The 72,089-nt window shown below is 36.3% G+C and overlaps 1 protein-coding gene across 1 annotated transcript; it reads left to right on the top strand.

The window, feature by feature from the left end:
- Window positions 1-16,338: 16,338 nt before the first annotated feature.
- Window positions 16,339-66,053, top strand: LOC143386132 (integrin beta-6-like). The gene is made up of 9 exons (XM_076841433.1): window positions 16,339-16,578; window positions 37,821-37,910; window positions 41,580-41,714; window positions 41,919-42,333; window positions 48,192-48,414; window positions 50,778-50,933; window positions 51,952-51,979; window positions 59,986-60,186; window positions 65,955-66,053. Exons 1-9 carry the CDS (start codon window positions 16,339-16,341, stop codon window positions 66,051-66,053), a joined length of 1,587 nt encoding a protein of 528 aa, XP_076697548.1.
- Window positions 66,054-72,089: the final 6,036 nt, after the last annotated feature.

Raw genomic sequence — 72,089 nt, 5'->3', positions numbered from 1 at the left:
ACCTCTGAGTTGCACCCCCAGCATCCCCAGTCCTTTTTTAAAAAAATTATTTTAGTTTAAATTTTTATGATGAGACAGGGCCTTGCTAAGTTGCTAAGGCTAGCCTTGAACTTGCAATCCTCCTGACTCAGCCTCCATAGTCACTGGGATTACAGATATGTGCTACCACATGAAGCCTGATTAATTACGTATTTGATTGCTACCTAAAGAATGCTTATAACCTTGAATTAATAGAAACATAATGAATTTTTAGCTAACTTTAATTAATCTCAAATTTTATTGCATTGTATTTTATTTGTTGTGATTTGCAGACTTTAGCTGACAATGCTAAATGTGCATTCATGCAGATTTACTTTAATTGACTGACTTTGGGATGTGATGAACCATTTCTTCTGACTATAAAACCATATTTTTTTTCTTTTTAGAGATCTTTGTTTCTATTTGAATTTTAGCTATACCTTTCTTCCAATTGTCTGACATTTTGGCACGTTAATTAATTGTTTTCTGATTCTCTAGTACCCTTTCTTGAAAATGAATCTTATTTAGTCCTGTGTTTGTATTTTTGTAATCTTTCCTTTGGTTCCTATAAGAATGACTTCAAGTGGCACTTCGCACAAAAACCACATTTTTTTATTTATTTGATTTTTCCTCTCATATTATTTATGATATTCTCTATCACTACTACCATTAAGTATTGGTGACTAGTTTATTCCCACTTCTCATAGTGATAGATCAGCTGGTTAGAACAGACTCTCCTGTGGAGATTAAAGCCCCCCAAAGAACTTCCAAGTCACTAAGGACAAGGACATGGAGTGATTGGAAGCACCAGAAAAAATACCAAGGAATAGGATCAACTCTTTTCTTCCTGTAAGTTGCTGATTTTGGAACAAATGACTAAGAGCAGATGTTTTGATTGACAAATAGATCTGCACAGAGAAGAATATGGGCTTAGTGTCAGTCAAGTAGGACAAACCCTGGCAAAAAAACAAAAATAAACAAACAAACAAAACAACCAAAAAAAAAAAAACAAAAAAACAAAAACAAAAACAAAACAAGACTTTCTGTTGGTAGCTTAAAAACCAAACAAATGAGAGTGAATATTAAATAGATCATCGTTCAAAAGAACTGAAACTCAACTTTATATTATCTCAATCCCTGACAGAATTAAGAGACTATGCGTTTGATAAAGCCGTAAGAAATGTTAAGAGCAGCATTATTTTTAGTAGCCCAATTCATTGCTTACAGGTCAATATGAAATAGTTAATAATCAAAAGTCATTATGCCAATATCATCTAAAAGCAAAGATTGCAATACGATTTCTATATTGCCAAAAAATAAAGGCTTAAAATGAGACCTAACTTCTAGTCTCCATTTTGTATTGAGAATTTAAGGATAACTCTTATTTTGGGCATCATCAGACCCTACAGGAATATTGTTTCATCTACCACTGATCAGAAGACCCTTCCTAGCTGTTTTAATTTGCTTCAATTTCTTTGTATTTGGCATGGGGGAGGCTTAGTCTATCTTTGAACAAGTCTGTCTTTACAATCATAATTCTCTTGTTTTTTTTTCTTGTTTTACATTAAATGGCAAGAGTTCTAAATCCAAATGGCTTGGACTCAAATCTCAGATCTAATACTTACTAGTTGTTTGACCTTAGACATAATATATAAGATTACTGTTTCAATTTCTTCATCTGAAAACTGAGGATGATCATCAAATTTACCACATAAAGTTGCTGCAAGGTTTGAAACAGATATATGTGTAATGTGTTTAAAGTTATACCTCATATATACTGTCATTTGTGTGTTAGTCATTAATAATAACTAATATTGTTATTTAACTATTAGTCTGTTAGTCTATTCCCTTTGATCAGAGGTGTCTTAGCCATTTTGTATTGCTCTTAGATTCCCCCTGAGCCAGTTTCCTTTGTAGTTTCCACTATAAATCTGTTCCTTCTTTTTATTCTTATTATAATGTGAATGGGTGAAAAATACACAAGTCTCTCTGTCATATTTTTCTCCTCAGCTTTTCATTAGGTACTTAGTGTGGAGCATAAGAACAGTTGGAATGTGGAAAGAAAATATACAGAAATAATTTTTCCTATAATGAAAATCAGTAGTTTTATTTTACACTATAATGGATGAAGTTTTTAACTAATCTGTGGAATGTGATTAAACTTCCTTATAAATCACAGATAGCATAACACAGATAGAAATCCTAAGTTCTAGTGTTCTACAGCACAGAGGGATGATACAGTTCACAGTAGCTATCATCTATTTTATAAAGATCTAGAACACCTTGAAGGATCCAGAAATAAAGAAATGATATGGAGATGGAAATATTAGTTATTTTGATTTGATCAGTACATCTTGTATTCATGTATTGAAATACCACACCATACTCCATAAATATGTGTACAGTTACTACATGTTAATCGTATGTAAATACATACAATATGCATAATTTTTTTGGAATGAGGTCCATGAATTTCAGCGTGTGCTGGAGAAGTCCTCACACAGTGCCAGTCCAGTCCCTCCTAACAACTCCTTTTTCACTATCTTTCCAAAAATCATACATCCATCTTTGGTGGCCTGAGCAGTATCCACCTGGTTAATTGGGACAATGTGGTATTGTCCTGGTGTGATGATTAAACAACATTACTTTCCCATCTCAAAACTGTCTGAGCTTGGATGATATTGATTTGTTCACACTAGTCAAAGTGAAATCTCCAACTCATTGTCTTCTAAGTCCAATAAAACCTAGTTGGAAGAAGAAACAGGGTTTCTTACTTTCTTATTGTTACTTGGATTTTTTTTTAATTTGTTTCTTTCTCCTTCCCAGAACTTTTGAGTCAGTGTCACTTCCCTATCTTACTGCAACTCTGTCTGCATACTCTGAAGAGAGTTCCTCCTTATGATCTAGCAGGAGACATCAGCATTGCAAATGTAGTATTACAGGTATGTACACATTTTTAAATAAATTCTCAAATATTTACAATATTTCACTGTGATTAGGATACTGTTTAACTTTTACTATATTCTTACTCTTAAAAACATTGTCTCTTGGATCTGATATCTTTAATAAAGATGCATGTATAGAAATTTTGAGAATTAGAATTTTTATCGACAGGATATAGTTTGTTTGCTACAAAACTTTTTGAAAAAATAAATTTTAACAATGATCTGAATCACACATTAGTTGACTTACATTCATCATACTAGGGCCAACTTTGAAATTTTGTGATATCACCATAGAGAATATGAGAAATATATCTTTTCCAGCTGAGAAATGTCAGAAGTCAGTAAACATTAAAATAGAAGACACTATGATGTCAGTAAGAAACAGGTCAGAAGTTCCCTTAATAAAGAAAATATATTTTATAGTACATTATTTCAATATTTAAAAATAAGTGGGGAATAGTGTTATAAAAGGAGATTGAAGCAATGCCACTGATAGAGATGTAAAAGATTTACAATGTTGAAAAATTAAAACTTGTGTTAAGAATAAAGAATGGAAAACACATCTGATTTTGTAGCCAATGATTTTGTTGAACATTTGTAGAATTGATTTTAGGGAAAAGATGACTTTTTATTCCTACCTTGTAGCTTGAAATGACTTCATCACTAAGCCATGTGATGAAAGTACTTTCATAAGATGCATTCAAAAATAGCAGCTCTTACAAAAATATAAGAACCAGTAATGGAGAATGTAGTACACAACACAGCTGTCCCAGTTCTCATTTCTGGCTCTCAAAGAGATATGGAATATATGCTTTCTATCCCCCAAATAATGATCAGTGTGCATTTAAGATTTAGGCACCAATTGAAGGTAGTATAACAAAGTGAGGAAATCAAACACTTACAATATTGAAATAAAAGAATATATAAGTGACTATTTTAGATCAGTAATAGTTAGCATTTAGTTAAATAGCATTTAACAAATACAGTATCCTCTACCGAGTTAACTAGACAAGACTCAAAACGACAGAAGGAGGCAGAATCTATATTTGAACCTAAAATATACAGCCCAGGAGGACATCCTGTCAAATATAAGATGACAGATAATTTCTCTTCCACCAAGTGAATGTAGTAATGAGTTTAAATCTGACTGAAATAGGGCCATATCCCAAAATAGTTATAAAATCTGTAGCAAGAAATGGGGGCAGCAACAATATCTTATACCTGCTATTTAACAGAAAACTGGATCTACAATGTTATACTAATGAACTGCTAAACCTCTTTTTATTTCTAAAGTTTAATTTTATAAGTGTATATTTTAAAGATTTATGTTCTACCTAAAACATAATAATTCTAAAGAATAAATATAAATAACCTAAAATATTTGTTCTCATATATGATATACATTAATTTTAAATTTCTTCCTATTTGAAACTGCTCAAGTTTTTCATGTTTAGAAAGGTTTTTTCAATTGCCAACTAAAAGAGATGCCTTTTGAAAATTGAATATGCCCATTCATTTAGTAGAACTTAATGATTACCATTATTTGGGTTGATCTGCATTAGGTTCTTATTGTTAGGGTTTTACATAAATCTTTATAAGAACAAAATTATTAGTTTTGTTTTTATAAGAACTCAGACCACATTACTAAATGCATTACATATCTAGTTTTGCAAATACTTCCAGAGAATTTTTGTTTGGAATTAATTCAATTTCTTCCCTTTAGGCATCTATTTGAGCTCTTAGTCAGGAAGGACATTTCGACGCTGTTCTTTCATAAGACTGGTTCAGTCTCACCCTTTTCCTCTGTTAATCCCACATTGATTTGTGTCCATTCATGATGGAATGACTCTTTGTAATAAGTGAAAGATTTGCTGTGGAGATCTTAGTATTTTAAGCTATAATTGCTCAATATTTTTAAAACATTAGGTAAAGACTGGGTCCAGAATGTTGGTCAGTTTCTTCTTCCTCCTTTTGTACTTACTTCATTCTTCTTCCTTCTTCTTTGTTCTTTCTTCCTTCTTCTTCTTCTTTTAGCAATATTTCATTCTTTCTATTTTCTTTTTAAAAAAGCAGAACTAAGAAAAATGCTAGAGATTAGGAAAATGCAGGCTATCAACCAACATTTGCACTTTAATTATGCAGTGCAGCTGCTTGGGAATGTATTCATCTCCAGGATTCAGCATTATATATGGGCTAACTAGCTAATTTGGCTATTTTTTTTCAGAGAAGATAATTTTTGACCTGATGGGTATTTACACAGTCTTCACCTGCTGTAAATATTAAGCAAACAATAAAATTACATCCATGCTGTGATTACTCTTGAATTTTTAACATGTGATATTAACCAATTAATTCATATTTAGATGCCAAATAAGGTAGGGTGCCTCCATGTGTAATATGTTTACCATAATTCACTCTGGGAATCAGAATTGGTCAATAAAGATCAGAAGAAATTAATGAATTACCTGCTACTTTTCTTTACATATATGTTCACTAAGTATAATAGCTATCGATTGTCTGTCTTATATATGGCAGTAGCATTTATTCATGTATTATTTCTAATTCTAGCAATTTTTAAAATTAATTTCTATTATGTTTTTATGAGAGAACTGAGAGATAGTGGGATTAAGTGACTCCAACTCCCTTATTCATTTGACAAGTATCAGTTACCCCGTTTATATCAGGAACGTTAATTGGTGCTGGATACATGGTAGGCCCTGGCCCTTCTGGAGCTCCAATTGTAATATTGTATGTAATTGTATCAACAAAAGTGAGTCCATCTTTATCCCTGCTCTTCTCTAATTTAATTTTTCTAGTTTAATTTTTCTAGTTATATACCAATTTCCAGTTGGGTGCAGTTTACTAGGTGGTCAAGTTTAAGTTTGTAAATAATCAGTTTATGCACCTGTAAAATGAGTATTGCATTATAAAGATTTCATGAGATTTGATGGAGTTAATGAACCTTCATCATTTAGTAAGTAACTGGCCCATTATCATGCTCAATAAAATAAAAATGTATATCTTCTGAAATCCTATATAATTTTGGAGACCATGAAACCTAGCTTATTGTACAATCTTGAATGGAGTGTATTCCTCAACTTACACTGTGTTCCCTAATGGGCTCTGAAACTTCCAGAGCCCAGTAGAAAAACTTTCTAATTTCAAGTATATACCATGAATGTAACAAAGCAATTCCATTGAAGCCCCACTTGTCAAAAGCTGTTTATGTGGCCATTCCATAACTGCAGAAAATTTGATAAATATAGTCTAAAAATTAGAAACTATGTGAGATTTGAAAATAGCTGCAATCTAACCACTGAGCTTGCCATAGTTTCATAAGTGCTGGCAGAAAACAAGAGACTATGGAAAAAGACAAAGTATTTTATTACATGTAGCAGAGCAGCAGCATAGCCTAATGCACATGTTCACTTTTCTCCTTTCCCAACCCCCTGGGCTCACATAGATTTGGGTCCAGGTGGATGCCATGTACACAGTGGGTCCTGGTCACAACTGAGGAAACCTGAGCTTAGGACACTCCATGCCTTTTAAGGGGACTTGCAGCAGGCCAGCACAAAGATTGCCCTGGAGGAAGACATTACTTTTATTATCTTGGGAAACAAATCTGTCCTTTATTTGGAGGGAGATACTATGTCTATTTTCTAGTTATTGGCTACACAAACATCTGGACACTGAAAAATAATATAAATAATTATCACATGCCTCACCTCATTTTACTTTTTAAATTTTGCACTTTCATTAGGACACAAAATGTTATCCTGGAACAAAAGATGTTCATAAATATGTACATGTAAGAAACATGGCAAATTGTATTTTGGGGAATTATGTGTTCAACAAAAAAATAAGGATCATCTGATTAAAATGCTAAGGAAGATTGGAAAAGTTGTTCTTGGGGAAAACTGATAGAAAATGCCATGTCCCAAAAAGAAGGTTTAAGTCATGTCTGTATAAATCTGTTTCAGAAAAAATTGATCTTTTTATTGTATATATTTCTCCAGTTCTTGCATGCATTCCTACTTTTGCATCAGACTTTATGTCTTTTCCTAATTTGGAATTTCTATCTAAGGATCATGTACCAAATACCTGCAAGTTCCCAGAAAGTTCAATATTTAGGTTTAGAAAATCATAATAAATGAAATATAGGCTTATTATCTGTCTGAAGCAATATAATTTGGTCAATAGAATTTGCTTAGATGCACAATTAGAAATTATTTCAATTGTGGTCTCTAGTTCTGGTCTATTCATGCCTTTCCTTGACAGTCATTTGCGTGCTGGATCTTTTTACAGTTAAGACCTACATATCTCATTTCCATTTTGTTGTTGTTGTTCAGTTTCTTTGTACACATTATCTCCTAACAAAATTCATTCTTACCTCTGCCTGTTCCTGATGAGGGAGCTTGGACAAACCTATTCCCTTTACATATGCAGCTGGTGCAGCTCTTATTTGACAACATAGTAAGGAAGTTGTGGGCTCCATTTGGACAATACTTAAAAATTGAAACCTGTTTCTTCCATATGTATTTAAGGTTTGTTCACTATTTCCTATTTATCATTTAATTTATTGACAAAACATCTTTCTAGATTATGTGCTATATATTCTAATTTCTGTGCCTCTTCCTAGGTCACATTTTATTGGTTCAACCCTTTCTTCTGGTGTAGCTGACTATTTCTGACTCTGGGCTCTTCTTCTCTTTTCTTCTAGTATGGTCTCAGTTTCTCCTGCTCTCCTGCTCCTACCAACTCACACCTTTGACGTTTTGAAAGAATATCTAGACACTGAAAAATAATATGAATAATTCTCACATGCCCCACCTTATTTTACTTTTTAAATTTTGCACTTTCATTAGGACACAAAATTTGAAGTCAGATTGAATAACATTTCAGAGAAAAATGTAACTTTTTAAGTGTTTTTTGATAAACTTGGAATAGGAAAATATTTAAGAGAAAAATAAGCCTATAGCTTTGGGCTCTACGAAAAGATATGCTACTGGGAGTATTAGATTCCCCAGTCTTAGATAGGAGCAAGTGACATGCCCATTGGGAAAGAGGTGGGGCTCCTCCTTCCACCCTTTTCACCATTTGTTCCAAATATTTCTGTGTAAGCCCTGCAGGGAAGACAAAAACTGGATGGTTTGTAAGAAAAACTGGAAAGAAAAAGAAATGGGAGCCTTTAATTACTTCAATAGGAAAATACATATTTTAATTTGTTTATCCAAAAGTTTACAAAACAGTTTTAATGTAGCATATATCTGTAAATACAGTAAAATAGGCATGACCATCATTAAGGGATTAAATTAAGAACAATGGAGTTCTGACATCTTCATGTTACTTATGGAAAGAAGATGGATTTTCAAATCAAAGCAGGTTGTCAAGAAGTATATTACTCAAAAAGGAACTCAAGGAATGGGACTCCCTGATGCCAGCCAGCTGGAACAATGTTGCTCTAGATTTGAACAATGGCTGAAGATATTGCTCTGACTGGGCAAGAGACTCAATCTTGTGGTTCTGACTATTTGAACCACTTTCAATCACACTACTCTTTGTTTCTGTTTTATTTGGCTCAGAACAAACTCCAGTTAATTTCCCTTTAGGTTTAAATAAAATTTTGTCTATGTAAGCTTTCGACTGCTTGTTATTATTTTGCATTGTAAATTTATAATGAAATTTTAAAAGAAAGCATGTATATTAATGTATTTTTAAAAAATCGAGCCAACTCAAATCTCTTTTCTTAGCAACTCAAGTATGTTTCAATATAAAAAAAAAAAAACTCAGAACGTTGTGGAAACCTGAGTATTAATTTAATGAAACTAACAAAATATACCTTTGAAATACTTTGACTTAATACTATTTAAAAGTAGAAAAGATTTATTTTAGCTCCTGGTTTCAGAGGTTTTAGTCCATGGTCACTTAGACCTTGCTTTGGGCCTCTGGTAAGATCACGGCCTGTAGCAACGGTGACAGAGGTCTGTTCACCATACAGTGGTCAGGGCAGAGAAAGAAGAGGGGGTTAGGGTTCCAGTATAACCTTCCAGAGCACACCTTGATGTTCCAACTTCCTTTCACTAAGACCCATCCCCCAAACCTGCTAACACTGCAATCAGCTGGGGATCAAGCCTTTGACACATAGGCCATTGGAAAAACATTTAAGATCTAACCATAACATGGATATAGGAAAATTTAACTGTTTTAAAAATCAAAAATTTGGGAAATTATTCAAAATGCTAATAATTTCTAATTCATTATTTTAAATATAGATGTTGCTATATTGTGTAAACATTTAGGACCTGGGTGTATTCATCTTACTTTGGGTAATTCATGACAGGTGAGTTAACTTCTGAATAGTGTAATCTTTTAAAATTTAATATGTATTACTTTAAAACTAAACTTCTGCATGGTTAAAATTAGACTCATCCTTAATCTATAATTTATCCATGGTACTACAGTACTCCATCAAGGGGCTAATTATTTCATTTCTAGTGGCTGGTCAGGAGCAGATGTATAAATTCTTAGCTAGAGGGTAGAAATTAGATTGTTCATTTTATTTACTTAATATTTCCACATACTAAACAAGCCTCTTCTTTGAAATCCTTTGAGGGCACATGCACAAATAAATTCAATCTAAATGACATTTAATCTACAAAACTAATTTAAAATCCTTCCCCTCTAGTAGGAAGATTGAGGCAGAGACAAAGAGCTAAAAAATTATCCTCCTACACTGGCACAGGACGGTTGTTCTTGGTGGTGGTATACTGAGGAGGTGGGGAGCCCTGTACACTCTTATTTGAGCTTGCATCTGCAGTTTTCTTTAGCCCCTCCTCATTACCCGGGTGGCGAAATTCTGTAATTCTCTGACCATACACCTCCAGCTTAATCTTTCTTTGCCAGACCCTTGCTGGAAAAGTTTAGACTGACTCATAACCATAATGACTCTCCTTGAGCAATTGTTGCACATATTTCTATTTACCACCTGCTAACATTGTCATTAAACCTTTGAGGATCTCCTCAAAAGAGAAGCTGACTTTTCCCCCTAGGAGATACTTTGGTATAGGCAAAAGTGTTGTGTCAGTGAACTTGCCCAAACAAGTAAGCTTTACACACACAGACAATGCACCAGTATTTTGGGGAGTGAATTTTTCTTTTGCTTTCTGTATTTTCCTCCCTCCCTCCCTTTCTTCTTTTATTTTTTCTTATTCTATAAATAAACAAATTAAAAATCCAAATAATATAACTATTCTTCATTTAAAAATATTTATTGAGTACTTACCATGTGCAGTGCTGGACAGTAAAGGTACCAGTAGTGAATACAACATGGTATTTCCTGTGTACAGAGAATGAGGAAGAAAAATGACTAAATAATTATATTAACTTTCATCATTCATGTGGGGCCATTTAATAAGTAATAAATTAGGCTCTTTATAATATTAATGTGCCATTTATATTCAAGAAAGAAAGCCATTGCTTTGCTTTTGTGTTGCCAGTACACATAATTCAACAGGAGAACTGAGGCACAAATGTGAAGTTTTAACCTGTAAGAATATTTAATTATGTACAGTTTCTGAATTAATAGCAGGATTTCAGTAAGTGACAGTATGGCAGTAAACAGTAGCTATTTTGATTTCTCCAGAGCTGTGTAGCACTCTGCAGCACGATCTCCCACTAAGCCACTGTACCACCTTCCCATCGTGTATGACAGACCTGAAGCTTCAATAGTAAACTTACTGTTGTTGGTAGCTAGCTAGCACTCAAAAGAACGTCCAAAATCCTTCTATGATTGAAAAACAACTGATAAATCTATCTTTGGGTATGACTAAAAGACCTGGATATTATCTAATTTTTACTTTAATGAAAAATATATTAAGCATAATTAGGCAGAAATGCTGTATGTGTCTGATGTGAGAGTTGGAACTGGTATCTGAACAAAATGAACATCTAATCAGATTCATTCATGATGAGTTTTCTTTCTTTAATGGAAGAGGAAATTTTCTCCAGTAGGTAGATAAATTGTCTTAATTTTCCATTTCACTTTGCCTATTTAGACATACCTATGTTTGTAATACCCTGGCAGTTTTGGGAGTGCAAAAATCCTATCTTTTTTTTATTAATTTCTTATAATTTTAAGCATGACAGCCCTTTCTACAAGAGAATATTTAATAAAAATATATCTGTCTGAATCTAGATCCTATGAGGTCTCTGTGGCAAAAGGTAAAGAATCTGCAGTGCAGACTCCTTACTGATTTGTGTATGTCCTGTCTCCTGTTTCCATCGCTGCTTTAGGATTTCCACACTCACAGCATTAGTAAGAAAAAAAGCATAGCACTGGGCATTCAACCAAAGCTCACGTGCTATTATTGCAGCTGAACCTCCTGTGAAAAATGATTTTTTTTTTAACCTCAGTGCAGATGCTTAAATTGTCAAGCTGTCCTTTTACATTGGTTGATTACTTATGCTCTTTAAATTTAATTGTAACAAGGGCTGGGATGTGGTTCAGTGGCAAAGCATCTGCCTTGAATTGGAAAAGCCCTGGGTTCGACCCCCAGTTCCAAAAAAGACAAAAAAAAAAAAAAGAACCCCACCCCAAAAAATAAGATTAAATTTATTTGTAACAATATGTATAATCATCAATGGTGTGTGACTATTTATTTATTTATTCATTTATTAAGGTAGAAAAATAACTTATTGAGTGAGATGATGTTACTTTTGTATTGAATCAACCTCTTTAACTTCATGCACTAAGCTCATAATGACTGTTTTCCTTTGACCTTTATGTTTAGCCATGTAACCAGTTTTCTTAGGAGGAAACAAAAAGCAATCAGTAAAACTGTACATCTCCCTGCTCTGTATGAACTAAATTTCTTTTCTAATTAAAATACGGTGTCTCATAGATTTCTTCAGATGAGAAAAGTGTTAGAAAAACTCCATTTAGAATATAAAACTGAGAAAATGTGATTCATTTAGTGAGGCATTTTTCACCCCAGGAATCTTTATATGATGTCAGAAACCAATAAAAAGATGACTTGCTATTCATTTCATATTGGGATAAATATTAAAATAATCTTTCAGGTCTTCTTAAAGTAACACATTAATTAGCTTCAAACACACACACACACACACACACACACACACACACACACACACACCTTGAAGAATCACAGGTGTCTGCCAAGCTCTACCCTCTGAAGTTTTCAAAGGCATTCAATGATGTCAGCTTTAACTTCTAAGGTCATTGTATACCTACTAGGAAGGAATAGTTGGTTGAATTATAAAATGACAAAAAATTGTATTATGTTTCTCAAAAATCTTAATGAAATCTTTCTGGCAATTTGACAATTTTTCAAGATGTTTCATTTTTCAAGATGAAATTCTTTAGACTGATTTATATGCTATTTCATTGCTGGAACACAGGACCCCTCTCTGCATTTTAGTCTGCCATTACTGATTTGGAGAATCTTTCCATCTTTTTATTGTCTGATGTAGTTCTTTTTTTATCTTTACAGAAATGACTTGTGATACTATATTCTAATTAATAAAAACTCAAAGACAAGACCTTTGCTTAAATGGATTTTTTTTGCTTTTTTACCTTGTTCATTTTTAATAATCCTCTGGGCAGAATTGGTTTACTTCCCATGTTTTCATACATTTCTTTATCCTGCTTTCCCACTTTGAAACTCTTACTTAAGGAAATAGCCACCTTTTGGTTATAAAGAATCTTGTAACATAATCATTCAATACTGACACTGTGCACTGATTCTTCTTTCCTGTTCTTATAAATTACTGACTAATTCTTTAGGTCCTAATCAGCTTTTCTTAATTTTTCTACTTGACTTTATATAAAAAGCACTGCTGCCTAGCTGTACAACTAAATTATATTTTTCATCATAGTGTATCATTTTATATTCTTAAATGCAAACAGTAAATGAGATTTCTATTGTTTTTATTCAGACAAAATGACCATAACATTTCTATTTTATAAATATCCATCTCATTATTGTTATTCTTTCTTTTGACCCACATAATATTCTTCTCATTTACAATTTCTTGAGAATCTGCTTATTTGACATGCACATAGAGTAAAATAAACCTGTAAAATTTAAAAATATCAATCCTTTACAATTAATAATAAGTCATAAAGTTGAAAAACTACAAACTTATTTTTGCTCTGTGAGTCATCCTTATCAGCAACTGAACGGTTATGGTCCAAGAATAAAGTAATTTTCAGTATGAAAATACAAAGCTTGTTTCTTTACTGTCTTTCATTCACTATAATGTGTGATTATTGAAGTGGAGACACCTTCCTACTCTGCTCTCAGGGGTTTCTTATTGGAAAGGGGGAAAAGTACATAACAAGAAGAAGAAAGGATCTTTTGTCTTACTTTGTTCTGTGGACATTACTCTGATACTCATCACAGAATGAGAGCCAGTAACACCTTACTTACAAAGAAAAGAGAGGCAGCTGAGCTACAAACATCCCTATGTGACATGCAATTGAGACCGGCACTTGTGAATAATTTCATGAACGAATCCTCTTTCTCATGCAGTTATTTAAAAAGCCAAGACTTTTACTTCATTCTAATAAATGAATGGAATGCCTGCTATTGTAAGTTGATGACCATGCTGCTGAGATACCAGGGTGAGTCAAGGAGCAGATGTAGTTGAGATGGAGTGGATGCATAAACCCATTTCTGACCCCCTAACTGTGTTAATGGGATCTGTCATTGGTCATATGACCTATATGTTCTTAAGCCATTAAAGTGCCAATGTCAGTGGATTCTGGCTTAGCTAGAGGCTTCTGCAAGACTTCCATAGAAAGCAAGTACTCAACCAGGCAAATTATGCAAATTTGCTTATATATGCTTTTGTTTTTCTTAATATCTCTATAAGTTCAAATCTTCTTTTGCTTAATGGTAATACTGAAAGTGTTTATAGATTTCTTTTAGGGATAAATAAGGTAATAAGGGAGTTCTTCCTAGGATATATAAGACATTGGGAATATTATTAATATTATCTAAAATATGGATTGAAATTAGAAATAGATGATTTTTGTGTGACATTTCAATTAAGGAGAAAATATAAGAAATTTCTACCCAGGATTATGGTATTATCATTGTCCCAAAATTTATCCCACACTTTACTTTTTTGTTGTTGTTGTGGTTTAATTTGCTTATATTTGTTACTTTCCTACTGTGTCACTGATACTATTTCATTAGAAATAAAATGTCAAATTTAAAAAATCTCCTAAAAGCATGAATTATATTTGTTAATATTCCATTCTATTCTGCTTTAACCTGAATAAACTTTACATATTTCACACAAAATATATTTTACAAAAATGACTGGTGATACTGTATTCTAATTAATAAAATCCTAAAGTCAAGACCTTTGCTTAAATGGATGTTTTCTACTTTATTACCTTGTACATATTTATGTATATCTAGAATCATATTACACTTTCAAATATATGTGTTTGTGTTTAGATATCTTTAATAACTCATTTCTACTAACATACTTTACTAATTTACCTTAGTATTATTCATACTTTTATAAATTTAATTAATTTCTGGTATATATAGCTTTTTTGTGTGTGATACTAGGGATTGAACTACCTCCTCAACCCCTATTATGTTTTATTTTGAGAGATAGGCCTCACTCATTTTCTGAGGCTGGCCTCAAACTTGTGATTTTCCTGCCTCAGCCTCATGAGTCAGTGGCATTACAGGCTCTCTAAAATATACTTTAAAAATAAGATATGCCTAAGCATAATGAAAGAGGGAATTAAAACAAGAGAAAAGATGCAGTAATTCTATGAACAACTGGATGCCACTTAATTAAATAACTCAAATAAAATAAATTCCTAGAAAAGCAAAAATTATTCAAGAAAATATAGAATGTTTGAATAGACCCACAAAAACAAACAGATTGAATTAAAAATTTTAAAGTTTTCCACAAGTAAAAGCCTATGTCCAGATGACTTTATTGATAAATTCTTTTAAATATTTAAGTAAGAGTTCATGCCAATTTTTCATGTATATCTGAAATAAATAAATAAATAAATAAAAATAAAAAGAAAGAAAGCAAAGATGAGGAAAAGATACTTTCTAACTCATTCTGTGAGACCAGTATTATTATGATCCCAAAAGGCTCAGCGTTACAGGCAATGCGATGCTTTTATAAAAACAGACATATACATGCAGCCTATGCTGGAACACCCGAATAAAGTGTATATTAACCAAACTGAAGGGAGAAACTGACAGCAATACAACAATAGCAGGGGATTTCAATAACCCACTTTCAACAAAGTATAGATCATCCAGGCAGAAAATCAATAGTGAAACAGTGAACTTGACTAACACTATAGACAAAGTGGATCTCACAGACATATTCAGAACATTCCCACCAACAGCAGCAGATTACATAACATCTCAAACACTCTGGAAATATTCTCCAGGGTCAGGCATATGTTGGGTTGCAAAGCAAAACTTAAGAAATTTCAGAGGATAGAAATTGAAAAGAGGAACACTTTGGAAAGTTCACAAACACATGGAAATCAATGATACGCTACTACTCAACCAGTATTTTAGATAGATTAAAATATATATGGAGGCAGATAAAATAAAAAGACAATATTCTCAAACTTATGAGATGCAGCAAAAATTGTTAGAACTAATAAATGGATTCAGTAATATTCCCTCAAAGAATATCAATACACTAAAACCAGTTGCATTTCTTTTCAATAAGAATCTGAAAAAGAATTTAAGAAAATAATTCCACTTACATAGCATAAAAAGGAGTAGAATACTTAGGAACAGGAGAGTTTCAAGATGGCAGAACAGAGGGAGGCAGCTTTCTGTGTTGCTCTGTGATCCAGATCTCATCTAGTCAAAATACTGCAACTCTGAGAGTGTTAGAGGACCCCTAACAGCTACTTTCTGCAGAAATCATGAGCACTGTGACCCCAGGTAGGGCTCTAGGCCTTGGTGTTTGAGCAGGACCCAAAGCCTGAAGTTTTCAGTTTAGGCAAGACTTGGCGAGCACCTCAGCAGAATCACCTATCAACCACATCTGCAGATCATCAAGACTTCACTCCACTCCCACACAGGTCACTCAGCTGCTACCTACCCATAGTCCAACACCATTGCCTGGCTCCCCCTCCTCACCAGACACTCGGGTGCTGAAAACAGACCATCGCCATCTTGGCTCAACAATCTCACCATATTAGGTGGGGGCAGCTCCCAGATTGGATCTCCAGGGGCTGGTGTATTTTTGCAGAAATCACCAACACTGTAACCACCCGTGCAGAAATCAGAGTCTCTGAGCTTGAGTAGTCTCTGGACTCCGAACCCAAAGCCCGCAGTTCTAGCTCATGCATGGCTCCCAAGCAGCTTTGCAGAAACACCTATGGACAGCTCTGCAGAACTCCAGACTGTGCTCTGCTCCCACACAGGTCACTCGCAACTACCTACCCACAGCACAAAGCCATCACCCAGCTCCCTCCACATCATCAGACACCCAGGCTCTAGAAGCAGACCGACTCCATCTTGGGAAAACTTCCTTGACATTTTGTGGTGGGCGTGACTATCAGATCAAATCACCATTTGACCAGGTAACTTATTTCCAATTCCTCCCCCTTCCCCAATGGCATTAACTTGGCACAGTGACCACCCAACACAGGAACAGCTCTCAGTTGGACAGGAGTGCAGTGTGAACAGGGCACCGCCTACCTGGTGTTAGCCTGGAAGTGAGAGGTCCCGCAATTGGGACCTGATAAATAAGAGAGGGGAGGGGACTAAAGTCTAGAGCATAACAGAGAGATCAAGATTTGGGAAATCTCCAGGCAATAGAGGGAGACATTACCCGTGGCTCAAGCCAGATGAGTGGTCACAAAAACAAAACAAAAACAACAACAACAAAAAATCTGTGAGGCACTATTTCCCTGCTGGGACTGGTGGGAGGCACTCCCTGATTCCAGATACTCCACACCAGGTCCAGTCTTCACACCCTGGTTGCCTACACCATCCTGAGGGCAGAGACACCTACTGAATGGGCCAACCCCACCTACTGAGTGAGAAGAGAAAGAAATGGATTTCTAAGAGTCTTTTTTCTACTTCTTCTTTTTCTTCTACCCTTCTATCCTCTGGCCATCACATCCCCAACATATGTATGAAACTTTGAATGAAATAGGACTTTGAGGACTGAGTCACCTGAATAATATAATGTAGAGAAATTGCATAAGCCCTTTTTTGTTTTCTTTCTTTTTCTTCTCTTTTTTTCTTTCTTTCTTTCCTTTTTTCTCTTTCTTCTTCCTTCACCCTCCAAATTATACTATTTTAACATCCTGTATTTTTCTAAAACCATATATGTGTTTGTTTTATGTACTGCACTGTCTTCCCACATAATTGTCTACCCCAAATTACCTTCTATGTATTCTCCTGCTACTAACCCTCTTCACTAGATTCATCCTTCATATTTCCTAAGATATATTAACTATATACCCTCACATCTTCTCCCCTCAACATATTGTCCTACACCTGACCCCCAGTTCATTGTCCACTGGCAGAAACTGTGAACAATTTTATGAAACCACTGATTATATTTTAAATAATAATAGAATCCAACATTTCTGGACATTAAGACTAAACTCTAAATGTCTTAACAACAACAATTTGTTTATAGGTGATGTATTGTTGATATTGGGATCTGTTAACATTGTCCTTCCCCACAAAGGAGAGATCTTGGAACCCTATAAGAGCTGTATAAATCTATAGGGTAAAACAATAAAACACCAGATCCACAGAGCTAGAAAGGAAGACACATGAGCAACATGAAAATATAAGGGAATAAAGTACCACAAGCAAATCAAAACAACACATCATTAGAAGCATTGGCAGCTATAGCAGAAAAAATGACAGAGAAAGATTTCAGGATATACATGGCTTAAATGTTTTGGGATCACAAAGAAGACATAAGAGAACAAACACAGGCAATGAAAGATCACTTCGACAATGAGCTACATAAACAAATCCATGAAGCAAAAGATCACCTCAACAGGGAGATAGAGGTTATACAAAAACCCAAACAGAAATCCTTGAAATGAAAGAAAGAAAAAACAAAATAAAAAACTCAAAGCATCACCAACAGAGTACACCACTAAAAAGATAGGACATTAGACAATAAAGATAAAGTAAATCATCTTGAAATGAACATAGGCCATATAGCAAAAATGATAAAAAACCACGAGCAGAACATTCAAGAAATATGGATAGAATAAAAAGACCAAATTTAAGAGTTATTGGGATAGAAGAAGGCATAGAGGTCCAAAACAAAGAAATGAACAATATATTCAATGAAATAATATCAGGAAAACATGAAGAATGAATTGGAAATCCAAATTCAAGAAGCCTACAGGATGCTGAATGTACAAAATCAAAACATACCCACACCCAGTCACATTATAATGAAAATGCCCAACATACAGAATAAGGAGAGAATTTTAAAAGCCACAAGAGAAAGGAATCCGATTACATATAAGGGAAAACCAATTAGGATAATGGCAGATTTTTCAAAACAGACTCTGAAAGCTAGAAAATCCTGGAACAACATATATCAAGTGCTGAAAGATAACGGGTGCCAACCAAGAATCTTGTATCCAGCAAAATTAAGCTTTAGATTTGAAGATGAAATAAAAACCTTCCATGATAAACAAAAGTTAAAAGAATTTATAGCTAGGAAACCAGCACTATAAAACATCCTTCCAAAATATTTCATGAAGAGGAAATGAAAAACAGCAATGAAAATTAGCAGAGGGAGGTAGTACACTAAAGTAAAAACTAATCAAAGAGGAAAACCATTTCAAGTAAAATAACAAAAATAAACAAATATGGCTGGAAATACAAACCTTGTCTCAATAGTAACCTAAATGTTAATGTCTTAAACACACCAATAAAAAGATATAGGCTAGCAGATTGGATTTAAAAAAGACCCCAAAATATGCTGCGTTCAGGAGACTCATCTGATAGAAAAAGACATACACAGACTGAAGGTGAAATGTTGGGAAAAATCATACCACTCACATGAACTGCAAATGCAAGCAGGGGTTTCCATACTCATCTCAAATAAAGTAGACTTAAAGCCAAAGTTAATCAAAAGGGATAAAGATGGACTTTGCATACTGCTCAAGTAAACCATACACCAACAAGACATAACAATCATAAATATATATGCCCCAAACAATGGTGCAGCTATGTTCATCAAATAAACTCTTCTCATGTTCAAGAGTAAAATTGAACACAACACAATAATCTTGGATGACTTTAACACACCTCTCTCACCACTGGATAGATCTTCCAAATGAAAGTTGAATAAACTATAGAACTCAATAACACAATCAATAACTTAGTCTTAACTTACATATATAGAATATTTCAACCTGCATCAAGCAGATACACTTTCTTCTCAGCAGCATATGGATCCTTCTGTAAAATAGACCATATATTTTGCCATTAAGCAACTCTAAGCAAATAAAAAAAGTAGAGATACTACCATGCATTTTATCAGAACATAATGGAATGAAATTGGAAATTAATGACAAAATAAAAAAATAAAAATTTCTCCATCACCTGGAGACTAAAAAATAAGCTACTGAATGAACAATGGGTCACAGAAGACATCAAGGAGGAGATTTAAATATTTCTAGAGGTAAATGAGAACATAGACACAACATATCAAAATCTCTGAGACACTATGAAAGCAATACTAAGAGGAAAATTCATTGCATGGAGTTCATGCCTTAAAAGAATAAAAAGTCAACAAATAAATGACCTCACACTATATCTCAAAGCCCTAGAAAAAGAAGAACAAACCAGCAACAAAAGCAGTAGAAGGCAAGAAATCATTAAAATTAGAGCTGAAATCAATGAGATAGAAACAAAAGAAATAATTGAAAAAATTGATTAAAAAAGTTGGTTCTTTGAAAAAATAAATAAAATTGACAGACCCTGGGCCACGCTAACAAAAAGAAGAGAGAGAGAACTCAAATTACCAGCATACATGATAGAAAAAGTAATATCACAACAGACACTACAGAAATACAGAGGATAATTAGAAATTATTTTGAAATCTTATACTCCAAAAAATTGAAGACATTGACAAATTTCTGAAGTCATACGATTTGCCCAGATTGAGTCAGGAAGATATACTCAATTTAAACAGACCAATATCAAGTGAGGAAGTAGAAGAAGCCATCAAAAGCTTACCAACCAAGAGATGCCCAGGACTGGATGGAGAAACACCTGAGTTCTACAAGACTTTTAAAGAAGAACTAATAACAATGCTCTTCAATTTATTTGAGGAAATAGAAAAAGAGGCAGTAATTCCAAACTCATTCTATGAGGCCAATAGCACCCTGATCCCCAAACCAGGCATAGACACATCAAAGAAAGAAAACGTCAGACCAATAACTCTAATGAACATAGATGCAAAAATTCTCAATAAAATTCTGGAAAATCGAATACAAAAACATATCAAAAAAGATTGTGCACCATAATTAAGTGGGATTCATCCCAGGGATGCAAGTTTTGTTCAACATATAGAATATTGAATTAATAAATATAATTCATCACATCAATAGACTTAAATATAAGAATCATATGATCATCTCAATACATTCAGAAAAAGAATTTGACAAAATACAGCACCCTTTTATGTTCAAAACACTATAAAAACTAGGAATAACAGGAATATATCTCAATATTACAAATGCTATCTAAGCGAAGCCTCAGGGCAACATCATTCTAAATGAAGAAAAATTGAAGGCATTTTTTCTAACAACTGGAACAAGACAGGGATGCCCTCATTCATCACTTCTATTCAACATAGTTCTTGAAATACTTGCCAGAGCAATTAGATGAAAGAAATCAAAGGGATATATATAGGAAAAGAACTTAAATTAGCAATATTTGTTGATAATGATTCTATACCTAAAAGACCCAAAAAAACTCCACCAGAAAGCTTCTAGAACTTATAAATGAATTCAGCAAAGCAGCAGTTTATAAAATAAACACCCATAAATCAAAGGCATTTCTGTATATCAGTGACAAACCCTGTGAGAAGGAAATGAGGAAAACTACCCCATTCACAATAACCTCAAAAAAAAAAGATACTTGGGAATCAACAAAAGAGGTGAAAGATCTATACAATGAAAACTATAGAACCCTAAAGAGAGAAATCAAATAAAACTTCAAAAGATGAAAACATCTAACTTGCTCTTTGATAGGCAGAATTAATACAATCAAATGACCATGCTACCAAAAGCACTATGAAGATTTAATGCAATTCTGATCAAAATCCTGATGGCATTCCTCATTCAAATTGAAAATGCAATTATGAAATTCATCTGGAAAAATAAGAGATCCAGAATAGCTAAAGCAATCCTTAGCAGGAAGAATAAAGCAGATAGCATCCCTAAACCAGTCCATAAACTATACTACTGAGCAATAGTAACAAAAACAGCATGGTATTGGCACCAAAAAAGACTGGTAAACCAATGGTAAAGAATAGAGGATACAGTGACTAACCCACAAAATCACAATTATCTTCTTTTAGACAAAGGTGCCAAGAAGAAAAGATAGCATTTTCAACAAATGGTACTGGGAAAATTGGAAATCCATATGCAACAAAATTAAATTAAACTCATATCTCTCACCATGCACAAAACTCAACTCAAAATGGATCGAGGACCTGGGAATTAAACCAGAGACTCTGCGTCTAATAGAAGAAAAAAGTAGGCCCTAATCTCCATCATGTGAGATTAGCCCCCAACTTCCTTAATAGGACTCCTATAGAGCAAGAATTAAAATCAAGAATCAATAAATGGGATGGAATCAAACTAAAAAGGTTTTTCTCAGCAAAAGAAACAATCTGTGAGGTGAACAGAGAGCCTACATCCTGGGAGAAAATCTTTACCCCTCACACATCAAATAGAGCACTAGTCTATAGGGTATATAAAGAACTCAAAAATCTAAGCAATGAAAAAACAAATAACCCAATCAACAAATGGGTCAAAGACCTGAACAGACACTTCTCAGAAGAGGATATACAATCAATCAATCAACAAATATATGAAAAAATGCTCATGATCTCTAGCAATTAGAGAAATGCAAATCAAAACTACTCTAAGATATCATCTCATTCCAGTCAGAATGGCAGTTATTATGAAGACAAACAACAATAAGTGTTGGCGAGGATGCAGGGAAAAAGGTACATTCATACATTGCTGGTGGGACTGCAAAATTGGTACAGCCAATATGGAGATTCCTTAAAAATCTAGGAATGGAACCACCATTTGACCCAGCTATCCCCTCTCCTCATACTATATCCAAAGGACTTAAAAACAGAATACCTCAAGGACACAGCCACATCAATTATAGCAGCAAAATTCACAATAGCTAAACTGTGGAGCCAACCTAGATGACCTTCAGTGGATGAATGGATAAAAAGATTGTGGTATATATACACAATGGAATTGTACTCAACAATAAAAGAGAATAAAATCACGGAATTTGCAGGTAAATGGATGGCATTGGAGAAGATAATGTTAAGTGAATATAGCCAATCCCCCAAAACAAATGCTGAATGTTTTCTCTGATATAAAGAGGATGACTCATAGTGGCATAGGGAGGGGGAACATGGGAGGAATAGATGAATTCTAGATATGGAAGAGGGGAGGGAGAGAAAAGGAGAAGGCAGGGGATTAGCAAGGATGGTGGAATATGATGGATATAATTATCCAAAGTACATGTATGAAAACACGAATTGGGTGTCCACCTAATTTATATACAAACAGAGATATGAACAATTGTGCTCTATGTGAAATAAGAATTGTAATACATTCCACTGTTATGTATTTAAAAAAATAAAATCAATTAAAACAAAAGGAAGTACTGGGGAATGAATTAGAACAAATTATATATTTCATGCTTTTATAATTATGTCATAATGAATCCTATTTTATATAAAAATAAAAAGAACCAATAAAAATTTAATAATAATATTAAAATAAAAATGGACAAAGACAAAAAAGTACTTAGGAATAAAGTTAAAATGGAGAAAAATCTTTACATTGATGAGTATAACATTGATAAAGGAAATTGTAGAGCACACAAAGATATCTCAAGTTCGTGAACTGGGAAAATTAACCCTGTTAAAATGATAATCTTCTCTTATACTATAAGCAAAAATTCAAGGTGAATTAAAGACAAATATAAATTCTGGAACCTTGAAAATTCTAACAGAACATATAAGGAACAAACTCCTTGGCCTCAATCTTGTCAATTTTTTTTTTTGTATATCATATCAAAAGCACAGTCAACAGAAGAAAAATAAACAGCAGGACCTCAAATTAAAAATCTTTTCCTGAGCAGAATGATAATACCTCAAGAAATAATAGCAAGCCTCAATAAATTAAATGGTATCGATTTTTAAAAAAGCTTTTGCATAGCACAGGAAACAATTAACATAATAAAGAAAAGATCAACAGAATGGGGAAAAAAATCTATGCCAGTTACCTCTTTGACAGACGATTAATGTCCAGAATGTAAAAAAACTAAACAACAACAACAACAACAAAAACCTTAACGGTAATAAAACAACCCAATCAATAAAGGAGAAAATGAACTGAACATAAATTTTCAGGAAGTACAAATGGCCAACAACTATATGAAAAATGTTCAATACCTTTAGTCACCAGGGAAATGCAGCATCAAAACTATAAAGATATTCCACCTGAGTCCAGCTGGAATGGTAACCATCAGGAATACAAACAACAGTAAATGCTGGTGAGAACGTAGGGGAAAAAGTAACTCTTACATACTATTGGTTGGAATATAAGTTAGCACAGCCATTATGGATATCAATATGGAAGGTCCTTAAAAAGCTGAAAATAGAGCTACCATGTAATCAAGCAATACTTCTAGTTGTTTACCACAAGGATTAAAGTCAGCAAATTTAGATTCTTTCATATCCATGTTTATCACAGAACAACTCACAAGGCCAAGTTATGGAACTAACCTAGGTCCTTAGATAGATGAATGGAAATGAAAAGTTGGTCTATATACATGGGAGTTTTATTAACCATAAAGAAAATGAAATTATGTCATTCATAAGAAAATAAATGGAACTGGAGACCATATAATTTTGAGCTTAATAAGTCAAGACTTAGAAAGGAATTATTATGTTTTCTCTTATATGTGGAAGGTACAGGGAACAAATAGGGGGAAAAAAGGTTGTCTTTTCCATTTATGTAACCATGTATTGATTTGGTTATTTGTTTTTTAATATTAACTTAGTTTCGTTCTTTGTATATTTGCTGTTAGCCCTCTGTTAGAGGAGTAGCTGGCAAAAGATTTTCTCCCATTCTGTGGGTTGTCTCTTCGCTCTGTTAATTGTTTCCCTTGCAGTGCAGAGGCTTTTTAATTCGATGCTATCCTGTTTGTTGATTCTAGTTCTTATTCTCTGAGCTACAGGGGTTCTATTCAGGAAATCCTTGACTGTGACTGTATGTTGAAATGCTCCCCCAATATGCAAAGATTCTAGTTTTATTGTTAGGTCTTTTATCCAATTTGAGTTGACTTTTGCAGGGTGGGAGAACAAGTATCAGTTCTCTCTTCTCTTTTAGATGGATTCTAGGAGACGAAAGCTAGGAAATCACTTAGTGTTTGCATTATGGAACCTAAAAATACATCATATCAAAGCTCTTACCTTGGGCATTTTCTATAAGAATGTAGGCTAAATTTAGAGCTAAAAGAAGGGAACATTTTCTTTCTGAAAATACTGGAGTTTTATGCATATCTTCTCAGATAAGGTAGCAGAGGAAGCTCCTCTGCACCCCTGGAGCAGGGCTGGGTCTCCACAATGATGCCCAGTGGCAGGAAAAGGGATGTGGGTAGACAGATCAGACTTGAGGGCTCAACCCTGTAGCTTTAGACCTGGGACCTGCATTCCCCTTCCTGTTTTGTTGGGTTATTTCAGAATTGCCTCGAACAGAAAACTTGAACTTACTGTGAGGCTTCAAGGAATTCACTGAAAAAGTGAAATACTGCTAACTCAATGTATACCCTGAGTTCATGGAGATTATTCATTCTGGTTATAGAAACAAAATATATATTTTTAAATGTCTAATTCAAGTAAAATAATAGATGAAAAATATATTGTAAGCAGTAATCATTTTAACAAGGGGAAGTTTAAAAGACAGTATTCTTTCTTATTTCACTTAAAACCCTATTATTAATCATTTTTTCCCTCAACTTCTTCACCAAGTTTACATGAAGCAGATAGTTTCATCCTGAAGAAGAGTGATATAAAAAAGGACTTAGCTCACAGTTATTGTTTTAATTGTTTGTATTTGGATGGACTCTACCACTGTTTCTTGTTCTTAAGAAATATGAACTAGAAATAGGCTGGGTGTGTAATAAGAGATACTCTAGAAACTGAGGCCGGAGGAAGCACAACCTTGAGGCCAGCTTCGGCAACTTAGTGAGGTCCTGCCTCAAAATAAAAATCAAAAAGATCTGGGGATGTAGTTCAGTGGTAAAGCAAACCTCAATTCAATCCTCAGTACAAAAAAAAGTTATTGACTATTATAAGCAAATCTCTATAACTCAGGAACTAATAATTAATAATTTTGTCCAGATTTTTCCATAAAAGCTATGTATGTAACCCTTTTTAAATTTTTTATTTTGATACATGCTATCGCTAAATTACTAAGGATGGCCTTAAATTTGAAATGCTCCTGCTTTAGCCCCCCAAATTGCTAGAATTATGTGTACACTACCAAACCTGGTATCACTTGGAGCTGAGTTTTAACTCTTCATGCTTGGGATCTCAAAATGTAGGATTTAATTTTTTTTTACAATTTAAAATTAAATATGATTTTAAAATGTTTAAAAGTAACTACTTTGTAGCCAAAAAAATTAAAAACCTTACAGTTCAGCCATTCAGTATCACTAGAGCACTGTGTGTATTAACACCACCTACAGTAGTTTCTAGGATGTGGAAAAATTACATATCTGAAAACTGATGCAAAAGACATAAATTTAAATATAGCTCTTCAATTCTTCTTTAGGAATATTTTGTAGCAACAACTTTATGATGCTCATGCCGATAATTAAGAATTTATATTAAGAATATTTTTGAAAATATTTGGTGTCAAATATAAAGTACTATATTTGACTAATTGCATGTTTGTGTGCTGTTCCTCAGAATATTCTCTATTTTCCACACGAAAATCTAATCATATTCTCAGCTTTCAGCCCTGAGTTTGCAATTTTAAAGGGCCTTCAAAATGTGGATATTTTTTCTCAGAAAACCACTTCCTAAATAGAGTCATTTCAGCTGCAAATTACCTATTATGAACAAATGAATACACCCTTTTGAGCAAATGATGAGCTCCATAGAAATAGATATTTCTAAGTAAGAATATTTGCTTTATACAACATGTAAGCACCACCATCAAATTACATGTGTATATATAATACTTTTTCATATCTAATTTCTTTTTCTATACTTAAAATTTACTTTCATTGGAGGTCAATGCCCAAATTTGCTTTGTATGTGGGTTCCAAAAAGAGATGTGTGTCTAATTCATTATTCTAGAATATTGTATCATTTCATAGTTCACAGAGTAACGAATTAGATATTATAGCTCAAGAAACCATAATTCCTTTCAGGTTGTAGCTTTGACTTCTTTGTGACTTGTCTGTTGAGATATTTCAAACTCTTTCAGTCTTTTGCTATGATTTATGAAGTGTATAGAGCATTGACATATCATGTGCAATATTAATTATATTTTGATACAGACTAAAATACTATTGAGATAATAATGCCTGTTTTAAGTTTGAAACAAATGAAATAATAAAATACAAAATGTATTAGGAAAAATGTTACATAAGTGTTACATTTTTTAACTTGTAAAAAATTAGTAAAGCTGTATGTATAGAAACTGAGCTGTAGAGGCCATTTGAGAGTGTGTGTGTGTGTGTGTGTGTGTGTGTGTGTGTGCGTGCGTGAGTGCATGCAAGTGTGCAAGAATGTGTGCACATGTGTTTCTAGACAAAGGAAGTGTTTTATAAAATCAAATCATTTGCGGTGACAAAGTAGCCCCTTCAAATACTGCCTGACTTTGGCCAATTTATTTGATGATTCTCTTCTTCAGACTGTTAATTCTTAAAACATTAAGAATAGTACCTGTTTTTTACAGTTGTATTAAGACTTAAGCAGTATAAATATTTCCAAACGCATGTTTTTATGGAAACCTACATTTTAATACAGAAATACAACATCTGTGCATCTCCATACTTTTCTCAAGTAAAGGATCTCAAAAGTGGTGAATATTCCATTTCATGGAAATTAGTGATGAAAGGAAATGAGCTACCAAGCCATGGAGAGACAGGGAGGAACCTCAATCCTTCCAAAGAAGATTCCCCTTCCTTTTATCTCAATTGTCACTGCCTAAGTTGGACTTTCCTTGGACTATAGGAATATCCTTCTAATAAGCTGTTAACTGGTCTGTCTTCAAAGAATCTTTCACCAAATAGGTAGAAATCAGATTACTTATTTAAAAATACTGTAATGATTTTCCCTTAATATTGAGCACAATAGCTACAATTATTAACAATGTATTATTTTCTCAATGATCTGGCTCAAACCCATGTGTTCAACTTTTTTTTCCCTTTCTTCCCTGCTTCTTAAATCCCATATGTCAGCCAAAGCTCAAAAGTTTCATTCTTTTCTTAATATTTATTCTGTACTTTCAAATGTCTATTTCACAACAACAGATTGACATTCATTTGGAATGATTTTCTCCAACACTCGATCTGATCTGTTGAATCCAACCATTCCTAAAAAACTTATTGAAATTCTCCTAGCAATATCTGGTTCCAGTCCATGTCCTCCCAGCTCAGTCCTTAGTGCCCACACCATCTTCCCTTACAGCGCTGCTGTCTCTGGAGGCTAACGTCATATATTGGTGAAGTATCATGTTCCTCCTGATACCTTCTCTGAACCTCCTCCTAAACATCCTGTGTGTACCACTATCTTGTTATCCTCTATTTTGGTGCCCTCCCTTAGAAGACTGAACTCTTTGAAAAGAAGAAATTACTATTTATCTCCTTGTTGAGGGGAGGAGATGTACCTTTTGGCCCACTTTTTGGTCACTAGTCTCATGGGCAGGATTGGGGGGAGGAGAGAACATGATAACAAAGGGAATCTAAAATCTATAAAAGGGGAAGGACATCTCTGCTTCCTCTGGCACCAACTTCCAACTTGGACCCTCTCCTCTGCCTCTGTGGAGGAGGAGGAATCTCTCTCTGTTTTATCCTTAAAATAAAATTTTTTCTCCTTCTCTTCTCCGGTGCTCAATCTTTACACTGGGACTTGGCCCTGATTCTCATCACTAGTATCATCTCCCTAGTGCTTGAATCTCAGTGCTTGTGCCTGGCACACAGTAATAACTCAGTAAGTTTTACTGGATGTGTTATTTTAGCTGTATTTTTAAAATTTGTTAATTTCTAAATTTTAATTTTATTAAACCTTTATTTAAAAGCAGGTGAATATTTGCCTATCGTTCTTTGGATAAACTAACAATAATGCGACATTTGACCTGAATTTGTCCCTGATTACCACTCCAGTTAAAATTCTTACCACTTTCAGTTTCTCTTATTGAGTCATATCATACTGTTCATGTCTTTATTTGATCCAGAAATTACTATTTGAAGTTACTATTACATTTGTTAAGGACAATGTTCCTGTTTATATTTCTGAATGTAGGCTGGGAATTGTTTCCTAACCCCCTGTCCATCTCCATCTAAGTTATTATTTTACCTCCACATGCACCAAAAGTACCTTAGGTTATCTTACCCTAAGATAGCATTTACCTTTATTCTGTAAATGTTAATTTACTTCTCTTTAACTTGATACCTTCTTGAAGCTTGGTCCTCAATGAAGTTGCATACATCTCAAGCAATTTCATGTAAATTAGCTTATTATTGTATTATTACTAGACTCTATCATAGTGCCTGATAAACACAGGGTGTTGAATAATAATTAAATGAATGGCAGCAATTCAAAGATTTCATATATTGTAGATAAAAAAGAAATCCAAAGAGAGAACACAAATGAAAAAATAATAAGCTCCCTGAGTATGAAATCCACTGGGCACATGTCTTTTTTATCTTTGTATTTACCTCAAAGAACCCAGTACACAGAAGATGCTAAATAATTATTTTTAGACTTGAATCAGAATGACTATTCCATCAATAGAGAAAACTCAAGTACACCTTGGAAATAAAAGAGGATTCTAGCTGCTGTTTCCCTTGCAGGTTTGACTGGAGCTTTGATCAACTATCTAAGGGGAGGTGCAGTCACAGGAGTAGTGCAATTAAAGGCCCCAGGCAAGAATTCAAGGCTTCCAGTTCCTGGCCCTGCAATGATACTAGGTTATGTTTCATGGTTTCAAGTTCTATGAACAATAGAGCCATAAACAGGGTCAGCATAAGACCTCACAAGGCTTGAACAGATTGTGTCCCCAGAAAACTTGAGCCTGGAAAATACAGCTAGAGGATCCATTAGATGACTATATGATCTAAAATCAGCTTTCAACTTCTTTTAATTTTCTCCTTGCTATTTCTGAACATCAAACATGCAGGAGTCCTGCCATCCTGTTTTCTGATCTACACATTTACATGCATGATACATTTTATTTCTAATCTTAAACTTGCTGTTCCTTCTTTCTACTTGTCTCTCCTTGAATTACTCTGCCTCCCCCACCCACCCCAGAAAGATATAGTTATTTTGTCTTAACTTCTATGCTTTCTGGCTTTCATGTTTCCTATCCTCACTTTCTTTAGTACATTCTTTTTTTAAACTCTATTGGTGCTTAAAGCACCCTCTTTCCTCAAAGGCTGGGGAATAGCTGGAGGCCCTGAACAAGAGAGATATCATAGAATGATACCTTTACAGACTGCATCACAAGGTAAAATGTGTGTGTGTGTGTGTGTGTAATGAGCTAGAGAACATATGTCTATCTTTTCTATAATTGCTATTTTCAAGACATTTATGGTTTGAATTGCAATTTGTATGGTTTTTCCAACCACAGGAATGACTGGTGCAGACCTCTGATACACAGAAGCTTGAGGTGAGTGCAGATGATATACAGCATGCACCACTGTAAGGGTGGTCCTATCTTCAGTGAAATTTAATTGGAATATGGGTCTTCTTGTGTTCATGTTGTTAGGTATCATTAAATTAGAGCTACTAGAGTCCAGCAATATAGAACTTACTGATATACACATAGAGACCATGCAGAACAATCTGTCAGATTAAACCATCAATGTCCTCCTTACTTTTTGACTAACAGAAACCTCTGTGGAAATGACACTTCATTTTCTCTAAAATGGTTGCTTTGAAAATGATCTCAACAGTGAATTTTGTGTGATGAAATGATGGCTTTAATGCTCATATGTATGTTTCACAAAGGACCACGTTGTTCACAAGAATCTTCTCTCTTTAAAGAAGAGGGTTTTCTCAGGTTCACACTGAATTTATCAAGAAGTCAAAGTAAGCAGCACCAGCATATGAATCTTTATCTTCTTGGGAGAAAATCTGAACTCGTTCATAGTGTTCTCTAAAACAAAGAGTCAAACAAATATATATTTTCCACGTGCTATTTTTGCTCATTTGTTTGAAGAGCTTGCCCAATAGAGTGCAAATTAATTGAGGGTAAGTATTTTCTCTGCATATTAATATAACTAATTCCCAATAATAGCTGAATAAAAACAAAATCATATGTATATATGTAAAGAGCCATTATAAAAAACTATCATGAAAAATTAATAATCTGTATACCTTACTTTTTAGGGAGCTGCTGAAAATACTTCTGTACCTATAGTAGAAAATGTTCAAAGGCAAGGAGTGGTGTATAGATCTGAGCTCTATTTATATCTATAGGAATTATATAATACTGCATATGTAAATCTTTAATTTTGGTTATCAGTTGAAGCGTATCTTTATGCATGTAATAATTTCTCAAAAACTAAAAGTCAAGAATTGACTTTAAAGATGCATTTACTTTGCATTCTTCCTTAGTATCTACACGAATTTTAATATATTACTCATTGCGCACTATTGCAATACAAATTTTGGAAAGTTACTTAGAGAAATGTACAAAAATATTCTGATTTCCCCTGATCTTACATTTACAATATTCATCAACTAGATTATTAAAGGGTTCTGCTGTTTTTTCTATTTACTTATAATAGCTAATCATAAATATCATAGGCTGTCATTACTGGACACTGGACACCTGCATTACCTTTCACACCCACACATTAATCCCACCCAGTAGATAACTGTTATTGCCACTGTATAACCCAGTCTCAACTGCCTGAATATCTCTTCTATATTACTTTTCAGGTAATATTCAGTTTTACTGTCTTGACTTTCCATTTTATAATTCTCTTCCTCCAGTGATTCTGAAGCAGGTGGGAGTGAGTGCCTATGTAAGAGGCCACTTGTGCTGCTAACTACTGTCTTCTCTGGAATTCTTTCCCTTTTCTATCACAGATTATGGCTGTTCTTATACTTCTGCCTCACTGATTCTTTCTGAGATCACTCACAGGTGATTGTATGCAGCCTGTTTTTACTAACAGAGACAGGGAGAAGCTTCTTCTAGAATTGCAAACCATTTACACTTTACCTGCCTATCAAAGTCCTCTGTCCTTCCTGCTGCCAGCAATTTCTCACTGACCACTGATTTCTTTAGGCTCCCTACTCCTTTCAAGGAACTGCTCTGTTTTCCTATGATTTTCTTTCTTTTTCAAAATTATCTTTCTCTCTTCCAGCCTGTGAAGTATCAATTGAATACTTATTTAATGACACAAACGTTTTTTGTTCTTATTTGAATCTTTGCAAAGTTTGTTCATTCATACTAGTGTCTTCAGTTTATTGATAAGCTTATCAAGATTTTTTGTTTTGTAAAATAAAATAAAATAATTCAGAAAAACTTATCAAGACATTTTATTTTGTAAAAAAAAATTGTTACTTGGAGAGAAATGCTGCCTCTGCCTTTAACTTTTTTCTTCCATTTTTGTGATGATGAAACTGCTGTAGATGCAAGTGGCAGAGCCTGGTTGATAACAAGCAATTCCCCACACTTTGTGTACCCTATGGAAATAGTCATCCTTGCTATTAGTGACAGGGTCCTTAGTAATCTGGGAGCTAATCATTTTGATTTATATAGGACAAAGACTGGCTAAACATTTCCCTCAGCTTTACCGAAATTAAAGCAGGTTTCTTCCTGATACTAGGTGATTGGCCTCCCTTTTATTACCACATTTATAGTAGAAATCATTTTGTTGTATATTCTTTCTCCTCTTTTCTAAGATATAAATCTTATACCATTCTCTTGGGAGTTTCACAAACAAGGAATGTCTTTCTTAAGGACCTGGGAACTGCTACTTTAAAATGTAATCCTTAAAAATGATGGAGCCTCATTCTCCCAGTCTCTGGAGGAACATAGGGACCTAAGTGTGAATCTCAGAGACATAGAAACACAGATTGTTAAATCACATTGACCAACTTCTTCCTTAATGTTCTCCAGCAAGTTTCCACTGGATGATCTCAGTGCTTACAAATGCTCACACTTTTTTAATTTTTATTTTTTTCAGCAGAGTTGAGGTCAACCTCTCTCCCACTATTGCAACAGTCTTGAATGTTATCTTCCTTACCTCTTTAATCTCTCTCCAGTGTGATGTATCTTTGATGTATCTCAAGCTCAAGTATCATTGCATTGCTGAAAATGAAAAAGTGCATGTTTGATATCATAAACACTTTCAAAAGCTTTGTTCCTAGAGAATTGTACTGGAGAGGTAAAACACTTCTAGTGATTAACCAGTCAGTGCTGCTTTTCCATTCTAATGAAGAAAACATACCTTGTGAAGATTGGGTTTTAATGGCATAATGTGTCCTTTAGTAAGACATGGTTAAGGGTAAACATCATTGTCTTTTGAAAGAAGGAGTCATTTATATGGTGCTTGGATTATTTTGCAAACTGCTAATAGTTTTCAAGTTATTTGTACTGAGTTCTCAAGTATTTTGATTTGATTTTATTTTTTGTGTAAAATAGAATCTGCTTCTTAATATTTGAAAAATGAACTTTTATCAGATATTCTATACTTTGGATTCTCTCTGGAAATGGTATCCAAATGCTTTCTGTACTATCTAAAATGTTTTGGAACAATCTCTATTATCCAGTCAGTTTTGAGATAGCTGCTGACAGCAACAACAAAAACAAAACAAAATACTTTCCTATTCTATTGAATTAGAATCTATTTCTGGAGACCTGTTTCTGTGCGAAATAAAGCTATCAATCCATCAGTTTATCCATATGTATTTTCCTTTCAGCTAGTGTCAGGCAATAGAAATCCAAAGCTTTCTGCTAATGGGTTCTTTAGTAAAAGTTTGTCTACCTGCAGTGCTAATCTCTAGCTTTAAATTCAGGATGAGATCTACTTTATTTGGAATTTGTTTCCTTCTGTGTCTTTTCTATTTTTATTTTAACAATGTGATGGAAAAATATAAATAATCCTGTTATGACAGCATGATCTCATATCTACTTTGTGTCTACAGGGCCTCTTTTAAATCACACTTCACAGCAGTCTTATTCTGAAACTATTTTAGCTCTATGATTAGTGAGAATCAAAAATACCAGAATGAATTATACAATCAGGTTCTTCCAGTATGTGTGTGTATGTATACACATGTCTTGTTTTGTGTATAACTACTTATCTATAGAGCAATATACCCCTCTAAAGATAGACATTCTTATTTTCATGTTTTCTCCCTTGATTGATTTGTGTGGGTTATTAATTAATAATCTTTAATTGCATCTTCCAGATATAAACCTGAATTGTTTAATAAATTATGGCTGATTAAATTTTACCATTTTGAAATATTAGAAATTTGAAGTCATTTAACTTGGATTCATGAAATGAGATAGACTGGTATTGTATTCTTTTACTATTTTAATTCTTCTGGATTAGGCACTCTATCAGGGACTAAAGTTTCAAAGACTGAAGAAACATACTCTTCTCCTTGACTTCTAACAGCAGAGGTTCTCTACCCTCTCTGAAGATTAGTGTCACCCGAAGAGCTTTGAAACCACACTGTATCCCATCCCAGTATGGTATCCAGTGTAGTTATTGAAGATATTGATTGGCTCAAATCTATAAGCTCTCCAAATGATTTTTTTGGTTGCATATACTTTATTTTTTTATTTGTACTTTTTAGAAATACATGACAGTAGAGTATATTTTGACATATTATATATACATGGAGTATAACTTGTTCTAATTGGGATCCCATTTTTGTGGTTGTACATGATGTGGAGTTACAAAGGAGAATGAAGGGAAGGGAAAGGAATATGGGAAGAGAGTAGAATGAATGAGACAAAACTCTTCAAATGATTTCAATGTGCATCCATTATTAGACCCACCATCCTACACTCTAAAAGAGATAACCAGTCATCGTATGTGGTTGGAACCTTGAACAAAGTTACATAGGCAATGTGGGGGATAGAAGATACACATTAAGGTTAATTCAATCCTCATTATTATTTTTTTGTTGCTGTTGTTTGGTTAATTTTTCAAAATTTGTTTTTATCAAAATGTACACTTCTGGATCAGAGTGGCAACTTGGAATACACATTTTACACCTTTTTTCCTTCCAAAGATGGCACTGAGATGACATTAATGGAATTAAAAAATCACCTACAAAGAAAAAAACTTAAACTGGCTTCAAATATTTAGGAACAACAGTGGACTTCAGAGGAGGGCAATGGAATATCACTTCCACATTTTTTATGTATTGACTGATGAGTTTATGCCCAGCAGAATTCTTAATCATATGTGGAGAAACAATTATGAACTTTTTGGACATTTACACATTCATAATGGTTACTTACCATGCATCCTATCTGATCATGTAACTAGAAAATAAGGGTATGTGTTTTTTGTCTAAATATTTTTATTAGTTATGGATAGACCTTTTTATTTATTTGTTTATATGTGGTGCTGAGAATCAAACCCAGTTTCACACATGCTAGGCAAGCACTCTACAACTGAGCCATGACCCTACCCCCTAAGGGCATGTGATTTAAAAGTGAATTTAAACTAGTAAACCAATGAAGGAAAATACAGAATGAAATTGGAGCACATGTTAAAGCATAAAGGACGGGTCAAAAGAATTGCACTAGAAAGATGATCTTCATGAATTTGAATAGTATGATAATGCAGTCTGAAACTATAGAGTCTATGAATAAATAAAAGAGATCAAGTTTTTACTAGAAGCACTTCAAGAAAAGCAAAACTTTCTAAGAAGTGAATTAAACTAGCACAACTTTTGAGATTACAATAACATATATTTTAATACTAATATGTATTTTGATACTCCCAAAGCATGACCAATATCTCAAATTTTAAAATCTATAAAGAGGATAGGATCTCACATTTACAATTGAATGAAATTAACCTTGACAATATAAAAATAAAAACACACATGATAGAATGGAATAGAAAAAAAAGAGCAAAAATTAGGAGGTAAGTAACACTCATATATAGATATCATAATGCTTAGAGTTACAAATATTGCATTTATAAGGAAACAATAAATAAATGGGCTAAGGAACTTCACAGAAGAAGAAATACAATCAATCAACAAACATGAAAAAAATTCAATCATCTCTAGCAATTAGAGAATTGAAAACCAAAACTACTCTAAGATTTCATCTCACTCCAGTCAGAATGGGAGCTATCAAGAATCCAAGCAACAAAGGGGTTGGTGAGGATGTGGGGGGGAAAAGGCACACTCATGCGTTCATGATGGGACTGCAAATTGGTGCAATCACTCTGGAAAGCAGTATGAAAATCCCTGACAAAAACTTGGAGTGGGACCACCATTTGACCTGGCTATCCCACTCCTTGGTTTATACCCAAAGGAAAACAGCATACTATAGTGACACAGCCACATAATGTTTATAGCAGCTCAATTCAAACTAAGGAACCAATCTTCCCTGAAGAATGGATGAAAAAATGTGTAACATATACACAATGGAATATTACTCATCCTTAAAGCAGTGCCACCCACATCCCGCATGGGCAAGGGAGTAGGTAACCTTGGGAGGTATGGGCAGACTGTGAAATAAAGTTATGAAAGTAGTATTCCGAATTAAACACAGAAAACCAGACTTATTTTAGAAGCAAGGGTGTGATGGATTGAGCTGATCAGAGGATTCTGACTTCTAACAAACAAAAGCCTGCACTTGCTTTATTTACAGAGGTACAGATCAAAGGGGATTGGTAGGTATAAGGTTTCGGTGTAGCAGGAGATCTTGGGTAAACAGGTTGTTTGTGCTTGGCAGGTTACTGACCATCTCCAGCTGCTGTGTTTAAACTTGGAGCTGTGAGCTATGTCAGGGTACCAGCATAATCTGGTGGTTCTTGAATCGGGGAATTTCACCCAGGAGTTCCTGGAAGAGCGGCTCCCTGCCTTAATGGTTCCAACATTGCCCATAGTTCACATATGGCCCCTAACAAAGAAATGAAATTATGGCATTTGCAGGTCAATGGATGGAACTAGAGATTATCATGATAAGTGAAATAAGCCAATCCCCAAAGCCAAATATTTTATCTGATAAGTGGATGCTGATTCATAGTTGGGGGGAGGTAGGGAAGAATGAAGGAACTTTGGATTGTGCAGAGTGGAGTGGGGAGGGGTAGGGCTGTGGAAATGGGAAGGATGGTAGAATGCGCCAGACATTATTACCCTATATACATGTATGATTACATTACTGTTGTGACTCAGCACCATGAACAGCCAGAGAAATAAGAAGCTATGCTCCATTTGTGTACAATGTGTCAAAATGAATTCTATTGCCATATATAACTAATTAGATCAAATAAAAAATATTGCATTTATACTACAGAATAAGAAATGAAAATACAAGCAATATTTTTTAAATTTAACAAAACTAAGCAATGAAACATTCTATTTTGTAGGATACAAAAGATGGACTGAGTTTGGTTGGCCACACCATAACAAAAAATTTAACTTTGCTCAAGAAGAGAATAAAGGCAAAAATAGCAGTATAAACATTGTACTTAAAAATATCCAGTAAACACCCAGGGCAGTGGTTCCTTTGCCCATTTCTGCAGCAACTCCTATTCCTAATAGGATGGCTAAAGTGAGAAATACAGGTTCCCAGCAGAACTGGGTTGTATGCCCTCCTATTTGATCTTTAAATGGACCTGCGTCAAGATAGAGCACTCTGGGAAACATCTGCAACATTACATAATTAATCACATCTGTTGACCATTTCATGAAAACATAAACAATGTTTAACAAGGTTCCTAAATGAGAAGGAAGTTCCTGGATGTGTGCTCAAAATTTTTTTGGACAACAGATGCTATAGGAGTGGAAGTTATTATATAAATGTTATTATTATTATTTGAGACTTGACTCCTGTCGTGATACAAATCACAGCCCTAGACAAAGGCAACCACAAACCCTAGGTTTCCCAGTAGCAACTCTGGCCAATCCATTTCCCACAGAGCCCAGTAAGCAGCAGCATGTAGGGGCACCAGTTTCGGGAGAAACACCCCTTTATTATCAGGAGTCTGTTTTCACCAGCCAGTTAAATAGAGGTGATCACAGTCTGAGAGCTGAACCCCACACTTATCACTTCTCAATTACGGAGAACAGAGATTGACTGACTTTTGTTGTTGCTGCTGCTGCTATTTACAGAATTATGCAAAACTTATTCCTGGAGCCACAGTGGGACTGCTTCAGAAGGACTCTGGAAACATTCTCCAGCTCATTATCTCAGCTTATGAAGTATGTATGATACTTTGTAAGAAGTTGGCTTCTTGTTTTGTATTTCTTTAGTATTCACAAACTCAGATGTGTTTTAGGCAATGAACTGCATTCTCATTTGTTGGTAAGAGTCTTGATCCAAAGAAAATCTCTTTGTATGAATGTAGCCAAAATATTAAAATTGGTTTACTTCATTTGAAAAGTGGAGCATCAGGTAGAAAATCACAAACCTGGACAGAAAGTTGAGATAGTTGAGGTTGTTTTCATAATAACCCACAGCAGCACTGTTCCCAGCAAAATTTTTAAGTTGACTAGAAAGACTCCATGAGTCATACAATCAAGCTCTCTTCGGTCTCCAAAAAGAAAAAAAAATCTACTTGTAAATTGCCATTGATTGAAGAAGTTATGTAGGGAACCAACTCCAGGGGTTTAATGAGACAAGATCATTTATTCAAGCAAGAATACAGACTCTTGGCTACACACCAAAATACCAAAAGCACACCTGCATGCCACATTCAAGGCTCTCAACTTTAGTGAACCAGGGAAATTTCTATTGGTTTAACAAGTATGTAGGTAATTTTTTTTGTGTGTGTGTGTGTGTGCCTTGACGGTGAGTTAGTACTGAGGACAGAATTCCTCCCTTAAAATGGGATATATACCTACAGGGTTATTGTTTTCCTGTTTTGCCCCCATTTTCTAACTCAGTCAACCATGCCCAGTTGCCAAATCTTCTTTATTTTGGTTCCTAAATATCATTCCCCTTTATTTGCTTTTAATGTAAAAAAAAAAAAAGCAAAACCCCACAAAGAGGTAGATGAAGCTCTAAATTAGGACGGGCATAGAAAAAGTGAATTTTTAGGAAGCAGTAAAGCTCTAGCATTTGCTTTAAGCAGCGTTTCCATAATAATGAACGAATAAAATTATCCTATTTTTGGATGTTTTAAAATTGCAAATAAATGACCCTAGTGAGTATACAATACTCAGCATATACTGAACCAGTGTTCCCTAACTAATGACATATCAGAATCATCTGAGAAGATTTTTTAAAAAACAGGCATACTCAGATTCCTTTGTTTCTAACTTTGAAGAAGTTGAGGGGAAGGTGGAAGCTACACATTTTGGAAAAAAAAAACCTCCACAATGATTTTTCTGAAAAAAAAAAAAAAAAAAAACACCTCCATTTCACCCCACCAATTTTGAAACTCACTTGAAGGGGAAGGAAGCAACAAATTCCTTTTCAAATATTTCATTTCCTCAGAGAATAAAATAAAGATGTGTCCATTTAAATTCTAACAGGATGGGTTTTTTCTCACTGATTATCCTCAGAAATTTCTGTTTTCTTAGCTCACATCAAAAATTAATCACCACATTAGCTCATGCTTGAAATTCTTTCAGACAGGAAAGCACATCAACAAAACACTATAAAAATCTTCCTCCCTCTCATGCAGTAATTAAAGTTTTAATGTGTAGAATCAAATAAAATTACAAAGCAATCCTTCACTGGATTATAGCATTCTCTGTTTTCTTTAACCCAATACTTTCCAAAGTGTTGGCCACTAACATCTCCAAAGAAATCAAGCAAATTAAAAAACAGTGAATAGTCAAAAATATTTCCCCCTCCCGCCTGACGAGTCTATCCATGTCCCTGCTTGCTCTGCCAGAGGTTACATCCCGCTTTATGGTCCCAAGTCACCACATAAGTTACAGTGCAGTTGAACTCAAAGCATTAAACATTTGAATTGAATCTGTGTCCTCATTTTACTCTCCCCAAAATACCAGTAAGTATCTATTATTCTTCTACTGAACAATCTTGGTCTAGAGTTATTGGAACTTTATGATTCAGGGTGAATGAAGTATGTGATCAATCATGACAAAAGCAGAAACTATTTTTCTACTATGTTATTTTTAAATGTATTCTAAAAAAGACTTTAAAATATAGAGACCTACAGACTGAATTTCTTTTTCAGTATATAAAAAAAGGAAAGACTATATTGAGAGAAAACATAAAATCCATCTGTTTGACTTCTTATAGGGCAGAGGCAGATGTGTTTATAGTTTGTGGCTATAAACATTAGCTGAGTATTTTATGGTGCCATATTGATATTTTTTAAAATTTTAAATACTGGGTGTATACTCATCTGCCTATCTCTTACTAATTTCCTCCCTTTCCAAACCACATAATAAAGGCTCCTGAAATACCAGTGATCCAAAGTACAAGCTCCTCTACTGGAATTTAAACCCTGGGAAGGAATCCACTGGTTTATTTTGGTTGTCCTGACTCCTAGGAGATGTTCAATCAGCAAATGAATGAAATAATAAAAGATACAAATTAACATGTATGCCCTTTCCTTGGGAAATTTACACTAAAATATTCCTGGTCAAATTTGCAATGATTCTCAATCATACCAATGCTGAGACTTCCTTCAGTTAGGTCAGATGATGTCACTTACTGATCCTCATTATGGATGTCACCTATAGACACATCCCTCATTTCTCATTTAGCTCCTGGAGATTCACTATGCATCTCCAATGCTACTTTTGTCTTGATGATTTCAAAATAAACAGAATTTGGAGAAGGTAGGGTCATCTGATTCTGAAGTTAGCAAAATTAAGTTTGAAGCTAAATATGCTTATAAAATGCTATCAATGAAATGAGTATATGAACTCAAAACCTTTTAGATGAATTGAAGTTTAAGTTACTTCATAATATTTTTAAATTCATTTTTATTCTGTTTTTTATCTTTAATAATTTGGTTTTATCCCCCAAAATATGTACATTGATGTTGTAAGTTTATAAGAAATAGGAAAAGTAAAAATGATAAGCTTCTGAGAACAGAAATCCAGTCTCATCCTAGACTTGACTCTACATTAAATGTACAATAGGCACTCAATGAATTCTAATAATGACTTTAAGGCAGTTTCCCCTACATTTTGCACCTCTAAATCTTGGATCAATTTGTTAATTCATGGTGCCTTACAACCACTGCATGCCAGGTGGAAGTCATGACATGGTTTTATTGACAGTTGTGATCACTGTCACTTCAACTCCTAGAATGCATTGTTGCTATGTAAGTGCTAAGTTTAATTGCCATTTTAAATATCTTTGAAAACTTTGTCCTATGAGTTGATATCAAGATGAAAGTTATTATGTATGCAGAAATGTACCAAAACAGAGCAGCAGGGTGTAAATCTGATATCAGTGAAGCAAATATTTCTCGTTGGAGGAATGGCTGTAATTCTGAATTTCTTACCAAATCGACAGTTACTGTATGGGACCTAAGAAATGAAGGCACTTACAAGTAAAGGAAACTGTTATAATATTTTATTATCAAGATACAAGCAAAAAAATTTGTCTTTTATATGCCAAACTATGCAATGCAGGAGAATTTGCTAAATGCTTCAGAATGGATGGAATTATTTTCAGAGCATTGATAGACTAATGACTATCATAGGTTGTGCAGAACCACATGAGTTATTTTTATCATAGTTTATCATGTGATAATAGCATATCTTATGATTAATGGTGTCTTAAATTCAATATTGATTGTCATTTCCTTGCTTGATTAATTATATGGTAAATTTCTTTTAGATCCAATTTAATTTTATTCATTTATAGTTTAATGACTCGGTTTCCTCTTCTGGTTGTACTTTCTGTTGTGACTTATTTAACCCTTTATGTCTTAATTCAAGGAACTGCGGTCTGAGGTGGAACTGGAGGTATTAGGAGACACCAAAGGACTCAACCTGTCCTTCACAACTGTCTGTAACAATGGCACCCTCTTCCCACACCAAAAGAAATGCTTGCACATGAAGGTGGGAGACATAGTAAGTAGATGGACAATGCAGCTGTATGAAAAAAATATTCAGATGGTCAGAGGTTAGCTTAGCATAGTGGAGCTGGGCTCCTTTCAAGAATTTCAAAGATTTCCTAATAGACACTTTTGGCAAAGCTGATTTTCACACGACCTTGTTTCACCTCCTGCAGGTTGGTGGTCGGAGGAAGTAGATAATTGGTATTTTCTTTTCCAGGCTTCATTCAACGTGACTGTGAGTATACCCAACTGTGAGAGAAGCAGGCGCATTATCATAAAGGCTGTGGGGCTGGGGGACACCCTGGAAATACTCATCAGTCCGGAGTGCCACTGTGACTGTCAGAAAGAAGTGGAAGTTAACAGCTCCAAATGCCACAATGGAAATGGCTCCTTCCAGTGTGGGGTGTGTGCCTGCATCCCTGGCCACATGGGCCCTCACTGCGAGTGTGGCAAGGACATGCTGAGCACAGATTCCTGCAAGGAGGCCCCCAATCACCCCTCATGCAGTGGAAGGGGCAACTGCTACTGTGGGCAGTGCATCTGCCACCTGTCTCCCTATGGAAACATTTATGGGCCTTACTGCCAGTGTGACAATTTCTCCTGCGTGAGACACAAAGGGCTGCTCTGTGGAGGTAGGCCACATATAAAGGCATCTCACTGCTATTCAAATATCAGAAAGGGGCTTTGCATCTTTTCTACCTTCAAAGATTCCTGGTCATAGTGGGTGTTCTATAAATATTTAATGATCAATTTGGTGGGTTAATCTTTAGATTTAGGATTACTGAATCTTCTCTCGCATTTTTCTTCTGGCTTTTTCTAATCTGTAGTTATCACCCAGGGTCCTCAAAATTGCCTGTGATCTGAATTCCATTATCTTCCAGAATTTTCTGGACCAAGCTGATGGGTGTGACCCAACTCTTAAATGCCTATTGCTTTGCGAAAATAAAAATTAGACTGCTAAAGGGGCATGCTTCCAAGGACAAGGAGCACAAGGACACTAAATGGACTCTCATAGCCCCCACTCATTCCATAGATTTCTATTAAGTACCTACTATGTGATATGTATTAGGTTAGGCAATAGGTCTAACAACAATGAGTAAGAACATAAATGAGAAGCCTATGGAAAGGATGAAAATAGAAAATTTCTTAAGAAATGAAGAAAAGTTTAAAATAGAAATATTTACATTTTAATATTATGTATAGATGTAAAGTAACTAGAATTTAAGAATTCATTGCCTGACTATTATAAAATCATTCTGATATTTATACACATGTATTTAAGAATGGTTGATGCAGACAAGATTACAAATATCTTAATATATTTTAAAATAATATAAATTTCTACTACAAATGGAATCTTAACTGACGGTTGAATGTAAGCTCTAATGTCTGAGTTTTTCACAGTATGCAAGCAAATGGCTCTTCAAAACAGACAGCCATTATCTCTACAGAAAATTAGGCAAGTTGGGTTTTCAAACCACAGCGTTAGGAACATATAAAAGAGACCAATTTTCAGGGAGGAAAAACACCTGAAAGAAAGGAAGCCACAGAGAATTCCAAGCTTTTTGAATATCATTTGATACCCCTAGGAATCCACTACCTTTCATTTCTCTGCTGCAGCTATGGCTACAAATGGGATCTTCTGAGAAAATCCACTTTCTCTCACCCCTGTCCACAATACAGAATGAAAAACTTAGAAACTTTGTTTCCTAAGCTTATTTTTGTCTTTCCTTTTTTGGCACAGGATAAAGGGGCAGGGGTACTGTCAAACCCAGGACTTTGAGCATTTGAGGCAAGCACTTCACCACTGAGTGACATCCCAGCCCCTTATTTCCAGATTTTATGGGTGTGCTTCCAAGTCCATAAACTGTCTTCACTTTATGCAGACAAGACACAACCTGGAAGCAAAAAGAAGCTACCCAAAGGCTGTCACCACATCCTAGAAAGAATATATCTGACAGAATTCCACACTGCATTTCTAATACAAGTCTTTAAAAATATATATAAACATTTAAAATAGTTACAATTACTTTCCAAAATATGCTAAACGTAATATAATCTAATAGCTATACTAACACCAGCTATACATCACCCTTAAAGTCCTGGATCTAAGGAATACAAAACAGCATAAATTGCTCATGTGCTCTGTAGCACTGTGCTCCCTGACTGCCTTTCATCTTATTTTATATACAGGGGAAAATGGAATAAATGCAAAAACAGTTGACCTGCTCTGTTCGTTGTAGTTACGAAGATCTGACAATAGCAACTTTTTTTTTAATCAAATACAGCAGTTGCTAAAGAAATTCTCTTTAAAGAAAAATACAATGATTTCTTCAGCTAACCTCAAAAATTTCACCAATGTTCATTTCCTTCATCCTCTGGAGTACATTATGATCCTCAGCCACAACTGTTTCTATGAAGCTATTTTGTTGATTAGTAACATCACAAAAGATGAATAGTAATTTTATCTTTTAAATGTCTAATGAAAGTAAATACAGCCAAGTGCTCTGGTGCACACCTGTAATCCCAGTGGCTCAGGAAGCTGAGGCAGGAGGATAGCAAGCTCAAAGATAGCCTCAGCAAAAGCAAGGCAACTCAGCAAAAGCAACTCAGTGAGACCTTGTCTCTAAGTAAAATACAAAATAGGGCTGGGGATGTGACTCAGTGACTGAGTGCCCCTGAGTTCAATCCCTGGTACAATCCCCCCCTCAAAAAAAAGTAAGTACAATTCTTCAAGTTTGCCAAGTAGTTTTGGAGTATCTACTATGTGCCTGGCACTGTGCTTAGAGAAGGGATAAAAATCTCTGCTCTGAGGAGACACTGCTGCTGCTGTTGCTGCTACTGATATTTTCAAAGCAGACCATATATGCCCCAGCCTCACAACTTGGGCTGATCTCACTTATTTTACCACTAATACACTTGGCAATGTGCTCCTTTTCTGAAGGGCTATTATCACAATGTTCCTTTTCATGCAACTTCTTTCGTCCATCTGCAAGCACTCAGGCATACAGGGCTCCATTGATTTTTTTTCTTGCCCAAATTCCATTAGTCTCTTATATTTTGATTTTTAAGAGACTGGAAGCAGTAACAGAAAAATGGGATTAGAGAAAATACTTCCTGCCATTATTCACTTATACTTGTTTGTCAATGACTTTCAGAAGAAACTAGCTCTCTAAAAAGATCTTGGTGATTTTTCTGAATCTTTAGTTACCATCTTGCCTCTAAATAAAACTTCTATAGGAAGGTGCTGCTACTGTTGTTGCTGCATGAACACGTGCGTTAAATAATTGGTTGCTTGGATATCAATTAGCAACTTCAGTGACCAGGCTGACGGTTCTGGAAGGTCAGCAGAAAGGAAGGTTTCTAAATTTGAAAGGAGTGCTTTGTTTTTGCTGTGATGGTTCTTTTTTCCTTCTCCAGAATGGGTTTTCTAAATTTCTGCAAGTAATTCTTACATATATAATACTCTTGGGCATTCTTGAAACATTTGGAAATGCACATTTCATTTTGTAATATGTATAGATTATATTAATTATTCAGATTAAATTGTAATTTCAAAATTTCTCCCCATTGTGAATGTAAGTTTCCTCTTTTGCTAAGGAAGAAATCAAAAAGTATTATAATTCTGAAGATCACTTACATATGAAACTTAAATTGGCTCAAAATAATTAATTATTCTTAGCTTTGAGTTAATTGGCTCAATTATGAATTGCATAGGTTATTAGATACAGTTGGAATGTCTTAATGTCATAGATCCAGATAAATTTTAAATCATCTTTTGTTAGAGGAGTGTGCCCTCCTTAGTATATGTAGAGACAGAGAGAGAGAGCAAGAACAAGTTAACATACACACAGATACTATATATATATACACACACACACACACACACACACACATATACATATAGAATATGGATGTACCTGTTCCTACAGCAGCAATGGCAGGAAGTATTTTCTCTAATGCCATACATACATATAATATATATATATATATATATATATATATATATATATATATATATATATATATATATACATGTATAAACATATAACACACACACACACACACACCAGGAACCCAATTTCAAAACCTTTGTGGTTATCTTTGTTATTTTTGTGTGTATGATTTTGACTGGGCAGAGATTAAGCCGAGGACTCACCTACTCTCAATCCCTTAGGCTCAATCATGAGGAGAGAAAAGTAATCAGCTACAACAGCAAAGTTTGCAAGGATCCCTTAGTCCACAGTGAACTTGGCAGTGCCTCTTACAAGTAGAAGCATGTTTCACTTGTGATTTTTATTTTTTGTACAGTTTTCAGTAAAGGTATAAGAGTTTTAATACTGATGAATACTTTTGCTTACAGGTTCTTGCTACTGGATAGTTTTAAGGAATAACGCTGATAACTAGCACTTATGTAGTGCTTAGTGCTGGGCCAGGCACTGTTATAAACACTGTTAGACACCATCTTAGGTAATACTAAGTTTTGCTGGAAGATCAAAACTTGTGGGGCAAAATGCCTGAGTGCACAGTTTTTACTTCTTAAGAAAGTATCAGTTAGGAGACTTTGTAAATAAATGTTATTTGTTTGGAACATCAAATGCCTATTTTAGTATACTGGGCATTTCAGGCACCCCAAAATGTAAGGAGTGGACACACACCATTATCTTAAACACATTTATCATCTCAGAGTATTTCATATACTTTTACGTGGCCAGATCTATAAGGGACTTGCAAGATTAGATGAGACGTTTGTCCACAGCTGGTTTCCGCGTGCCTCCTCCTTGGAATTGTGTCTGCCCCAGGCTTCTGCAGCCACCTTGCTCCTGCTCCCTCAGTCTCTCCTCTGATGGCCTTTTAAATGCCAATGCTCTCCAGAGCTTTTCTCACTCTCCCTGCTCTCCCTAGATGACCTGGTTCACAGTGGCCTCTACCACTGCCTTTCCCTCATGGATGTCCAACCCCAAACTTCAGGCTCATATTCAGCCACCTTTAAGGATATCCTACAGGCCCCTCAAACTCAACAGACCCAGAGCTCTTTTTCCTCTTCCGCTTTAGATCCAATTATTCATTCCATAATGAAGCACTACCATGTGCCAGGTGTTGGGACACAGCAGTGACCATGAGCTGGCTTCCCTTCCAGGTCAGTGGAGAGCCACATCACTCACTAGCTCCTAGCCTTATCACCTGGGGAGGGTGCCGTTCCTCTTTGGTTCTCCTTACATGGATCCTGGTAACTTCGCACCTTACCCTGAGCACAGCAGCCCTCACTCTTCCCACTGACACTATCATTGTTGTTCAGCCCACTGTTCATGGAAATCCTCTCAAATGGTTTTTCTGTCCTGGTTTGACTCTCTACTGATGACAGGACATATCTAGACACACGTGGATGTGTTCAGGGCTCTACCCTTCTTAAAATTTCATAACCTCCAGGATCAAAGCTCTTACTGTAGTGCTCAGCCATCTCACACTCTGACTTCTGGTATTTTGTTGACCTTTCCATCCTTCCCTCTATCACATCCTACAAGCAGCGTTGGCTCCTGCCATATGAGACTGCTACAGTTGTTAAGCAAGCCACATGATTCTACACTTTCAGCATTTGTCTTTTTCTTTGCCTGAAATGTAGGTAAAACTCTTCTTTCATCTTCTACCTTCCTTCAGTCCAGGTATCACTTCCTTTGGAAACTTTCCTAAATTTCCAGTTTAATTGGGAAATTTTTGCCCTGTATCCAATACACTGTTTTGTATTTAGTAATAGTAGTATCTATTTGCCTGCCTCCTGTACTAAATTATAAATTCAATGACTTTGTCTTATTTGATTCTCTATCCTCAGGCGTAATATAACCTTTGGCACACAGTATATGCTCAAAGTTTGTTATAAAACATTGAACTTGTCCAACTCTCATTCTATGCCCATGGGACAGCTAACTGGTGAATGCAGAAGTAGGAGATTCACACTGTATCTCATCCTACCAAAATCATTGGAAGTAGATTTGTTCCCTCTGTTTTTTTAGATGAGGCTTTCATGATCAATCAGCTTGATGATGTAGAAGGGTGGGCATTCATTCAAACCTGTCTTGCATCTCCATCTTATGTCATATTAATTAGAGGCAAAAAATCAAAATAACAATTAAGTATATATACATATGTACATATGTGCACCAAGTAGCTGCTATAGGTTTGCCTGGATTCTCTCATTTCATCTGGTTATTAATTCTCTCTTCTATAACATCAGGTAATCAAGTGGATCTTCAGTTAGGAGACCAGATCAATAAGCATATGCAGTTAGCAAAACATATTAATAAAATGTCTACAATTACACACACACACACACACACACACACACACACACACACACACACACACTTTTTTCTCATTTTGTTCTTCAGTCTTTTTGCTAGTATTTAAAGGCAAAGAGAAAAGATGCCCTTCCCCGCAAGCCTACAGATGGCTTTGACCATGGGTAGCAGAGAACCGAATGCGTGTTTTACAGATAACGGAGACTGTGACTGTGGCGAGTGCGTGTGCAGGACCGGCTGGACTGGTGAATACTATAACTTCACAACCAGCACGGACTCGTGTGTCTCTGAAGACGGAGTGCTGTGCAGCGGGCGTGGGGACTGCATTTGCGGCAAGTGTGTTTGCACAAACCCCGGAGCCTCGGGTCCCACCTGTGAACGATGTCCTACCTGCGGTGACCCCTGTAACTCAAAGCGGTAATGTCTCTATCGCTTTAGTCCCCTTTGTGGAAAACGTTCCTCACAATCAAAGTTCTAAAGACATTTTATCAACTCAGACCTCAGAATGTCTTTGCCGGGTTTGGTCTCCAGGCATCCATCGAAACAAAAACCCACAGGGCCCCTGTGATCCTCAGCCTGGAACAACAGTCAGTCTCTGCCTGGAGGCTTTCTCAGCCCTGATTATTCAGAATCACAAAGTTAACATTTCTGCCTGAGACAACAGGGGGAAGTGGAGCTGATGTCCCACACTGATAACATCTGATGGCCTGTCAGTTACAATACCAGCCACACAGAAGGAAAGCCCTGGAGGCATCCTGCTGACACCCACAGGCAGTCAGTACCTTTTCAGGGGAAACAGAAAAGCTTCTTTCTTATCTAGAAGTTCATAGCCTGACCTTGTGGGATTCTTCATATCAGCAGAATCAGGGAGGCAAAGAGGCCCAGAAAGAAGATCTTAGCTTTCCATTCTGCCTCCATGCTCTTTGGCACCTTTTTGTCCTTGTCATTGTAGGTAGCTATTGTGTATTGTATTTTTTAAGACTATAAGAACATTTTCTTATTTTCCAGTAAGAAAACTGTTTCTTTGGTTAGCAACTACCTTCTTCATGGAATTGGGGCAAAATTTGTCAGTCAAGTGAAGCAAGTTTCCCAGAAGGCTGTTAGGGTGTTTCTTAAGAGGTTGGTTGTCACTACTTCTGATACCCCAAAATGGTGACATTTGCATATCCAATGAAAATGGAGTGAGAAAATCAATTTTTTACTCATTGATAACTCACCGTTTAGGTGTCAAAACTTCTCTGTCAGTATCCCTGGAAATCTAAGACAAGTGCCAAAGCATGGGCGCATGAGCAGAATTATTTGAATAGGATCCAATGTAAAGTGTCCCTTCGTGGTGTTCCTTTCATTATTTTTCTATTTCATCTCCTCTGTTAACATGGTTCAATCCTAAATCTGACTTGGAAGATATGAAATTCATACTCAAGTAGTTCCAATTTGGGAATCAGAGTGATCTTGATGTTTACATTAGATGAGTCTATTCTTCCATTTATCCGTGTGTGTTTGCTTGTCTAGTAGATATTAAGTGCCTACTGTATGCCAAGAATGGTGTTAAGCCAGGGACATGCAGGAAAGACTGAAATAGTTATAGTTTCTACCTTTACAGGTGCTGATAGACCAGTGGGCAAGATAGAGGTTTATAAAGTAATGACGGTGATGTCTGGATTGCCAGTTTCAGGAGGGGATACAAAAGGTGCTGGCAGTGGGGAGGGGCATTGGTCCAGCTGGTGCAGTCATCAGTGAGATGCACAAAGGAGACTTTAAGGGCTTCCACCATCTCCCCCAGACCCCCACCAAGCCACTCCAAATAAATACGTAATCTAGGAAAATGCAATACACTTGCAGAGCAAAAGCGACTTCACAACAAGATTTACAGCCCCACTCCAAATACGTTACCACTCCTAAGTTTTTCTGTAGAGGAATTCTAGTCCCCCACTACAAGGGAACTCTCTAGACTAATGTTAGGAAGGTTTGGTTTTAGGAGATGCAGCTTCAGCTGAGCTTACCAAGCACTTATAAGAGTGCACATTTCCATGTCTGGGGGGAAGGATGCAGCGCCATGTATCCCCACGGTGAGAAGGCTTTTGTTGTTTTGGATTACTCCAAGCACCATCTATTTGCAAAATGATTTGCAGCACAAGATTAATTCAGGGTCTAATTTTACTTTGTTCCCTAGACATCTTTAAGGTAGCTTAATTTCCTTATGTCCTTGCAAATACACTTTTCTGTAAATTAATGCAATCTTTTATTAAAAAGCTTGAATTAATGAGGATCCAGACTTAATCCTAAGCTTTTAAAAATGCTCCTATCGACGCTTGAATTTATTTAAAAGCATAACAGAAGAGAGAATTATTAAAATAATCATATGTGGCATATATGAAGACTACGAATCATTCTTGGGATTCTGGTTAAGATATAGATTAAATTCAGAACTTTGCCTAGTCTCTAATCATATTTATAAATGTAAGCTTTCCCTGGAAAAAGTAAAATGAAAATATAGCTAAATCAAATATCAATAAGAAGCAATCGCTACAGAAAATTGAGTATAGCAGCAATTATCAGGGATGGCTCAGGGAACATTGATTACTGGGTGGAATTCAGAATAATTCAGCATCCTCTTGGATATTGCCTAACTATCTTTCCAAAAGTGACAAAAGGCCAGTGTCATTAGAAAGATACTCTTGTAGCATAATCTACAACCAGAGCATAAAGCAATATTCTAGCTACACATCTATTTCCACCAACATGAACTGATAAACTCCGTTAATTCTTTCTGTCTGCAGGAGCTGCATCGAGTGCCACCTGTCTGCAGATCCCAAGGCCCAAGAAGATTGTGTGGACAAATGCAAACTAGCGGGCACAACTATCAGTGAGGAGGAAGGTGCTGCTTGTCTTAAATGGCTTTCATTTCCTTTGCGTGGTTCTCCAGAGACAGAAATGCTATAAATCAAGAGACTTTCTGGCCTGACCCCATTTGTACCAGGGCATTAGATCACTTCAATTCTTTGTTTAAAAGTGAGTGCATTCTATAAGGCTGAAAACTCCGTGGCTTGGGATTTAAAATCTCAATTTAAAGTCATGGCTGTTTTATTGGACTTCAGCTCTATCGGCAAGAGTGTCAGCATTTCACCTCTGCTTAACAAATGCCATTGTGGAGAATTCCAGAAAGAATTTTCCAAACTAGAAAGAAAGAAAGTTGAAGAAATGACCAAATGTTAAGCCCCCAAACTGTAAATTGCCCTCAATCATCTGATTGCCTTATTTCAAGATAAGATAAAGGCAGCAGTAAAATGGTTTTCCTGATTGTAGCTCCCAGATGCTGGGCAGGTTCTGGTCAATGGCCATTTTTCCTCCTCCTCTCAAAAGCATTCACTTCCCCTCCCCCACATATGGTACATCCTTAATTTCCTTTTCCCCACCCCCAAAATTCAGAAGTTCCTGTCATCTGTAACTGCTAAGCAAATTGTACTCTTGCTTTCATCTGTTATTTTAAATACAGTTACAATAAGATTCTTCATAATGGCAAATATTTCAATCAGTTGCATTTTAGCTAGGAAGGCCATTTTAAAAAATAATTTGTGGACTTTAAAACAAAGAAGATGACTGATTCTGCATAAAGGGACAATCTAGGAGAATTTGGTTTTGTATCATCACAACCCTGCATTTTCATGCTGCTCAGGTAGAATTGCTACTCTGCATGCAATAGCAATGTGACCAAGATCTATCTCAGGTGAAGGGAAATAATCAAGACAATAATTTATGACACTGTAGGATATGTATTTTGAATAGATGGAATTAGAATACGGAAATTAGTTCATTTTCAAAATGGAATAATATAATGACATTTATATTCTTTTGAAAATTACTTGCCTTGTCTCAAAATTGAGAGTTCTGACTGCACAGTTGAATTACCCTATGTGCAGGGATGTGATTAGTGCTCATAAGACCCCTCATCAGTGCTTTTCTGGTGACCAAAGATAAACATGCCAAATAGCAGTAAATGGGACACAATGGTGTGTAACTTAAACAAATACCAAAGTTAAGAACATTAAAGCACTGAGCGAAGCAGCATTTGTGGGCTGTCCACATTAGTAACTAGTACTGAGTCTCAGCATTTCCTTCTAGGTTCATTTCACAGCAAACAGTGGAAATATTTACCAGATGTCTCTTAGAAATGAGAAAAAATTGCAGAAAATGCCTACAAATGACTAGAACTGAATTCACTAGCAACATGGGAAATCAAATGTGCTGAAGGAAAAAGGGATAGAGCCTTAGAAACATGTAAATTGTGATGGCTTCCACAGGGTCGTTACAATGTTAAGTACACAGTTTTCTGAGTAGATTGTCAAATGCTTGGATTTCAGAGGAAGGCCAGTCTTGAGAGGCATTTAGAATATTTACATTATTCTTTTTGTGTATTTGGCCCAGTTATCTTCAAGAGAGGGGGATTCAGGTATTTCCAACTTGGGGGTTGAAAATAATAATTGGATTATTAATACTATTTAATCTGGATGGACTTGAGAGAAAAAAAAGGTATTTGTCAGACTGTAAATTTAAGAGCCACTTTGCCAATGAGCCTTTTTTATAAGCCATGTTTTGAATGAACCAGTTTTGTTATTGCTCACACCTCGTTGAACGGATCACATCATATTTGCTCTTTCACAGGGACTTTTAGCAACCCATCTTTCCCCCACTAGGACATGGAGAATAAAATAAAATAAGCATAACTTTACTAAGTGTGTGAATTGATCCTAAATTGTGCTGTCAGTGACTTGGGCAGGCACATCTAAGAACATGTGATTTAATCTCACTCTTCCTTTTACTGAGTCATGTTAATTTACCCCAATATCCATGTACTCGTAGAGTGTTTCTTGGAACACTAGCTCTGAAAACATTCAGTGGAGAAAAGCACCCATGGTCATATAAATGTTAGAGATGGGAAATTATTTTTTCCCTTTTTTGCCAGACTTTTGAGAGTTGTTGTGCACATTAAATTAAATATGTGTGTGAATCACCAGGAGGGACAAAGGGAGGGATTCCTAAACATGTTTGATGACAGAATCACATTTTTTCCCTTGAGAAACTGTTTCCACTGAGAATTGCTAATTGATTCCTAAACTGAGGGCTTAAAGCACGTGGTTGTCTTGCCTCAGTGGTACAGACAGTTTCCATTTCCACATCCTTCCTGGACCTTCTAGCCCCAACCTCATCATTCCCATTCTCACATTTCTTCCTTCACTGAGAATGATTTCCTTGGGCCACCAGGAGATCACATTTTCACTGTATTATTCTAGAGCAGCCATGTGGGCACTCACAAAGGAGAGTAAAAAAGAAAGGGCCATTTTTTATGAACAACAAAAGAAAACCTTAACAGCTAATTATGCAAATCTTTCATTGCACATTTGATAATACTTTCTCAATACCCAAACACTACAAATAAGGCTATGTCTAGAGCCATAACAGTTAGGAAAAGGAGTGGTGAAGTAATTAAAGCAAGATGGGAGTTGTGACTCAAAGGTCATACTGGCAGTTCCATTAAAACTGATGTAATCCTGTTCAAGGAAAGTAAGCCACCCTGTGCTTCAGTGCAGCTATTTAAAAGAAAATTAAAAAGTAGGATTAATATTACTGAAATGGGTATGATAAGCCATCCCACACATTTCCTACCTGAGAACAGAATGTTTCATTAAGTGTATTCAAGGGAGCAGGATCGGCCCGCATGGCCAGGGCACAGAGGGAAGGAAGACAACATGGCACTAAGAAAAATCACATTCCTGGAGACTTTAGGAATCCCAGGTGATTGGAGGGATGAGGTAGGCAGCTGTGGGTGAAGACCCTCAAAGTGATCGAAGTATGAATTGTATATGCAGTTTCATTTGCAATCAAACACATGAAATGACAGATTTCACTAATCACATGTTGCCCAGAGGTTCCCAAACCTTCTAATCAGAATCATCTCATTAAACTGCTTATTAAACCACACACTCAAAATCCAAGTGCCCATGTGTATACCAGCCCTTCACATGCAGCCCTGTGCATACCCCCCACCTGGGGGGCGGGGCAAGTCCTCAGAATCCATCTTTTCAAAAACCCCAGGTGATTTAGACAGTCATAAACATTTGGAAATGACCAATCTAGAATGGTTTATAATTAGATTTCTTCATATTCCTATGTAAATAATGTTTTAAATGAGTTCAAAAACAGTTTATTCTATTCATTCTCTTGTCTAAAATCTTAATTATAATGCTAAATGTTTACCAGTCCTGTTTTCATGAATAATACAAGGCACACTTCTCACAGACTTTGCCACATTCTTATCTTACAAATTACATGGAAAGACAACAAACAATGACCTATATTTCTATCTTTCCATAGCTGTAGCACTTTTGTACCCCAATGGGCTATTATTTTTCTTTGTAAGGAGCAGGGAAACACAGGCAGATTCTGTTTCATTAACACCTTGTTGTTTTTAAGCTAATGAGAGAAGTTATAAATGTGTCCAAGATTATTTGGAGTGGTCTCAATTTTATTATTCTGACTCATTGTGTCAAACACACTAATATCTAACCATATGTCCCAGAAGTTTGGGTTAAGAGCAAATGTTCATTCTACTTCAGGTTTCTGAAAAACAGTGTTTGTAATAGTATCATTGAAAAGTCTCCGATTTAGAAGGTAGGGTAACTACAAGGCAACTTTAGGGTTTGTTGTTGTTTTTTTTTATTTTTAATTCAGAAAAGGCTACATCTTGGCAGAGGAGCTGAACCACTAAAATTTGTAATAAACAGATTGAAGATTAGCCTTTTACTTTATTTTCAATTTCTGTTGTGATACAATATACTGTCATTCTGGGTTTCTTTAAGTCTCTAGTTTACCCTTATCCTGTTGGACCCTGAGCTACCTAACACTGCGGTCTCTGTTTCCTAATATTAATTTATTTTTACTGTTGTGACAATACTTGGCCAGCAAGCTTGACTACACCATTGTAAAAAGGCCCCTTTAAAAGTATCAGTATCCATTTGGACTGTGCAGCAATGTAATCTAGACATCCTCCCAGATGCTCTCAGCAAAGAGGAACATATAGCCCCCTCATTACCATAATCAGGGCCATTCTATTCCCAAGACACCTGCCTTGCAGGTGACAGCTGCATTAAATCAGACCTCATCAGACTTCGTCCACAACCTCTTCTTCCCCACAAAAAATCCCAGAGCCTGAGTTCTGGTCCAGGTCTCAGCAGCAGGCCAGGCAATAAAACAGAGGTTCGTTTGCTGTCTGTGCTTGCTCTTCAATGTGCTGACAGAATTTAAGTTAGTCCTGAATGTGAAACCAAGGTCAAATTGGTATCACTTAAGAGCCTAATAACCAAAACAATACAATCATAACCAGAAAGTAAGTTCAACACATCACAATGCGATCAAGAAAACATGATCAGAAAAATACTACATTGCTGAGCTGAGGGGAAGGGAGAGAGAGAAGTCAGCACCATTTGAGAGGATGAGTGTGAACTTGATTTTGAAGCTCAGGTAGGCAGAATGCTCCTGGAGACTTGCTCTTGAAAAATCCCGTGTAAATCACCTTCCTTGAAATGCATACACAACATGCAGCTTGCATCGTTCAGTTAAGGAGACTTAAGGTGAATCCTGCTGAACAAGGATGAATTATTTTCTAATACAAAAACCCTGCTTCCTCATTATCTATTTCATAAAGTCAAATTCTCCAATTACACCCCTAACCTTCTGTTTGTGACTGTGACAGTGGCTTTAGCGGTTATCTTGAAATCAAAGCCATCCTGTGTGATATAAATTCTATTGGAAACACACATCCCCAAAAATAAATTTCCAGAACTGGCCCTGACCCTGTTTTTTTTTTTTTCAAAGAGAGAGTGGAGAGACAGAGAGAGTGAGAGAGAACCTTCTTTCTTTTTAATATCTATTTCTTTTTCAGTTTTTCGGCAGGCACAACATCTCCGTTCGTATGTGGTGCCGAGGATCGAACCCAGGCCGCACACATGCCAGGCGAGCGTGCCACCGCCCAAGCCACATCCCCAGGCCCTGACCCTGTTTTTAATTCAAAGGTTTTGTATCATACTGGTTTGATGTGTTGTGCGTGTGTGTGTGTGTGTGTGTGTGTGTGTGTGTGTGTGAGAGAGAGAGAGAGAGAGAGAGAGAGAGAGAGAGAGAGAGAGAGAGAGAGAAACATGCCTTCGGCTGATAAATGCTTCCTCATTACAAAACTGTCGGCTATTCTTTTATTCTTCGACACAATATGAGTGGCACATCAACACGCCATCCTTCAGAGCACACACAGATGCCCTGATGCATTTTATTATAGTATTGTATTTATCTCTGTGCTTTTGTAGTGGGGAAAGTGAAGGGGAAAAATTATCTTCCTGAGGCATCACACGAGTCCCCTGATGGCTCTAATGATGCCTCTTCCTTCACACAAGCCCTATTTCCTGGGTAGGCCTGGTGCTTACAGACGCCCTGAGGGCAGAGCCCACCCCGGAAGTCAGAAGTCCCTCCCTTCCCACAGCTTTCAGACCTGAAAATCTGGAAGGACAATTGGAAGTCTGGATAGAAAAGAGACAAAATGAGCACCTAGGAAGGGGAAGGGAGGTTAATGCTTCCCACATTTTCCAAGCAAATGGGAAAAAGGAGCCAGTGAGGCCCCACCAGAACTTTTGTGGACACAGGCAGAACTTCTTCATCTTCTTACCTCTGTAGAAATTTTCAGAGCCTAAAAGCACATCACAGTCAAGGAATGAGAGTGGAAGAGCTTTCCTTGCTAGAAGGTGCCAACTACTGCTGATGTTGAACCTGTAGGTTCCAGCGTGGAGGATTCAGATCCTTGTGGTTTAGAGGAAGAAAAGGGAGAAGACTGCATTTGCTATAACATCAGTACTACTACTAGTAATATAAGAGCAACTCTAGCTTATGGAGCCCTTACCAATACCAAATGCAAGCTGTCATTCCATATATTTTACATGTATTAATTCACTTAATATGTATAAACTACATTCACCGTACAAGGCAGGTACTTTTGTTGTATAGACAAGGAAACTGAGGCATAGAGACAAAAATAATTTGCTGCATCTTGCACTAATTAAGCACCAGAGCTGGTTGAGGAGTTCCAACTGTTTGGCTTGGAGCCCGTGCTCTTAACCACTGTACTATACTGCCTCCCACTGGCTGTATGATCATAACAAACATGTGAATCACAAAAAATGTTAGATCAGCATATCCAACCTAAATGTTTTCAGAACCATATATATAATTTAAAAAATTTCAGTAACCACATGAAAAAGTAAAAGACACATGAAATAAATTTTGCTTTTATCCAAATACTAGCACTTCAACATGAAATCAATATAAAAATTATTAATGAGAAATTTTACATGTTTTCAGAATATGTGTTCAAAATCAGTGTTTATTTTACACCAATAGCACAACTTAACTTGGAAAAGCCATATTCTGAGTGCTCAATAGTCACATGTGTTATCAGATTAGTCCAAGCAACAGCATTGAACACTCAGCACCCTAGAATTAGGTGCAGCATCGACCTGGACTCTATAGGAAACATCACACAGTGATGGAGGTGACTCTCACTCCCACCCAGAAATCTAACTTCAGTCTGAGTATCAAAAGAAATGTCAAAGAAAGTATAAAAAGTGAAGATCTCTGTTCTGTAATATTTGCTTTGATACTTGAACCAAAATCTTTGAGAAATACACAGTGTCCAGTGGATTTAAGTTCTTAAAATAATTATCTCTGCTAAGTCATTCCTCTTCCCACTTTATTCCCTTCTGGGGAGTCCTCCTAATTTACTTTCTGTCTTAGCAAGCTTCATCCTGCTTTGAGAGGCAATGCACAATGCCCCACTCTAACCCATTTCTTAACCAAACTATAGCAATATGGGTTATATTTTTCATTGATATAAGCCCTTTTGCTTTCTTTTCAGGAACTGAGCTAACCTATTAGAGACCAGAACAGGGTCTTTAGATCTTTGTTCTGTAGTAGCTATGTCATTAGCAACTTTTGTTATTTCTTCCCTATCTTCTTATATGGTTTCTACAAAGAACAAAAGGCCAGGCATGCATCATTAGGCCCCTTTTGATTCAGATCAGTTATAGAGCCCACCTGAAAAGCAGCATGGCCAGTTATATATATACATGAAACTCTCCTCTATGTGTATAATTCTCCTTATCAAAGAGCAATAAGAGTTAGGATAAACTAAACATGAATAGCTTCCTCCCCCAGATACCATGGATTTTGTCTCTCTTCTTGCAGAGGGTTGCAGATATTTAATGATCATTTTTATATGGTATTTTTTTCCATGAAAGCAAAAGGAGAGCTTAATTATAACATTTCATTAAGAAATGTATCATCTCCTAGGCATAGTGCAAGGATGATTAGTCATTTTGCTGTCAATGAAGGGAGGTACTGGATAATTGCAAAATTATATTAATACTCTCAATAGAGTCAAAATAACATTTCATGAACTCTTCAAGTTGAGAGGACCATACAGAACATCTAATTTCTCTAACTTCCCTGAGGATAAAAATCATTAGGAACACCCTTAATAAAAAAAAAAAAGTCTGTGGCCTCATCCAAGACCCATTGAATCAAAATCTCAGGCGAAGAGCCTAGGAAGTTGTAGGTTTAATAAACATGAGCACTTCAGCTTATTACCATCATCAGGAAAGTTGAGGGAACAGTGAGCTTTGTTTTGCAGATGAGATCGAAGAACATGACTTGATTCTCACAGCTGCTGTTCATCAGATGGGAATCAAACCCAACCCTCCCCACTGTAGGCCAGAAACTTTCCAGGAAAGCAGAGCATTACTTTAGAAGCACAACCAAACAACAACAAGAAAGCCATGTCTTCTATCTGTAAAAAAGGAAGTCGCAGCAAATAGTAACCTTTCAGGGGATAGGTTTTATATAATTTTATAATATGATCTCCTAGACTGCTCTTAATTCAGGAAGATCGATGAAAAGGTGTCTGCAAGCATTACACACACACACACACACACACACACACACACACACACACTCCATTTCTACTTTTTCATGTACTCAGAAGAGACCATCTTTAGTGATTAGGCTATAGTTTCTTTTTCATGGTGCTTGAAATATTCTATATGCACTAATTGTCACTCTTCTGGATTCTAATTAGCTCTTTTCAAGTCAGCCATCAAGTATATGGTCCTCCTTGGTACCTGCAAGGTGATTGGTTCCAGATCCCTTGCAGATACTAAAATCTGCAGGTGTGTAAGCCCTCTTATGTAAAATGGGATAATATTTGCATATAACCTAAGCACATCTTCCCATATGCTTTAAATCATCCTTGATTATGTATAGTACTTAATACAATGTAAATTCTACCCATTTTTTTTGTTGTTGTTACAATGCTTAGGGCATAGTAGCAAGGAAGAAAAGCCCTTTTATGTTCAAAACAGACACAAATTTTCCCCAGTATTTTCAATCCATAGTTGGTTGAATCTTGAACATGCAGAATCCAAGAGCATAAAAAACTGTATACTGGGGCTGGCGATATAGCTCAGTTGGTAGAGTGCTTGTCTCGCATGCATAAGGCTCTGGATTCAATCCCCAGCAACACACACACACACACACACACACACACACACACACACACACACCAAAAAAACCCACTTTATATTTATTTACTTTGAATGACCAAACACTTTCTTTTGTCATTTGCTCTTCTTTAAAGAAATAGAGAGTTATCCTTCAACAAATAACTTGCTTTTTAAAATTTCAGCAAGACCAAAAAGGTGTCAATATTTGCCCTCTATTGTAAGAAATGTATGAAAGGAAAACCCAGTGAAAAAATGTCTTTCCATGATTTGGGGACTGAGCTCAGTGGTAGAGTGATTGCCTAGTATGTTCAAGTGTTCAAGGCCCTGAGTTCAATCCCCATCACAACAACAACCACAACAAAGCTTTTCTACATCAAAACATTGATAGTGCCAGCTGCTTCTTATTATAATTTCATTTGTTTCCACAGACTGTCCAAAACCTCCAAACATTCCTATGATCATGTTGGGGGTTTCACTGGCTATTCTTCCCATTGGAGTTGTCCTCCTGTGCATTTGGAAGCTGCTGGTGTCATTTTATGATCACAAAGAAGTTGCCAAGTTTGAAGCAGAACGATCAAAGGACAAGTGGCAAACGGTATGTCGAAACTCAGGGCTACTCTTGGTGCAGTGGTCCAGGCAGAAAGTATGGGAGAGGGACTCCAATTTCTTCTGTCTAAAAAAGAGTTTAGGTGTCACATTTTTCCCTACTGCCCTTGTCACAATCCCAATAGTTTTGGTTTCTATTCTGCTTTGGGAGCAAACCTCTTAATCCATTATCTGGCCACAAGTGTCCCTCATGACATGCATTGCTTCTCAGTGCAGTGGGTATCTCCACCACTCAGAAGAGTCCTGTGAAATTCCTCATACAGCAAATTAGGGACATCATGGAGGTATATTCTATTCAGTGCCTCTTCACCACCAGGAGGATCCCTTGGGCTCCATTTAATAACACATGGGTGCTGGATCTACATATTTCCATGAATTAGTTATGCTATAGCTAATGGAATAATGTTAGTGAATAGTCTGACAGTTCATGCCAATTTTCACGGAAATACTTGTTACTCATATAATTGGTTACAAAGCAAAGTTGAGAAGACTTTTTAAACACCAGGCAGTTTTTCTGAATAACATAAATTTTAAACAGCTACCTGAAAAAAAAGTATCAACCTTCAAATATATGTACTCAATGGGCATAATTTGTGTCTTCTCTTCACAACAGGCAAACAGAAAACAGGACTACAATTTTATGTGTTTCTATTCCACAGGAGGATAATTACATTTCTAGAGACCCCTAGAAACAATTTCATGGTTTTAATTTAATCTCTCTATCTCTAATGGTGTGTCTAGCTATCTAATAGCAATTATCTTACATTGCTGAGTCTCAAAACAGTGACATCACTGGAGAAATACAGGCAAACACAATGCTCCTTTGGGCTCATCTGCCCAAATAAATTGATGCTAACGCTGTTTTCTCTGAGCCTATACAATATTTTCAATTTCTAAAGAAAACAGAATTTTCCCTTTTGCATAATTTTATCTCAATAAGGGATATCTATATATTAGGCAGTTATATTTTAAACTAATCATAATATATGATGCACAACCAAGGACAATGAAAATTTTTATCTACTTTATCTTCCCATTAAAAATGCCTTTGGATACAATAACCAAATGTGATGTATGGATCTTCTTTGGATCCTAATTTGCACAGTCCAACTATAAAATATGTATTTTAAAACAACTGGGAAAAAGATAAATAACACTAGATATTAGAATAATAGCAAGGAAATATGCTTAACTTGATCAAATACCATTAGGCATGATGTCTTTACTAGAAAATATCCATCCTTTTTAGAGATGCAAACTGAAGTATACAAGGGCGAAAAGAAATGAAGGCTGGGATCTGTTTTGAAATAATTCAGCCTAAACAGAGGGTGGGAGGGAGAGATAGTAAAAGTAGTTTGGGCAAAATCTTGATAACTGTTGGATCTGGTAATGGGTCTTTGGAGGTTTGTTAAATAACTTTCCTCTTGGCATATGTATGGATTTTTCACAACTGAACAAAACCCTTCAGGAAAGTAAACTATGGAATAATTGATCCATCCCTAAGAATGTAAAACGTGACCTGATGGTTTATCTTGGTGACTTAGAACATAGTGATAATGAGGCCAAAGTTGTGGGATAGTTAACTTTGCCTGATACAATGGCCACAGATATCAATCTTAACTTTCACCAACTGCCAAGTAAATGCCTGGCAATGGTCAGAAGGGTGAGCAGGCAAAACAATGTGGATAAGTCAGCACAAAGAGCAATAGCAGCAAATAGTTGGACAACTATCAGCCCTGTAAAGTAGTCTTGGTGTCCCCATTTTGAAGATATGTAAACTGAAGCTGAGAACGATTAAGGGGCTTCCCAAACCTAGCTGCAGGTGGAACCCTAATCATTAGTTGTTCTTCCAAACACAACCTTTTGTTGATCCTCCTGGAAATAACAAGAAAGTGTTTCACAAACAGGCAGTTGGGCAGTTACATGATGCCTATATACCAACCAGCATGTTTTAATGTTCTTATACCAAGGCATGAGTGCTGGCAAATGATTAATATCTTTAAAATAACATTTTAATTAACAGTTAATTTCCCTCAAAACATAAATTGTTCTCCCTCTGGATGTAGAACATGACTGCAATTCAAATACCAAATTTTTGCTGTTTCTTCAACTAAAATGGGACAAAAACATGCATTAAACAGATAAAAACATAAATGAAAAACTATCATTCCCTGTTCTGTCGAGTTTCCTTGAATAACAAATGTGTGATGTTCCTGACTAGATAATGATGGAAATAATTATTCACTTGGATGCAAAAGAGGTTTAAATCAAATAATTCAGTTCAAATTTCTCTAATATATCCTCCTAGAAAAAAAACTAGTGTTCCTCAGTGCATACATTTAAATATCTTCAATTTAATTCAATTTTTATATAAAACCTATTTTTTCCCCAAGAATTTGACTGATTTTTAAAACCGGGGGACAAAAGGGTCAGTAGGGTCTCCTGTATCCATAGGGCCCCATTGGACTCTTAAGGTGACAAAAGTTAGGACAGGAAAGTCTTCACTCTTGCTTCCTGAAACTTTTTATCATAGCTGTGAAGAAAGGTTACCTTTTTATTATACTTATAAGCCCCCTTGCATATTCCTTATGAAAACACAAATGGAAGATATTTAAATTCATCTTTGATGAGACATTTTTTTCTAGGATAACAAGTCATTAATTTGAGGCAAAATAAATGTACAGGCTGACATTTCTTGCAGTCATGGATTGATTTTGCACTGTGATAAGCAAATCAGGTCTGCTTTTGGCAGTTAGGTGATCATTAAGAAAGCTGTGGGTCATGGCAGAATTTTCTTATTACCATTTTTTTCCAAGCTTGAAAAAAATGTGTCACTGCTTTTGCAGAATACACAGCCTAAACTAGAACCCCAATATTCCTTGGGGGAAAATCAGCCTGGTCACTCCAGATGATTAGGAGAAAACTGTCTAAATGATGGAGTGGAGACTCTCCCGAAATGGGGAGGACCCCAGTCTACATTTCAGTTGGAACTCCAGGCAGGGCCACTGCAGCCTGCACAGCACAAATGCAGGCACATCTGGTGCTGATGCCCCTATTTGCACCCATTCTCCTGGGCTCTGAGCATCAGCTGAGGTCAAGAACTGCCCCATTATACACACCTCTGACTGCAACAGGGACTTGCTTGTGCTCCACCTTTATACTTCCTCCTCAACCTCCTTCAGTAATGGAGTCCACTTTACCCAACATCCACCCCCCAAAAAATATCACAGACCTAATTTTTTGTTGTTGATGTTGTTTTAAAATACAGAATAAAAACTGCACAAAATTAAACATTCAACTAAATATCTATAAAATAACATTATTCCATCAATTGAAATTCAAATCCCCCCCACCTTTATAGCAGAAAAAATTCTAGTTAATGTGGAATGTGGATGCATTTTAATATGTTCAAGATGACATGGGGTAGGACCTACAAACAAGCGCTTGGCCCTACGAAGGTCTGGCCCTGCTCATAGTCTATTAATTCTTCCAGAATCCTTTTTCTATTCATTAAGTTTCCTTCCTTCAGCAGAGGCTCTGCCCTTCATTTCCAGCCTGCACCTCTTAGGTTTTCTACCTTGCCTCTTTAGCCAGGTCCTTTGTTCTTCTGTAACCAAGTAGATACTAGTGTTCTAAACATCAAAGAATTCCATGCATGATTTTTGTTTCCAAATGAGACTCTACCATCATCAGAGACCACATCAATCTGCCATTCACCCTCAAAAATTCTAAGGTTTTCAGAAATAAGGACTTGAGATCCTTCAGAATTATCCAGGCTGAGCTCAGAAGTAGGAACAATACAGCAACCTGACCTTCACCCTCATCCACCAGCAGCCAAGCTACCTTTTCCTATTTGCCCTCAACAGAGAGATAGCATCTATCTCCAAAGGCACTGTGTCAGAGGTTGAGCCACTGGGTATGGGTCTGACTACTGCTCACAAAGAAGGCCCTGTAGCAAGTCCAAAGGCAATGTGTAGAAGAGGTCAGGGAATGTTTTTGTTTTGCTCAGTTCTTCTGACAGCTGAAAGAATGTTCTGAGATAGCCCTGCACAGTGGCACATGCCTGTAATCTCAGCAGCTCAGGAGGCTGAGGCAGGAGGATGGCAAGTTCAAAGTCAGCCTCAGCAATTTCAAGGTGCTAAGCAGTCAGTGAGACCCTGATTCTAAACAAAACACAAAATAGGGCTGGGCATGTGGCTCAGTGGTTGAGTGCTCCTGAGTTCAATCCCTGGTACTGGAAAAAAAGAAAAGAAAAGAAATGTTCTGAGATAGCAAATACAATCTTCTTTTTTTTTAAATTTATGTCTACAAAATATGACTATCTCTACAATTCATGGAATAAAGAGACCAATGTAACTCAGAGATAGTATCTGGACTTCACACATATGGGTTTGGGAATGTTAAGACTTGCAAAGCCCTATCAGAAAATATCTTTATAACTTTCTTCAGGATCTAAATGAAAAGAAACTTCCAAATTTGAAGAAAAGTTATAAGTAAGAACTAATAAGAAGAGGCAGCATGCATTGAACAGTTAGTATGTTTAGACACAGTGCAATAGGATCTTATCTCATGGACGGAGTAGGAAATTTGTTAATCCTTCTTTAATAGATGAGCACACCAAGGCCTAAGGTTGCTTAAGTAAAGTCACCTGGTAGGCTGGGTTTGAACACAGACTGTCTGATGCCAAAGCCTGTGTGTCAACCTTGGAAATTAGGAGAGAAGACACTGTACCTCACAGAGATCCCTTGCTCCTGCCTAGGACAGCTCACAGGCTTGGTCCTCTGATCCTCTGGTTACAGCACCACTGCTGCAAACACATCTTCAGCCTCAACAGCACAGCTATGTTCTCTGGGCATGGACTCTCAATCTCCCAATGGCCCAAGGGGCCAAGCCATTTTGTGCTGTCTGCCTTCAGACCACCACTCACTTGTGAACCCAGGTTTTACATACCAATAACTTGCAGTCATCTGCTTTACACTCAGTTTTGTCTAGTAAGCATATGCCAGAAAGTTCTTCTGCTCTCCAGAGAAAGTGTTAGCTGTCCAGGGGATCTGTCTGTGCTCCTTCCAAGCAGCTAGCTGCTCCTCCTTCTCAGTTTTGATCTCATTTACACAACGTTATCGCGCCCTGTCTGATAGCTCACCACCAGCAGCTTCAAGACAGATACTATGTCATTCATATGTTATGTTTCTATCAGTTTCACTTTTCCCACTGTTCACATTACCTTACCTCTCACTTTTGGTTCACCAATTGGTGTTCATTCTGCCCGTTCAATGCATATTGAATACCTGTTATCAGCTGAACACTGTTTTCACTGGGTAAAACAGGCAACAGAACATGTAAACATGTTTCCTATCCATAAATCAGTGTGTTTCCAATGAGGGTAAGATTTTTAGAATGCCCATGTGGAGGGCTGGGTGTATAGCTCAGCAGTCAAGCGCTTGCCTAGCCTGCTCGAGTCCCTGGGTCACACACACACTGACCCCCTCCCCTTACACACACAGAATACCCATGTGGGACTAGTTTCATCTATTAGAAAAAAAAGCAAAGCTATAGAGCAACCTGAAGTGGCACTGCCATAAATTTGAAAATGCTAAGAGTATGAAATAACAAATGAATCAAAATTATTCCAATAGCTTCCAAGATTGAAATTGACTCTCATCTTCCAATTTGAACTATAATAAAAATACCTAGAAATATTAAAATAGTATCCTAACAAAGTGTGCAGACTTTCATCTGAACTTTTTTTTCTTTTAGGGAACAAATCCACTGTACAGAGGCTCCACTAGTACTTTTAAAAATGTAACCTATAAACATAGGGAAAAACAAAAAGTGGATCTCACCACAGAAGGCTAGAACCACTTGACGTGTGGGAAAAGTTGGCTTTACTGATGTGAAATGTTAATGCACTATTTTATTTTCCTTTCTCTGTTTCTTCAAGAAGAGGTTGGCCTAATATAATAATAGGTCATTTGGAGATCAGCCATTCTCTGTATGAAGGTGAGACACTATGTTGACAGGTTCAAAGTAATCAAGAAGAGGAATTTCCTTAGCATAGAGGTGACTTTGGGGATCATTTGAGGAATACTAACTCTGTTGCATTAATGTTTCAAATAATCATCAAAATGATTCATGGGGGCCTGATTTGCATTTGAAAAATGTTGAAAATTAGAATCACTTTTGTTTCAGGAGTACAGCTACCTAAAGTCTTTGTCCTAGCAAAGTTACAAAGTCCATACGCTTATATTGTGTACCCACACTTGCAGTAGGTAAATCCATCCTAAAGGAAGTTTTATTTTAAAGCAGGAGAATTGAGATTCTGATTTCACTTCAGTTGAAAGGATTCATTTCTTCCACAGATATCCCAAATTGTAAGATTGATCATTTCTGTGAATTTGTATGCACCTGTAAGTCAGGTACACAAACAGACACTTTGCTTTACAAATGAGGAGGAAGTAATTTATAAATTAAGTCACTAATAAAACCAAAAATAATAACCCTACCATTTAGCTTATTTTTAAATTACCTGGAAAATAATCTATGCTCAGTTTCCTTCTTGTCCTTGAGTTTTCTAACTGTTACTTCTCCCTTATTTCTCAATCATCTTACTCAGTATCAGAGTCTCCTAAACCTGTAATTGTCACATGAGAGTTTTCATTTCTTTTTGAAAAAATTAGCTTAAATGGTTATCTTCTTCAAAGAGAGTTCCAGAAATATAAAAGGAACATGGGGTAAATAGAACAAATGTTTAAATGGCTGTAAATCAAGCACAATGAGAGTACACAACTCCCTCATGAATTGCAGATTTTTAAATCTATGTTCTTTTCCCATCTGCATAACCCAATGTGCACATTTCAGCTACGTGTGGTTGATGCACACCACACATTTAAGAAGTAAGATTTTACTTACAAAATACACGGGGACAATTAGGGGTCCATCGGTTGATTGGCAAGATGGCCTCTGTAGGATGTTATTCCTTATGGTTTCTGCTGTGTCAGAAAGCACTTTCATCTTATTTGATCCTTGCAAGGAAACAAAGGCTCAGAGGATGAGTTAGAAGAACTGGGATCGGAATTCACATCCTTTTACTCCAAGGCATTTCCTCCTTCCACTGCATGGGACTGCCTCTTTTGTTGTTAAAATGATAGAAACTCTGTATTAGTTAAGCAATAAAATTTGTTTGAAATGTACTAAACAAATAGCAGTTACAGCATGGAATCCAGGTGAGTTGTACTTTTGTGCAATGTTTATTAGCTTTGATTAAACTGTAATGAGAAGTCTTTTAGAGTTTCTTACATAGTGGAGGCTTCATGGTTGTCCATTGAATTGCCAGTGTAATCTCCAAGTTTCTTCAGTCCTAGCAGATTGATGTGTGTACATTTGATCACTTGGAGACCCCCCCAAATCCCAGTTTTTAAACAACTCAGGTAAATCATACATTTAGGGAGGACTGGGCTCTATGAGAAGTATTACTGAACAATCTCCTTGGACATCTGAAGGACTGATGTGCCACTCCGTTATTGATGGGGACGTCTAGAGCAACCTGCAGTGGCACTGCCAGTGACGTGGCAGTAGCAGTCCCCTGTACATGAGACTGCTTGTGCTGTTTTGTACAATTACTGAAATGAGATTTTTAGAAAATAGAAGTTTCCTTTGTGTGTGTTTTAGGAAAGAATCTGCTCATTCTTTAAATGTGGTTTTGACCCAAGGCAGGACCTTGAAAAGGCCAAAACATTAACAGTAGTACTTCTATTCATTGAAGAGTTATGTTACATGAAGATAAAATGGTTGTTTTGTAAGTTGTTGTATTTTGTGTTGACATAAATAAACGTGGTAATTTAAACAAAGACACTTGGATGATGATTCTTTTCATTCACTCAGCAAGAAATCTGAATTTCTGGATATTCCTGTGACCTACTCTGACTGCCTTGTTGATCTCATTCTAGGACCAAGAAAAAGAGGAGGAAGAGGCAGCCACAGAAGGCGGGGGCATCAGGAAATGGAGTAATTGCTGCCCAGTGACAATACTTACACCATTAGCCTTTGGCTGGACATGACTCCATGTTTGTAAAATCAAATTCTTTAGGGTTAGTGTTCTGGGCTGAAATATGTCTCTCCCCAAGATCACTCCCCACACAACTCATGAAGTGTTAATCGCTATTATCTTAGTTTTGACTGTATAACTGGAATAGGGTCTTTAAAGAGATAATTAAGTTAAAATGAAGTCCTAGCATTGGGCCTTCATCCAATATGACTAGAGTCCTCACAAGAAGGAGACAATAGGCCATAAACAGGTAGAGAGGGACCAGATGAAGACACAGGGAGAAGATGGCCACTGCAGACCAAAGGAGAGAGAGTTCAGAAGAAACCATCCATTTGGATACCTCAATCTCTGACTCAATGGCCTCTAGAATTGTGAGTAAATAAATTTCTGTTATTTAAATCACCCAGTCTATGGTACTCTGTTGTGGCAGTCACAGCAAATTAATGCAATCAATGCTGTTTTTCTGGGCATCCATTGGGTAGATTCCATGGTGCTATGCCCACTTTCTGCATCAGGAAAATTAAGTACAGAGAGACCAAATGCTCACAAGGGAAGTCAGTTGTTGTTTTGTTTGGTTTGCTTTTTTGGAAAGGCCCATTCCTTACTAAAGTACAAGGTGAAGTCAAGAGCACTTACTCTCTGAAACAAACTGTTTCTTGTGAACTAAAGGCCAAGAGTCTAGAAATTTAGAACCTGCTCTCATTTTGAAAATTAGCTTCGATTAAATTGTAATGAAAAGGCTTACAGAGCTCATTACATATTGGAGGCTTCATGGTTGTCCATTGAATTGCCAGTGTAATTTCAAAGTTTCTTCAGTCCTACCAGATTGATGTGTGTGTACTTTTCAGAAAGTTACTTTACATTTTAATTTTTCCATCTGTGAGATGGTGGCAATGTCCATCTCTTCTAGCACCTATAATAATCTCTGACACACAGGGTCTCAATAAATTTATTCAACAGATATTTATTATCTACGATAGGCCAGACATTGTTCTTACAATTATGGGAAGATTGAACACTGAACAAAACAAGCAATCTCTGTGCTTCCAAATGAGGGAGATGATAATAAATATGTAAGTAGACAACATCAGAGTACTAGACTCAGTTTCTGCATGTCCCCCACCCACTTGCTGCCCCCCAGGAATATCCCTGGAGCAGCCCCAACTCCCACAGTCCTCTTGATAGTAAACTCCCAGCTTCTACCTCACCCCTCACAGGTGGAGGAGCTGTAGGAGTTCCTGTGCCCCAGTGCAGAGTGGCTTTGCTGGTTGCTGTGCCAGTGGACTAGTAGTACAACAAGAAATGCAAGGGAATTAGCAGCCCAAGGAAGAAACACGGATCCTTAAGAGACAGAGTGGGAAGGAACCAGCAAATGAGTAGGAGCTGAGCCACCAGCACTCATCAGCTTCCTAATGCATCATTAAATATTTGCTTCCCCTCATTCCCTGCTTCCCTACCCTTTCTCCCTGGGATGGCCCCTCCCAACCATGCATTAAAATACAACTTTACTTCAGGTTCTTGTTTTACAGGGCCCCTAAGCTAAGACTTTCTAGCAGTCCTAAGAGCTATGCAGAAGGTAGAGCTAGATAGGACACTCCACAGGGCCCTGGAGAACAAGCCCTAGAGTTGAAACCTGGGCAGGAACCTGCATAAGGAAGGGAGTGAGCAAATACAAGGGCCCCAAGAGGGCAACATGGTCATATGTAAAGAAGAGCAAGAAAGTCAAATGGGGGATAAGGAATAAATATGTGCTAAATATTGAATCTGATGATTAAACTGAGCCATTAAAACAAAATACCACTTTTTAGACATGGTGCTCTGAGTTTTTGGGAAGAAAGCCTTTATAGTTCCTAGTACCATTGCTCAGTGATTGCGCTCACAGGGGCGTGGATGAAATTAATTGCCAAGTGTGTTGCTAGAAAACATTCTAGTGTTTTTATTTAGACACAATACTTAACACATAAGGTGACCTGATCCATATTTACACTTGCATTAAGTAATTGATTATCAAATGTTATGTGACATCCTCAGAAAATGTTAACACCTAAGCCTTCAGAACCTCTTCTTTCCTTTACACCCAGAAAAGAAAATGTTAAAGTTTGTTTGGTTTGGGGGGTAGTGGAGAGTGTTTTGGTCATGATGACTCTTCAGTCAGATACTCTTTTCTTGTAAAGGATGGGGGTGAAAAAGAAAAATCAAAATCTCAAAAGAAGAATGAATGTTAGCCTGATGTGAACAGAAAAGCACTGAGCCAGTGAGGAGAGAGAAAAGATACAAGAGTCTATGGGAGAGGAGTCAGGAAGCTCTGGGGAGAAGAAGGTAGAAAGTTCAGGCAGCAAAAGATAAAGGGGTGATCTTGAGAGTGAGACCTCTGGGGAGAGAGGGGGCTGGCTGTTCAAGTCTGCTCCTCCTTCCAGAGCTGCTGTTCCCTGGCCACCACAGCCTGCCGGAGCTAGCTTCAAAGCAAAAGTGACAAGGCCCAGCTTGAAGGGAGTTTCAGCTATGAGAGTCCATTTGGTGGACTTAATCTGGCTCAGGTTTCCCCTTCAAGATCCTTCAACACCAGAAACAATTGTGTCCTACTCTCGCAAAACCCTGCAAGTAGTATGTATCAGACCCAGAATCCTCCTTGCTTTAATTTATTTTTTTCTCCTTCACCTCATAGAAAATGCAATAGATTGTGTTGTCATCATCTGCAAAAAGTTGGGGTCTACATTAATGAACAAGCATAAGAAAAATGTATAATGGAAGAGGATATGCCTATTGTTTTCTTTTAAATTCAGAAAATAAATCAATATTGGTTTTGTTCAAATAAATATGAAGAAAACTTGTGATAAATGTAAGCTTTTTCTATATCACTTATATTTTAAAGAATACTAGGAAAGTCCACACAGGATTAGTAATAATTCATGAAACAAAACAGAGAAATTATTTACTAATATATTGCCAAATGTATTTAATTTAGAAATGGGTTGCTCATAAACTCCCTCAGTTTTGGAATAGGAAAAATGCTGCCTCTGTAAAAGAGAAATAGTTAATATTTGTTAAGGTTCCTGTCTTAGTCAGCTTTGTGTCACCATGATGTAACACCTGAGACAGGCTACTTATGAGGAAAATGACAGTTCATTTCTCCTCATAGGTTTGAGGATTCAAGTCCAAGATGAATGGCCCTAGAGGTTGCAGCCTCTGGTGAATATGGCATGTCATTGCAAAACTTCATGTCCAAGAAGGTGTTCACACCATGCGATGGGAAGCATAGAGACACTGAGAGCCAGGAGTCTCCCACAGTCCTCTTTGAGGGCAAACTGATGACCTAATCCTCCCACTAGACTTCACTCTTACAGGTCCATAGCACCACTAATACTGTACCTTAAGGACAAAGCCTTTATGTTTGGACTTTGATGGGACACTTATCCATGCCATAGCAGTTCCTTTTACTTGCAAATGATAAAAGACCAACTCAAACAAACTTTAATTAAACAGCAAAAGAATAGGTAAGAGGCATACATGGTAGTAACTTTCAAATAATGGGTGCAGTTGGGCTCATTTTCAGCTGAATCTCCAATATCTAACAGCATCACCCATTTGGATCTGCCTTGATTTTCTCTTTCAGTTTCTCAGTTTCTTGTCACAGTTTCTGTCATTGTGTTGACATATCCTTCAGCTTTTTTATATAACAAATCACCATGTATGCTAGAACTCTGAACTTACCTTCAATAATGCAATAGGAAAGAAAGAAAAACTGTACCTCTAACTCAAGATCAGGAAATTCCAGACAACTCTGAGTAGCCAAGCCAGGATCTCAGACCCAGTTTGTAGCAACAGAAAATAGGATTTGTAGACACACT

Source organism: Callospermophilus lateralis, unplaced genomic scaffold, assembly GCF_048772815.1.
Source record: "Callospermophilus lateralis isolate mCalLat2 unplaced genomic scaffold, mCalLat2.hap1 Scaffold_113, whole genome shotgun sequence".
Taxonomy (NCBI): Eukaryota; Metazoa; Chordata; class Mammalia; order Rodentia; family Sciuridae; genus Callospermophilus; species Callospermophilus lateralis.
The sequence above is the reverse complement of the archived record's forward strand: the minus strand, read 5'-3'. Positions and strand labels throughout refer to the sequence as shown.

Coding starts and splice junctions, on each gene's coding strand:
- LOC143386132 (XM_076841433.1), top strand. CDS start 16,339: ATGCATGGCTCCCAAGCAGCTTTGCAGAAACACCTATGGACAGCTCTG. Junction 37,911..41,579: donor TCATTATCTCAGCTTATGAA/GTATGTATGATA, acceptor TCTTAATTCAAG/GAACTGCGGTCTGAGGTGGA. Junction 51,980..59,985: donor TGGTGACCAAAGATAAACAT/GCCAAATAGCAG, acceptor TGATAGTGCCAG/CTGCTTCTTATTATAATTTC.